Source organism: Coptis chinensis, chromosome 9 (genome assembly GCF_015680905.1).
Source record: "Coptis chinensis isolate HL-2020 chromosome 9, ASM1568090v1, whole genome shotgun sequence".
Classification (NCBI taxonomy): domain Eukaryota; kingdom Viridiplantae; phylum Streptophyta; class Magnoliopsida; order Ranunculales; family Ranunculaceae; genus Coptis; species Coptis chinensis.
In genome coordinates, this window is record NC_141464.1 from 26,782,595 (window position 1) to 26,854,683 (window position 72,089).

Consider the following 72,089-nt stretch of genomic DNA (forward strand, 5'->3'; position numbering starts at 1 on the left):
GAAGGTTCTTTTGTTTATTTCGAATTATAATCTGCCTAGCCAGTAAATCTTCACAAATACCATAAATGCAACGCAAGCCACTATGCAGCACTGACATGCGTTCTAAATCAGAAGTACACCTCTCCAAGGTATTTTCATCCAAACATGTCATATCCTCCATTTTCTCATCCGAATCAACCACCCTATCCTCCGGCAACTTCCAAGTCTTTTGGATACACTCCATATAAATAATTGTATTTGAATGCAATTTTATCATAATACGAACAAATTTTGTAACAGCTCTAAAAGACATCATGATCTTAGTGATCAATACCGAGAAGGGCACAATACTCTTTACAACTCCTCTAATCATATTTAAAATAAACTCGAGGATGCAGAATTTATACCTCTTCTCTTGCAATATCTAGAGAACGTGCAGACATCTCAGACCGATATCGCTAACTTTCTCCTTCCCGATGACGTTCTTACTAATCCACTGAGCTACAGCCAGCTGGTTGGTTCGCAGAGATGACTGTTGAACACAATGAGAATTTGGATTGTACTGACCCTCCATGACAGTGTCTTTCATCAATGTAGGAACTCCAATATACTGGGGAATACAACGACGAATAATCTGATCTGCACAATACTTAAAAAGGTAGGGCTCATCCCAGTAGTATAGCTTAACTCTGGCCAAGAACTTCTTACGTTCATTTCTTGACCAATCATCATCGAAGAATATCGGACGCTAAATAATTCACAATGTCAAGATACCATGGTGCAGAAAAAATAGCATACAGATGCTCATCAGGAAAAGAGTCCGGTATGGACTCAGAATCACTATCATCGTCATTTGTTAGTCTAGATAAGTGGTCGGCAACTACATTTTCAACCCTCTTTTGTCCTTTCTTTCTATTGTGAACTCTTGTAGGAGAAGAATCCATCGGATTAATCTCTGCTTAGCATCCTTCTTTGCGAGAAGGTACCTTAGGGCTGCATGGTCCATGCAAACTAAAGTCTTAAAACCAACCAAATAAGGATGAAACTTATTTAAAACATAAATGAAAGCTAAGAATTCTTTTTCAATAGTTGTATAATTCCTTTTAGCATCGTTTAAAATTTTACTAGCATAATAAATGACAGTGGACTTATTATCTAGTTTCTATCCCAAGACAGCACCAACAGCATAATCACTAGCATCACACATGAGTTCGAAAGGTTTAGACCAATCAGGAGGTTGTATAATGGGTGCAGATGTTAAGGCCGCTTTTAAAGTTTCAAAAGCCTATTTACAGTTAAAATTAATTAAAATCAAAGATGGCATCCTTTAAAAGCAAATTAGTCAAAGGCCTAGCTATTTTTGAAAAATCTTTGATAAAACGCCTATAAAAACCTGCATCGCCTAGAAAGGCTCTAATGTCACGGACAATCCATGGTATAGGTAGAGATGTTATTTTATCTAGTTTGGCCTTTTCTACTTCGATGCAATCACTAGATACAATGTGCCCTAGCACTATTCCTTTTTTCACCATGAAATGACATTTTTCCCAATTAAAAACCAGACTCTTCTCTTCACACCATGTCAAAACCTTAGATAGGTTAGACAGGCAGTCAATGAAAGAGTCTCCATACATAGAAAAGTCATCCATGAAAACTTGCATGAAGCGTTCTACCATGTCACTAAATATATAAAGCATACACTGCTGGAAGGTACCAGGAGCGTTACAAAGGCCAAAAGGCATTCGTTTATAGGCATATATTCCAAACGGACATGTGAAGGTAGTCTTTTCTTGGTCATCAATATCAATAATAATTTGAAAATAGCCAAAGTAGCCATCTAAAAAACAATAAAAAACATGACCAGCTAGACGTTCGAGCATCTGATCTATAAAGGGTAAAGGAAAATGATCCTTTCATGTCATGGCATTTAAACGTCTGTAATCAATACAGATCCTCCATTTCATAGGACCATGCGTGGAAACATATTCACCCTTGGCATTACGTACCATGGTAATCCCTGATTTCTTAGGAGCTACATGAATGGGACTTACCCATTCGCTATCAGAGATTAGGTATATGATACCCGCATCGAGTAACCGTAAGACTTCTTCCATGACCACCTCTTTCATGGTAGGGTTCAAGCGACACTGAGGTTCGCGAGAAGTCTTTACGTTATCCTCCAAATGGATATGATGAGTGCAAACATTAGGGTCAATACCCTTAATGTCGTCTAGAGACCAACCAATCGCAGAACGATGTTCCTTAATCACCCTAATCAAACGTGTCTCTTCCTCCTCAGATAATAGATAAGATATAATTACCGGATGACTACCATCCGTATCAAGTTGAATATACTTCAACTCAGGAGGAAGAGGTTTAAGAACCGATGTGGTGGGAATGTCGGTAAAGGCTTCTAGTGGTTCCTCATCTTAAGTAATGAAGACTTGTTTAGGTAGCAGGTCTTCAAACTCAGTAGATGGAGCAACAGAAGGGTCTAAGGTAGGTGTAGACTTGAAGATGGTGTTGACTTCCTCTAAGTAGGAGTCATCGGCGAAATCTGAACTTCCAAAAGAAAGGAATTTATACATCTGGTTTTCTGGAAATGTGTTATTAAAATAGTCTTGAGCTAAGTTCTCGATCATGCTAACCTCCCCATCTACAGACGAATCTGGTAACTGTTACATCATTTTAAAAACATTTACCTCAACAGAAAGATGCCCAAAAGACAAGGACATCGAACTATCGCGGCTATTTATAAGCGCGTTGGCAATCGCCAAGAAGGGACGCCGTAAGATGATCGGAACAGAGTCGTTAACGACTTTCGTGTCGAGGATAACAAAATTAACAGGATAGTAGAAATCATGAGCCTTAACAAGCACGTTTTCAACCACACCCTTAGGATACTTAATAGACTGATCCGCTAATTGCAACATCATTTTAGTAGGTTGCATCTCTTGTAGACCTATTTGTTTGTATAGATAATACGGGAGTAAGTTAACACTCGTCCCCAGGTCTAATAAAGTGGTCATCGTGTGGGAATCTCCTAAGGTGCATTGTACAGTAGGACGACCAGGGTCCTTGTACTTAACAATTCCATTATGTTCTGATAAAGTTGGAAACTGTTAAGTTAAAAAGGCGTCTTTAGGAATATTTGTCTTATGCCTAGTAGTACAAAACTCTTTGAGAAACTTAGCATGGTGAGGTAACTTTTTAATCGCTTCGAGAAAAGGTAGGTTTATCGTTAGATTTTTAAAAACCTCCCTAATCTCATCAAAATTTGTATATTTGTTCAACATAGCTAATCTCTGGGGAAACGGTGGTTTCTCTCTATATTTAGCATATGGATCAACAGGATGTTTAACCTTAGCTTTTTAGTTTCTTAGGTTGTGGTTTAACTGGTACCTCTATTGGAGTCGGATCTTCAGTTTCTATTTCGGTATCTAGTTCAATATCCAGTGTAGGTACTACTGGTGGGGTAACTATAGGCATAGTTACTTTGTTATCAACCACTTTGCCAGAACGGAGAGTGGTGATGGCATTTAGCTCACCTACATTTGCATTGTCCTGACTACTATTACCGTTTACCTCAAAGGATGTGTTTGTTGTTTTAGGATTAGGTATCGCTTGACCTGGAAACACACCTTTGGGTTGTACTTTCTCTTGTGCTAACTGCTGTAAGGAAAGTTGGATGGCTTGTAAAATCTGTTGTTGGGATGGCATAAAAGCGTCAAAACGATCTGGTTGTGGAGGAGTGTTTGTTACAGGTTGTGTGATAGGAACCATGTCACGTTGATTATTAACAGGTAGGTTGTGATAGTTATGATTAACCGGAACGATACCTCTATTAGCATTATAATTATTATTATTATAATTACCCTAACCTTGTCCTTGTTGTGGTGGAGCTTGGTTATAATTGTTTGCTGGCCTAATATTTTGATTATTAAACCCTGGAGGTGTAACTTGTTGATTATTTCTCCAACTGAAGTTAGGATGTTGTCTCCAAGGGGCGTTAGGAATAGGATAGCTATTAATTGAGCAAACAGTATCTTGTTGTGATGTTTGTTGTTCATAGGCCAGAGGACAATAGGAGTCGGGATGTTCAGGACTCAAACAGAAATTACATGGATTAGAGTTGACATTCATGACGAGGATAGGCTTTTGTTGAACCGAAATAGCTTCTACCTTTTTAATGAGAGATTTGATTAAAGTTTTTAGTTTAGGATCGGGTTTAATCTCAAACATACCGGTGGCCTTAACTGTTGTTGAAGTACTAGTGGAGCGGGAGATATCATCACTACCCCCATTTATTATTACGCTTTGTTTGATCTTCTAAAAATTTATAAGCCTCTGAGGCTCCTTTACTGAGGAAACTACCCCCATTCATTATGTCAAGCACCTCTTTATGGTGGTGTAACAGTCCCTTGAGAAAGGCACAAACTAACGTGTCTTTCGCAAGGTTATGATGTGGACACTCTATAAGAAGGTCCGTGAAACGATTCCAAACCTCTGAAAAATGATTCATGAAGATTCTGTCGAAAAAAATGAATATTGGAAAGCATTTCATCTGTCTTCAGTGGTGGGTAAAAATGTTCCATAAATAGTTGAACAAGTTTGGCCTATGAGTCCACAGAATTAGGCACTTGGGCAGTTAACCAAGATGCCGCTTTATCGGCTAAGGTAAAAGGAAACGCCCTCAATTTAATTTGTTCAACACCAACTGTAGGATGATGGAATGTGGTAAGGACTTGTTCAATCCTACGCATATGCTGATAAGGTTTTTCATGGTCTAACCCATGAAAAACGGGTAACAAATTAAATATATTTGGGGGTTCGGAAATCCCCCACTGGGTCTGCAAGAACGATGCAAGATTTTGGGCTATCGTTCAAGGATTTGTAAAAGTTAGAGAGAGGAGACTATCTTTCTTCAGCCATTATTTCAGGTGTAGTGTGTATATTAGCTAGAGGTGTAGTAAGTGGTATACTAGAAATGCGTATTTGTTGACGTTGCCGGTTGATTACGTTAGGCGTTTTTCTTCTACCTGACCTTAATCTCATGCAAAGCTAAGACCAATCTTAACTAAACACAACAACACTCAAAACAATCCTGATATGTTAGTATAAACCTCTAACAGGAGATGCGAGTGGAAGAAAGAAGTACATGAATGCCTCCTTGCTTCGCTTATGAATAGCGTCTTGTATACGCGAGCTCAGTGTGTGTAACAAGTTAGAAACACTGAATAACTTGAAGTAATGGAAGTTTGAACTAACCAGTGAAAATCGGGCTTTTCCATAATAGGCAAGCAAGTCGCTCGAGAAATAGCCAAAGGTAGGGGCGCGGGTCGCTCCAGTCCAACTCGAAGTTCCAAGCGGCAAAGACGGGTGGCACTCAAAATTAGCCTTGTATGGGCGCGGGTCGTGCTCAGGCTTGTTCTTTGAAATTTTTTTAGTTTCTGAACCAAAGAATCACTGTTAGAAGCAAACAAGGGTGGATGGGTTTAATGGGACTTTGGGAAGACTACCAATACTAATGAAAACAATTCTAAAGGGAACTAAGATGGCAGCAGCGCCATTTGATAAAATGTAAAATGAATAGTTTTACCTACGAATAAGCAACGAAACTCAACGTAAGTAAAACTAAAACTGATTTATTAGCTTTATATTATCAAAGTTTTCTACTCTCGATGTTATTGCAATATAGTTGGAATAGAAAATTCGTTCCACTCCTAGTTCTTTAGAATTCTAAGTTAACTATGATTATCAGTCTATCAAAGTTAATGAGAGTAACGATAGGATTATACTACGATGGGAAACTACTAATCAGGTACGATAATTCAAACTACGGAATTGCTAATTTGACTATATGAGGAGGAATTAGGGGGATTTGATTCCACCTTAACTCGACTTAATTAACTAGCGAAGATTCGTCGTAATCCCAATTGCAATGCTTTCGCATAAGAAATTGGTATTTCTAATCCCTAATTATTCATGGCAATCTCTACCAAATAATAACTAGCATGTGAAGCAATCAAACCCATTCTCATGGTGAACTAATTACTTTCTAGAATTGAATAGATTATCACAACAATTTCTAAGCTAACACAATTAAATTTTCATCAAGGCTTCCTCAAACCCCTCTAATGGAGGTTTTAGCCTTGAATCATTAAACTATCATTTCTATATGAATTTAAGCAAGACATGATATAAAGATTATAAATTTACTAATTTGATCTAATCAAATATTAACAACTAAATTAACAATTAAGAAATGATTAACAACTAATAATTGAATTTAGATCTATGTAATTTAATAAACCAAAACTAAATTTATGAATAACTAACTACTTTTATTAATCTAATGAAGAATTATCAATGATTCAATAAACTAAATTAAAAACAAGTAAACCACTAATTAAAAAATAGAATCTAAGCTAATTTATTTATAATCTAGGTATAGCTAATGAGTCTGCCTCCTTTCCCCCTTTCAAGAAGAGAAAGAGATCCCCAATTTCGTGCATGGGCCTGGAGCCATGTTTTGGGCCGGAAAATCGAGCCCAAAAACCCAATTTCTTCAGTCCACAGAGGTCTTTTCAGCTGGATTTGACTTTAATAGACTTTTCGTCCACTTCTACTCCTCGGATTGGGTCAAGGTTTGGACCATTGGAAAGCTCTTTCCAAGACGGTCGTTTTAACATAAGGTAGGCTCAATTGTGAGGTATGAGTCCAAAGATACGGTCTCCGGAAGTTCTATTGACTTTTGTGCGCTGTTTCTACACACGTTAACTTTGACTTTTCAGCTTTAATCGGGCTTTAAAAAGACTTTTTCTCCTTGAATCTTGGCCTTTAATCACAAAACTTCTTAGCAACCAACCCTTGCTCCTTTATTTCGCAAAAGTGACACATTTCTGCACATAATTGACTCCAATGCCTGAAATATATAAAAGCACATAATCAGCATTAACTCTTATTTATTACTCGCATAATTGGTCTAAAAATATTATTGTTAAGGGGTTAAAACTACAGTTTTAGGCTCTTATCAGAAATAGCAAAAACACCCGAGTTACAAGGTTTTCTTAACCTAATATAGTTTATTGGTAAAGCTATTTACTATTCTGGATCGATTATATAGAGTGTGCCACCAAACACTTATGTTCAACAAATAACTTAATTTAATAATCGTAACTTGGAGGGAAGCGAACTTCTCGGCAGATCAAACGGCTAAAAATACAACAACTATGTTGTCTGTGTCACGTTTTCTGTATCATGGCAAGCATCCATAGTTATATAAATGGGAAGCTTGCACAAGTACTTAATTTAGATTGGACTGAATGGGTGAGGTGCTTGAAGAAGTGTTGTATTGGAGGCCTACCTAGTAGGGTTGTAATTCACTCCCTCAAATACTATTACCTAAGACACTATCACAATGTGATTATGGTTTTCCTTTTCTTTCTTTTATACTTTTACCTTTTGTAATTTCCCTCCCCTTTTTCCTATACTTAATCAAATTCTCAGCTCACTTAGGAAAAAAAAAACAAAACTTAATTTAATTTTCAGGCTATGTCATCTCTGTCTGCAAACAAAAACTTGTGTTCAACAAACACTTTGAGTTAAAATACATAGTTTAGACTAGGTCATCTCTGTCGAACAAATAAAGAGTAGAATGCAAGTAGAGATAAAAAAAAAACATAAAAAACATATCTTTAAATGTCGGTTGTTCTTTCGAATTCGAGTTTTGATTTTCTTGATTTTGATTTTGATATTGGCTTTGAAGAGAGATGAGAGACACTCAGACACGTTGGATAAAATAACGAAAACAAATGTATTGGGCTTCGCACTGTATTTAAGGGATCCGTAGGTCTTTTTCGTACGGCTTATTTCCAAAAAACACTTTCCCCCCCCCCCCCAAAAATACGAATAAATCATGATGCAATAACAAGGACCAAAATATCAAGGGCCGAAATGTCAAATTCGGTTAATATCTCGATGAATATCTCGATGTACTAATAAACCGAGATATATCAGATATAACGAAAATATCGGAGATATCCATTTTTTTGTTAACCAGTCAAAAATTTGTTTTGTATGTCAATATATCGGATATATCGGATCAGGAATATTGTCAATATATCGGTCAAAGTCAACAATATTTGGTCAAAGTGAACAATTTATATCGGATATATCGGTCGATATATATCGTTATATCAGAAATTGCGAAATATATCGGGAAAAAACATATTCAATATTCGGTTGAGATATATCAAATATTTCCATCTCGGTGTACCCAAAAAACGATATATATCGGTGATATCTCGGATATCTCGGTGATATTTTGGGCCTTGGTAAGTTGCATCCCGTAATATTTGATCCGATTTAAAAAACTAAATAGTTATTATATTATATATGGGGATATATATATATATATATATATATATATATATATATATATATATATATATATTTTATTTTTTTTTTTTTTTTTTTATTGTATAAAATATTCTATATAATCATAAACTAATAATATTAAACTATAATAACAAAATAATAGTAATAAGTGACAATTATATATATTTATAATGGTAAAATGAATTATTCAACGGGCCAATATTCAAAGCAAATAAAATTTTAATTAATATTCATTTTCCGATCGAATATGTATTTGATATCCGAAATCGGATTCGGATAGGATTTATAATATCCATCGGATTTGGATATCGAGATAATTTTTCCTATTTGGATTTGGATACAGGATTATCTAAATCCCAACCTATCCATTTGCACCCCTAACCAAGACAATCCATGACCACTATTCTAAATTTACTAAGTACTATAAATGGACATGTTTGAAAACAAATGTATAGAACTAATCTTTATTTGAATAACCTTTTTATAATACTAATTGAATAATCGAATAATCTTTTTATAGTTTGAATTTATCGTGATCTACATTTTCTATGCAGTTTCTATGTGTCTCACCTAGGGCTGACTTCGGATTTGATTGAAAGAAGGGCTTTTGGCAAAATTTCAAATTTATTTCGGATCGCATTATCCGATTCTGATCCATTTTGTTTTTTCGGATGGAGCAATTTCTATTCCAAATTTGCAAATTTTGGATAATTAGCAAAAATCAGAAATATTCAGATATAATTAACCATAAAAAACGAAAATCATACATAGACCAGATACAAGCATGCCATCGGATATAGACTTTTTAATAATCAGAACACAAATATCCCTGCCAAATATGGAAAAATATTGGATTGGATTTCACAAAACACGGATTATTGGAAATAACTGGAATCGTACTCTCGGTGTCTAGCCATTGGCCTTCTAACTGGAATCTTAACTAAGAACGTTGTTCATAAATGGAATTAGAATCCTAGCAAACTTATAAAGATAATCATTCTTGAAAATGATGTTTACCATTGAAAATGCTGTTTACCATATTAATGCTGAAAATGATTTCTATGGCTAGACGATTCATTAAAATAAGCCCAATAAAATTTCTATGGCGGTATTGATACCCCGTGAAATGGGACTAGCACCCCCCCCCCCCTTTGGATGATATAAGTCACTAAATAAGCTATCCCAAACACTACATAAGATGTGTCAAAACAGTTTATAACATCCAAAAAAGGTGTTAGTCCTATTTTATGGGGTGCCAATACTGCGGCCCTTTATGATGTGTCATAAAAGTTGAGGGGCATTGTTGAGGGTAGGGCTGGAAATGGTACGGGATGCGACCCGAATCCAACCATATCCAAATCCATTTTAACGGATATGGTTTCAATGTTTGTGACTAGAATCCGACCCGAATATCCGAAAACCCGAATCAATTTAACAAGATTTATATTTTGATGCCTAAAAATTAATTTATATCTTACATTTATATATGAAAATCATTAAAATAGTGTATTTTTTGTTGTTTTTTAATGGATATGGATATCCAAAATCCGACCGGAACCGCTCCATTTCCAGCCCTAGTTGAGAGTAGGGGTGCAAACGGATAGGTTCAGATTCAGATATGACTATATCCGAATCCGAATCCTAAAATTTATACCGATATCCGAATCCAAATCCGACGGATATTAAAAAAATTATCTGAATCCGATTTCGGATATCGGATAATATCTGATCCGAAAATTAATATTAATTAAAATTTTATTTGCTTTGAATAATTCATTTTACCACTATAAAAACTATTATAAATATATATATTTGTCATTTATTATTATTATTATTTTGTTATTATAGTTTTATATTATTAGTTTATAATTTTATATAATATTTTATACAATAATAAATAAATAAATTATATATAATAACTATTAATTTTTTAAATCGGATCGGATATTTTCGGATGTTGATATGGCAGTATCCGAATCCGTATCCATAACCAGTTCGGACATAAAAAATTATCTGAATCCGAATCCGATATCCGAAATTTTTGTATAATATCTAATTTTTCGAATCCGAATCGGATTCGAATATTTGAATATCCACTTGCACCTCTCATTGAGAATGGGCCTTCCCTAGTTCCCTGTGTAAATGGGCCATCCTATAGTTATTATGGGACTAGCACCCCCTTAGGGCTCCGTTGTGTTTAAACCAACCTCAGACCTAACATTGCCTTCACCTCACGACCTCAGATCTCATTTACTTTCGGTGTAGATTCATACAGTAGAGAAGAAGAGGTTGCTAACTGATTAAGGCATCGGCTATTTAGGAGAACAATGTGTCCGGATCTCCCGCAATTTCGGTAAAAATTTTGTTTTTTATGGCAAGCTAAATTTTATTGATTTCTTACCACTTTACCAAATGAATTACCAATTTTGTAGCCATAAATTTAGGCCAAAACATTTTGTAAATGATATTTGAAGTGATTGTCCACATTTTGTTGAAAGTTTAACTTAATAACTGACTTCCTCATTCAAGAAATGCAGAAAACAAAGTATGATATGTCTAATGGAATGTATATGACACAATTGTGTTCTTGACGTGGTTACTGGCATATACTTATATAGTGATTTACTAGGCTTGTATAATGTATTGTTGATTCATATTGTTATCCGCATGGCACAAGAATGATATGACACCATTGCACACTTTTTTTACAACACTAGTTTATAACATAGCAATGACTGACAACAAACCATGAACAAATTAAACCAACTATTCAAAACATGTCCCAAATACTACTTTTGGCAACATTTGCTTAGATGGTGAAGAATGAGAGAGAGAGAGAGAGAGAGTGCTTAATTGTTCGAGATGTTTATCTTTGTACTTTTCATTATTATTTTGTTTAATTATTATTATTATTATTATTATTAGAGCAGTGAGTGAATGTCCTATGACACTTCACTGTCACCTAACTAATAAAATACTTCACGGTCAACAATACTACAAAGGAGACTTGCATGCAAACCGAGCACAACAGCCAATCAGTTTTACTTAGGATCATGGCTCTCATCATTGTTGGCCTACTTGTTGTTCTTATTGCTCTAATGGCTAGGTTGATTTTCCTGTTGTAGGTGCAAAAACTATGTATATGGATATTTTGTCGTTTTGCTTATGTATTTGTATTTCGCCATGTATGTACGAACTAGGTTGATTTGTACTTTTCATTATTATTTTGTTTAATTTGTATTATTATTATTAGAGTAGTGAGTGAATGTCCTATGACACTTCACTGTCACCCAACTAAATAAAATCCTTCATACTCGAACTTCATTCTGCACTACTTTTTCAGTAGCATTACATTCCGTTTCTCTAAATCTTATGGCAAAGTTCTGCTACACGGTCATTAGAGGGTGGCAGCCAATATATACAAGCACTGGAGTAGCTGCAGGGAACAGGTAAATAAAATTCTCTCCTTTCAATGATTTTCGAACCAGATTCTCATAATTCCGTTTCCTTTCTCAATCCCTTAGTACACGGGACTGTGAACTATTTTGTGACAAATTTGCTGGACAAGACTATATTGGATGTAATTCTATTGAAGAGGCGAAGTTACTACTTAGAAAGAAAAGAATCAACAATTACTACAATGAGTTCAATCACACATTAGAAGAGACAATTGTACAACCCATACAGCCCATACCCACGGTCATCACTACTACAGGGGAGACTTGCGGGCAAACCGAACATTACAGCCAATCAGTTTTACTTAGGAACATGGCTCTTGTCATTATTGGCCTATGTGTTGTTCTTATTGCTCTAATGGTTAGGTTGATTTTGTTGTTCTAGGTGCAAAAACTATGTATATGGAAATTTTGCTTATGTATATGTATTTCGCCATGTAAGTACGTACCATGTATGTACATACCTGATTGATTTGCTTCCTGCGCTATGTACTTGGCTATTTTGCTGACACCTTTCACCAACTACACTCTTGTGTAAGTGTGCTTCGAATATATTGCAATAGAAGATATGGCCTCAAACACCAGGCTTTCTATTAAACTGATTTTCTATTTGCGGACATGTTATATAGTGTCTTGCACAGCTTATGTAGTGTCATATATATATAAGGTGGCTACAAACAAGCTAATAAGCGTAAATGAAATAGTTGTTCAAGACACTATATAAGTTGTTCAAGACACTAAGTAAGCTATCAACGACACCATGAGCGTTAACGGATAATCTGTTTAAGAGAAGGGGGACCATACACAATTTACTTTACTCTGCCCGTTTATTGCAAATTTCTACCCACTAAAAACTTATGGATTTCAAGATGGTTTATTATTGGAATATCCTTGTATCCTTATACATCAAATAGGAAATGATACTCTGAATCATAGAACTATAATGAAATATATGAGCAACCAACATTTATCGAATTTGAAAAAGAGTCAAAAGAAATGGTTCGATCCTCTTATTTCTCGAACCGAGAGATCCATGAATCGGGATCCTGATGCTTATAGATACAAATGGTCTGATGGGAGCAAGAATTTCCAGGAACATTTGGAACATTTCGTTTCTGGGCATAAGAGTCGTTTTCAAGTAGTGTTCCATCGATTACATATTAATCAATATTGGATTGATTGGTTCGAGGTTGTTGACAAACAAGATTTTTCTAAGTTACTTTGTTTCTTTTTGTCCAAGTCGCTACCTTTTTTCTTTCATGTGTTCTACACTGTTCTGTGGATGCAATATCAAATATCAAAATAAATATGATTCATCGTCTTTCCCGCCACTTTTTCAAAACTGGAGTAAAATAACTCTCAAAATCCCTTCTCTTAAACTGACAACAGACATATTCCTCTCCACCATTCAGACCTTAAATTGTTGTGTTAGCCTATATAGTGACTTCTATATCGTATATAGTGTCTTTCATGATAGTAGTTAATAAGGCACATATAATAATATTTTGGGGGATACTGTATAAGCTTTCCAAGACACCACATAAGCTTCCCAAGAACATATCCGTTTAAGAGAAGGCCAGCTCAGGACTGAACCATTTTTTTTTTTTTTTTGGATGATCAATAACTAATTACTACTAATTACTACTAAATTTATACATAATAATTCCTATTTACAAGCAGGCATTCCTATAAAAAAAAACTACAAGGCAAAGTCAATTTTAAAATTAAAGCATATCAAGGCTGAGTTTGACAGTATAACCATTTTTAGACACGTAACATGAAGATATGAAACATGCCATGAAGATATGTAATACATACGCTGATAATAGGACATAGAATAAACATTAGTGTGTGGAATGGTTAATATGTGGACATGATTGATAACATAAAGACTCGGAACATTCAATAAGTCTGGAATGTTCAATATAGTATAAATACATAATTAGATAAAGACTGGGAACAAAATAAAATACATAGTAATTATGTAGTACTGGCTGTAGACTTGTAATAAGTTTCCATCTCTGGTTAGTTCAAAATTTCTCCATACGGAATGAAGTCTAACATTATGGGTAGGATTTTGCTGCTGCCTGATTTTTTGATTTTTTCGACCGACACAACTTTATTAGTACGTAAGTTGTACCACACTAGCCAGGAGTCGCACTTGAAGATGCCAACATCGATGGAGAAAAGGTCAACAAATTCTGGGTGAGGAAATGTTTGATACAAGTGATCTAAGAGAAACTCTAGCTGTTGACTCCACACACTAGCATTGTAGTCTTGCAATATATGGAGTTCGATTTGTCTAGCACGAATTGGACAATTCCAAAATGTGTACATGATAGCAATAGTGCCCTGGAAGTGAAAGAGCTTGTAACCATTTGGGGTCGAGGTCGTGAGGGGAAGTGCCACCTTTGTCCACTCTTCAGCACCAATATGGAATGCCAAAATTCCAGCATCCCAAAAAGACCAGTGTAGATGTCCCTTTGCTAAAACTCCAGGCTCCATCTGAATGTGTTCAGTGTTGAAAGACAAATGTAGGTTTTCCAAACTTCTCCACTTCAAAATGTTGGAGTTGAAAATTTCAACGAAATGGACAATGACACTCTTGGTTTTATTGTCTCGGCTTCGAACTACAGTATGGTGGTTTGGTTTAGATAATCGGACTATGGTGAATTGTAAAGGTTCAATTGAATGCACCGACATGCCCATACACTCTGTCCAGAATTTAATCTTAGGCCTACATAACATACGCAATTGATGAGTTGTGGGTTTGCATACATAAAATTTGGTGTCTCTAAAATGCTATTCACACAAACAAATAATGCCTCCACTAGAAGATGCCATGATCCGAACACCATTTGGGCAGAAGTCCAAATTTGGAGTAGGAATTGGTGGAATGTGAGCGATGTTTGAAAGGAAGGAAGTATACGGTTTGGCAAAGTGTTGGGTCTGAATCACATAGCCCAGAAATGCTTTGTTCTTCAGAACAAAATCGGTTATGAATGAACTCTCATAACCGACCGACTCCCAATCATTGGATACCAATTTGGATTTCTAAAGCAATTGGAGTGGACCATGTGCAAGTATCTTTTGGCATAATTCAGGGGAGATGTAGAGGCTCTGGTTGGCGTATTCTTCTTCTTCGATCTCTAGGAGATAGTGCCATTGTGTGAGAAAAAAGTTTAAGTCTCTCTTAGTAATGAAAAGGTTTTCAATTAATTGCCTTTGTCTAAGAAAAAAGTTTAAGTCTATCTTAGTAATGAAAAGGTTTTCAGTTAATTGCCTTTGTCTGAGAAAACCGTTTCAGTCTATCTTAGTAATGAAATGCATTGGTAACTGAAAAGGTTTTCAGTTAATTGCCCATCCCACCCAATTCCCATTGTGTGAGGAAAAAGTTAGTTTCAGTCTTTTTTCAGTTATTATTTCGAAATTTCAATGTGCAATTTCGACTGTATTTCGATATATAATCACATAAATATCGTGGATACAGTAGGTGCAACGCGGTGTACGTGAATACAAGTTTGTGGGTAAGCTTATATAGTGTCTGGGATAGCTTATATAGTCTCGTTCATAACTTTCTAATTTACAAGTATTAACTTGTTAGTAAGCACCTAATATAAAACACTCAATAAGCTATGCACGACACTATATAAGCTATGAACGGCACTATATAATCTATACACGGTACTATATAAGCTATGAATGTGACTATAGAAGCTAAGAACGACACTATATAAGCTGAACACGACACAATAAGTGTGCTTCAAAATATATTGCAACAGCACATCATATATGGACAATTTCAATGTGCAAGTTCGACTGTATTTCGATATATAATCACATAAATATCATGGATACAGTAGGTGCAACACGGTGTACGTGAATACAAATTTGTGGGTCAGCTTATATAGTGTCTGGGACAACTTATATAGTCTCGTTCATAAGTTTCTAATTTACAATAATTAACTTGTTAGTAAGCACCTAATATAAAACACTCAATAAGCTATGAACGGCACAATATAATCTATGAACGGCACTATACTCTATGCACGGCACTATATAAGCTATTAACTTCACTATAAAAGCTAAGAACGACACTATATAAGCTATTAACTTCACTATAGAAGCTAAGAATGGCACTATATAAGCTATTAACGTCACTATATAAGCTATGAACAACATTATATAAACTATTAACGTCACTATATAAGCTAAGAACGGCACTATATAAGCTGAACACGACGCAATAAGTGTGCTTCAAAATATATTGCAACAGCACATCACATATGGGCTCAAAATACCACCAAACTACACATCACAAAACTACAAATTCACAGTCCCCACTACACAAAACTACATCTTCACAGTCCCCACTTTACATATCACAGAACTACACATTCACATCACTTACAATGGCCTACTGGGGCATTCTTTGATAACATTCACACCACATTCACAGAACTACACATTCACATTCACATCCACGATATAACAAAATCTACACAATAACATGCGGCTACCACCGAACCAAAACTTAAGTCCACCACTAGTAGTGGTTTTCCAATTCCACTCTTCCATAGGGGAGCGTATAAATTATGGAGCGCTTCTTTGGCATTGGAGGATACCAGACGCCTTGGACGATTTCTAGTTTTCGTCTTGTTGTAAGCAAAAAAGCATCAAATTCTATCTCCTCCGAAATGCTCATCTCTGAATCCATGTCAGAGTGCTTTCGTTTCATTGACTGTAACAAGTAACAACAAACAATACGACTAATTAATATATACCAACAGTAATAAAATTACAACCTGACATTATACAGAACCTCTCTGATACTGTAAAGTAACAACGAAATAGAAATTACCATCAATCTAGCACGAGGTGGTGGGGGATATGGTTGGGGTATAACTTCTGGAAAGGGTGCAGACAAACCAAATTCTTTTGGAGTATCGATCCCCCTAGAAAGCTAAACACTGAAATAAAAGCGGGAGAGCGAAGAAACATCACTGTCATAGCCATTTTGATATTTCTGGCCGCACATAATAACTCGACTCTAACAGGATCAGTTTCTTTTCCAAGTCCACCTACATGACTTTTACCTAACATACCATCTGTTAGAATTTGTAACCATCGCAGCTTTTGTATTGTCATAGACTTGTGCTTACTTTCTATCATCGCAAATCCAACTGAAAACTTTACATAAAGTACATTTAGGCTCATAATGTTCTTTTCAATACTATATGTGTACATGCCCAAAACTTCTTCACAATCACATACCATTTCCCAAAGATATTTAGCATGAAATTGACATCAAAACCCCACGACCTCAGCAAATCTATTTCCACAACCAGATTGTATAAGTCTTTATTAACTACTGACTTTGTGTCTAGCTTGAACTTGTATAGCTTGTTCACTGCTACAATGAAAATCTCCCACAAATGAGCCAAAGTATCAATATCTGGGCACTTGGGTGACTGGGAATGCCATTTCAAGAAACCCCTAAAAGCAGGACCATTCACAATCGCCACAAGTGCAACCGAACTCTTCCCCACTATCTAGTATTCATCAAAAGTCCCTTCCTCTACATGCCATTTCCACCACTTGTTCGCCTTCTCCCTTCTATGAAAATCCCTCACAGAACTCTCCTCTTCACCGAACTCTCCTTCCATTAATATACTGATACTGGTGATTTGAGTATAATGGAATTATAGGGCTTATAAGGTATTGGTGATTTGAGTATACTGGTGACAGAATATACAGCACTATAATGGAATTGGGCGGGAAGTGTGGGGATAAGAGTTTCTTCTGCTCCAAGAACAGGTGTTCAAAAGAAACAGAAGGAAATTGAGGGATCATTGGGGGGGAAAGGTAAGGAAAAGAGAGGGAAATGTGCTTCATTGGAGTGCGTGGAAGAGAGAGAAGAAGATTAAGTCCTCTTCTGAAACATACTGTAGACGATGGGTACAGAGAGAAGAAGATGAGGTCCGAATTTGAAAGATGAAGTTCTAAGGGTAAAATAGTATTAACACTAGAGAGAAAGAAGGGCATGATAGGAAGTTCACATTTGTTTGGTGACATCAGCAAGTGGGTCCGATGTCCTGTTTTGGTACACAACATGGGTCAACAATTTCAACGCCTTATTGTGATATATCTGCTAATTTGGGTCCGATTCGTGTATTTTCTGAACATATATTGCATGATATGATTTATATTTTCATTTGAAGTAGCATTTTTGGTGATCATATCCTGCACTGTTGTCCTATGATATCTCCCCCTCTGAGGAAACTTCATGCGTCTCTTTAATCCCGGACACTCTCACTCTCATGGCCTCTAAAGCAGCCAATAATTTTTGGGTATCTGGTTTCTCTCGTCCATCAAAAAATAAAAAAAATCTTTTTGCACCCATCTTTCTACCAACTAACTTCAATGCAGACACCAATGCATCAAGAGTATTATTCTAAAAATTGATCTAGGTGGTCTCTAGGCGCTAGGCGGTGTGCCCAACCGACTTGCTTAGGCCCAAGTCGTTTAAAAAATCGGTGGACCAACTAGGCGGGTCTAGGCGGACCGATTTGGCGGGCTAAGCGTGTCTAGGCAGCATCTAGGCGGGTCTAGGTGGTCCAGTCAAGTTTTTTTTTTTTTTTTTTTGAATAACTAAATGTCGAAAATTAAAGGCCTATGTAGGCTTAAGATTTGAATGAGTTAAAAAGACTAAAGTTTAATGTAAATTATATGCCATTATAATAAAGAGTGTGTTTTTATATGAAGTCGATATTCTTCAACTATTACGCATTTTTTTAATAAGTATCTTGTTTGTGTTTATTTTTAGAGTTATGGTAAATAATTTTCTTTAATATAGGTGTGTATTACTATATATATTAGGGAAAAAAACCGTCTAGCGCCTAGCCCGTCTAAACACTGCCTAGAAAGCGTAGGCACTAGACGTTCTCCCACCGCCTAGCATTTTTTAGAACACTGATCTTGAGACAGATGCCTAATCGAGTGACCTTAGCGAACCATTTTGGCATAAGGGGTATGCAGAACAAAAAACAAGTTGGTTGGTTTCTCGCACAAAACAAACTTTACAATTTCTCCTCACTCGTTCTCTCGCGCCAGGAACTCCTTCCTTCTTTCTCTTTCTCTCGCGCCAGTAATTCTTGCTCTCTTGTCTTTCTCTCACTCCATAACTCCTCTCTCTCTCAGCTCATATACAGGTACGCTTTTTTTTCATTTTCTCGTCTCGTCTCAACTCCACTCACTTCTCATCTCAACGACTTTTGTCCTTTCATTATTGTTACAGGTTCTCCCTTTACACCTTGGCTATTTTATTGTCTAGCAACCCACCGTCTGCTCACAAAAGGTAATCAACTGACTTTTTCATTTTTGTTTCGTTCTTGGGGTCCCCTTTACCCCCTAATTGTTTATTCGCCACAAATTGATCCCCCTTTTGCGTTGGTTACCTCATTTGCCAAGTTTAGGTTGCTCAAGACGGCAACAAATATTATTTTTACAGAGATTTTTTTTTCCTTCGCTTTTGTGGAATATGTTTTACCACTTAATTGTTTATTCAGCACAAATTGGTACCCCCTTTGCGTTGGTTGGTACATTTGCCAAGTTTAGGTTGCTCAAAACGGTGGCAAATATTATTTTTACAGAGATTTTTTTTTTCCTTCGCTTTTGTGGAATATGCTGATTTTGTGACTTGGCGATCACTCCCTTTGCGTTGGTTGATACATTTGCCAAGTTTAGGTTGCTCAAGACAGTGGCGAATATTATTTTTACAGAGATTCTTTTTTTCCTTCGCTTTTGTGGAATATGCTGATTTTGCGACTTTGCGCTCGCCAAGGACTTCAGTTAAGAGAAATGAGGAGTTGGGATGTTTAGCTGGGGTTTTAGTAGGAGTTAGGGATAATATTTGTACTTTTGATATGTCATCTACGGGTGGTTCGAAGATTTTGAATGGGTATAGACCGGCATTTGATGCCACGGTAGTTAAGAAAGTTAGGGAACTTTGCGCTCGCCAAGTTTATTGGTTGATGCATTTGCCAAGTTTGGGACCGGCCATTAGAAGTTTTCTACATGTGTCGGAAAATGTTGTGAGATTTTTTTTTCCTTCGCTTTGGATGGTTGGTGATAACTGCAAACTGAAGGAAAAAGTAGATGATTGCAATGACGACCTAACAAAAAATAGCTCTTCCTCTTCAGATCCCTCAAGCCCAATAGGAAATATTTGTGCCTTAGTTAGTGCGTAACCATCTAAGCGTCCGACCGGCAGAGTTGTAGCTATCATTCAAAAGTCACCTCGCCGTGATGCCCTTGTTGGCTTTCTTGGTGTTAGCTGATGGCGGCCTTCTGGCGGAGAAGGCTTTCAGAAGGAGACCAACCAAAATAAGACTTTTGTCTCATATTCCAATCAGGAATTGATACCAAATTATGCAAAGTTTCCTAAAATATTGGTTTGTTTGAGAGACTTACCAGAATACATCAAGAAAATATTGATGAAGAGTGACGCGATGGAGTTAGTGGCTGTTCGGATTGAAAATTGGAGGGAAGGCAGTCTTTTACCTCATGCCTGTGTTATGCATAGTTTTGGGCGAGGGGGAGAAATTGAGCCACATCTTGCAGCAATCCTATTTGAAAACTCAATTTGCGTTACTGAGTTTTCTCTTAAATCACTTTCCAACCTTTTGAAATTCCCGTGGGAAGTGCCTGCCGAGGAGTTAGAAAGAAGAAAATATCTTAGACATCTTTGCATATACACTTACAATTGACCATTCTACAGGTACTGATTGCATTTTTTAAGAATTAGTGTACACATTGCTGATGTGTCATATTTGGTTTTACCGGATACTCCATTGGACATAGAAGCCCAAACCCGATCTACGAGTGTCTATCTCCGACATAGGAAGATTCCTATGCTGCCAGCTCTTCTTTCAGAAAATGGTTCACTTGTTCCTGGTGTAGATAGGCTTGCGTATTCTATCATGTTTGATTGCAACCTTGCTGGGGACGTTGTTGATCGCTGGATTGGTCGCACTGTCATTCGTTCATGTTGTAAATTGTCCTACCAGCCTGCTCAGTACATCATCGACGGGCTGATGGATGCTGAGAGGCATGATACAGTAGTTAGTCAGTTTCCTGAGGTATACGGTCAGTTTGGAAAGGTAGATGTAATTGGGTCTGTCAAAATCCTTACTGAAATTTCTAAGAGGTTGAAAGAGAACAGGTATAGAGATGGTGCTGATGGTGCTGTTTATTTAGAAAGCTATCTGAGCAGACAAAGTCTGACTTTCTTGTTGAACATCCCATGCTTTTGGCAAATAAAACTGCAGCAGAAATCATATCTAGAGCATATCCTGATTGTGCATTATTGTGTAGGCACCCAGAACCTAATGCACGCAAGCTCAAAGAGTTTGAAGTATTTTGGCTTAAGCACGGTTTAGAGTTGGATACTTCTTCTTCCGGCCAGTTCACCCTTTCGTTGGGAAAGGTTAAAGAAAAGCTCAAGAATGATCTTGTGTTATATGATATTCTTATATCATATGCTTCAAGGCCAATCAATTCAATAGCGTACTTCTGTACTGGTGATTTTAGAGACAGAGAGAATGAGTGGGCTCATTATGCTTTAGTATTTCCTTGATTTTCAACAATTTCAAGGTTTCCTAGTTAAAGTCTAACAATTTCCTAGTTAAAGATTTTTTTTTCCTTTCTTCCCCCCTCTCCAAGAATGCACCTTTCATATTTCCTTGTTGACCGTGGCTCACATCTGTCAATGTGTAACAACTAACAAGCTATAATAAATTTATTTTCTGCTCTTGAATGGAGTGTGTAAGAAACTCAATGAGCAATTTTTTACTAGCCTTTGACTTGACGTGAGATATAAAAATCATCAAAACTTATCATTATTTTGTTGTTGTCATTTTCTTTGTTTTGCAGGAGGGAATAGGTATAAATGAAATCCTAGATGCCATTGTTAAAAGGTTCCACCACCCCCTAATACAGCTGATAATCCTCTAAGGGCTCTGATATTCGATAGGTAATGTCAATATATTAACTTTAGTTATTTGACGTTAGCAGAGTATCTTTTCTCTTTTCTGCTACATTCTTTGATATTTTGTTCTATAATTATTTTTGCTGCCATTACTAACCCTAGTCGTACTGTTGCCTGTTGAAGCAGCTATATATTTGGCATACTCTTTTGGGTGAACTAGCCCCACTAGATGAGCCAATTAGGATTTCCCCCCCACTAGATGGGAAATTAGGGTCTCCCCCCTAAATACACACAAAATTTTTTTGGTCAACCCACTTTGACTTTTTTTTTGTGTGTATTTAGGGGGGAGACCCTAATTTCCCATCTAGTGGGGGGGAAATCCTAATTGGCTCATCTAGTGGGGGGTAATACTAGTTAACCCTACTCTTTTTTCCTGCTTATTGTTTCCAACTGTAAACAAAAAGCACCCTTCAAGGACCTTTTCTCAATAGAAGCACTTTAAGGACTGAGGCTGTTAAAAATTGCATATGGCTATTCGAGCAAGAGCAAGCATTGGGATTCAGTAGTGTGTCGACAAATATAAGGATGACAGTCATCAAACTCAAGTCTGGAGGGCTATGGATTCATGCACCAATTGCTCCAACAGATGAGTGCATCCAACTTGTGAAAGAGCTGGGAGCTCCAGTTGAACACATTGTCCTACCAACCTTTGCTTACGAGCATAAAATTTTTGTTGGCCCATTTTCTAGAAAGTTCCCTAAAGCTAAGGTATGGGTGGCACCAAGACAATGGAGTTGGCCGCTCAATTTGCCTCTTGAGTTTTTTGGGATTTTCTGAGCAAAAACCTTGAAAGATGAGGATTTGACAACTCCATGGGCTGATGAGATTGAACAAAAAGTCCTTAGCTCACCAGAAGTTGGTATTGGCCCATATGTCGAGGTGGCATTTTACCACAAGCGTTCCAGGACTTTGTTGGTGGTATATGCCGTTATTTTTGTACCAAGACAGCCACCCACATGTATAAGTAAAAAATCCCTGTTAGCATCAGCAAAGAATGGTTTGGGTGTGAGGATTCTAAGTAAAGGAAAGGAAGTTTCTAATGAACCAGTTATAGACAATAAAATGAACCTTCAGAAAGGATTGGGAGAGGATGGTTCTCCAAATATTGTTCCTTGGCCCATCAAACCTCTTGGAGCCCAATGCCAGCTTTGCTCAGATGTCACAAAAGTTGATAGTTTCCCCCATAGTCAAGACATTGGTTTTCAGTAAAGGTCCTGAGAAGGTGAGGGATTGGATTAATGGGATCATTACAGACTGGGCATTTAAGAGAATAATTCCAGCTCATTTTGTTACTCCAATAAAAGCTAGCAAGTCAGAGTTATTAACAGCCTTTGGTTTCCTTGATGACCTCTTGGATGAGCGGTATGTTACGCGACCTTCACTCTCTCATCTCTTCACATCTCTCGTGGGTAAAGCAGCCAATTACTTTCCTCCCGATGACATGAAGACTTTGTCATCCCTTGATCAGTTCTTAGTCTCTGTTGGAGCTGTAAAAAAGACAGTTTCAGGCATACTTTTTTTTCTATTTGGTTCCTTGTCGTGCTATCTATCATGAACCAAACACTAGGATTATAAGATAGCACTTGTTATTAATGAAAAAGTAGAAAAAGTAGCTGTAAATTCAGAAGAATGAAAAATGATATGCCATATTAATGAAGTGTTACTAAAGCATAAATAAATGAAGTTACCTTCCCAACCTTATATACTTGATGGATACTCAATTTCTCATTGAGTGACTCGTAGCACCATAATGTCTTAAGTTACATTTGGTATAGAAATCGGTTTTAAATGATGTTAAGATTTTTGAAGCTAGAGTTTCTATACGATATAAGTCGGGCTTGTAGCTGCAGTTGAAAGACTTGCCGAAAAGAACTGGTTGGGTTTGTCCCACCAAGGGAAGCCCTAACCCCCCCACTTATTTCTTGATTTGTTATCGGCGTAGGGGGAGTGCCCCACCCCCCACCCCACCCATGCAACAATGTCAAACTTTATACGAACTGTCGCTATCGGGGGCTATCGGGATTCAACATTTATACCCACTACCTGTAAATCTACCATGTCATGTCCCAATAATTGTTCTTTAATTGTTAACTTTTGTTTATATATCATTCGTCCATGTTCTTTAATTGTTAACTTTTTTTTATATATCATTCGTTCATATTCTACCATGTCATGTCCCAATAACCAAATAGGAGGGATGCAAGTAGACTTACGGCTAGTAGGTTACACCGCTAGGCCCGGTGTCGAAAGCCCCAACCACATCACCAACTAAAGATTCATTAGTGTTTACACTTGTGGAGAGGTTTGAAGATGTGGAACCAAGCCTTATTAGATGCATAAACCAAAACTCATATGTAGAATTACTTGCTTGTCTTGTGGAACTTTATTATTTTACAATATTCTTTTATTAATATAAGTATATATTGCAAAACAAAATGGATCTATTCCCTTTTAATTTATAATCGAAGATTAAGTTTTTCATAAAATATTTATTTTTGTAGTCATTAGACATTTAATATAATCAACGTAGATAAATATTTTTATAAAGCAAAACCCTAATTATTTGAATATGCTTAATAATTCTTGTCTAAACGATCAAGTTTTTCATAAAATATTGATTTTTTATGAAAACATGTAGTACAATCAACATATGTAAATTTGTTTCATATTCTCATTGAATTATTTTATTTCTATAAGAGGAAGTGGACAACTTGATAATGAATACCAAAGTGCCTAATAAAAGTCTATTATAAATCATTTAAAATGATTGGGATGATGGTCATTGGATGGATTAGAGGCAAAAGAGTGGTATGGGAAACACACTAAGTTTAGCTAAAGTCAAAATCAATTGGGCTTTCATAGAAGCACTAGTTAGATGTTGGGAGCCAAATGACATGGTTTTCAAATTTGGCTCCCATCAACTTTGTCCTACACTAGAAGAATGTTCTCATCTTCTTGGAATGATTCTCGAAGGAAGCCCTGCTTTTCCCCATCTAAAAGAAACTATATAAAGGAGCTTGTCAATTTCCTACATGTCTCTAAAAAAACGCTTGAAAAGGACAAAAATGGACAAGTGAAAACTTGCTCTCTTGATTTCCTTATTGCTAGACACTTAAATATCGGTGATCCAAACAATAAAAAAAGTGGCATTGGGGCGTGCCAATTTAATAGACTTAGCAATTGTAGGACATATTCTTTTTTCAAACAACACCAATAAGATTGATGCCTCCTTATGCAAAATTATTCAAGAAGTTAGAACTGGAAGCGTCACTATCGTACCTATGATATTAGCAGAACTTCTCATAGGTTTGACTAATTGTATTAGAAATAGACATACAAAGCTTTCTGGATGTATTCCACTTCTTCAAGTTTGGGCATATGAGCACTTATCAAATTCCTTGGTGAAAATGAAAAGTGTTGAAGATCGAAGATATAATCTTATCAAAACAAGCATTAGTAAGCGCTCTCGTACAATCCTTGAGGATGAAGAAGCATGGTATGCAAGCTTAAATTCTTTGAAGACAGAGGACATCAAGTGGGAATGTGATTGGCCCTTGTGTAAAAGCAATATTTATCTACATATTCCAGGTCGACAAAGTCTTGTACTTGTTGGCCTTCATGGCTCCACTCCATATGTGCCACTTCGAGTACTTCATCAATTTGGGTGTGTTGATCCATTCAATCCAACCACTAGTGATCTTGAAGATGATCGTGTTGATTTTACTTCATTCTCTGTGAAGAAATAAATTAGTTATGTCAAGACATTGGAACAAAGTCGGCAATCTATTTCTGCGTTTGTCCAAAACAATACTTCTATCATAAGTGAACTAAATCAACTTGGTCCAAAACGTAGCAGAGAATTTGTTGGAGATTGCATTATACCTCCACCTCTACCTGAGAGATTAAATGATTGAGAAACTGAACTTGTTTACAGCAAATGCATGCATGTAAGTTGGTTGATTGTACTTATATAGTCATATTTATTTGAAAATGTATTTTAACTTTATTACTCAACCCTTTTTCAAACAATTTACAAGCAAAACAATTTTATTTTAATTAATAAGTATTAATCATTTGCGAGTCCACTAGCCGTTTCCATTACAATATATTCCCAAAGCTAATCATTATTTTTTTTGTCCTTGCAGGATCAGTTATGTTTGTCTTTTTTGGTTCTAAGTCTTTATGTTTCTTGGAAAAATTTGAGTCGAAAGAGGTATGTCTTCATTCAAATTTGTTAATGATGTAAACCTTTTGATAGCTATGGGACTCGAAAGTATTTATTTAATTTGTGTTTTCGGTAATGGCTTTGTACGAGGTGCTTGGATGATTTGGCATTAGTCGAGACATTCAAGTTCTTTGCTGTACTAAGTCCTAATGTTGCAGTGATCTCATTTTTTAAACCAGTTATTTAACTGCTCTGGCATTTGTTGAGACGGTTAAGTAGATGGGTTAATCAATGAGACGTATTCAAATTCTCATTCATCAAGTTATTTGTTGTACTAAGTCCTAGTGTTGCTGGCATTTGTCAAGACGGTTAAATAGCTGGATTAATGAATGAAAATGAGAAGTATATTGTTTTAAAATTTCAGGTTATGACATGTTTTATATTTATGAAATGTCGAAAATACAGAAGAGGCTCTGTCCAAATTTTTCAGAAAAGTCACGTATTTTAGGTATATAATTGTTCGAGTTTTGGGGCGTTAAGGTAACCATTATTTCTTACCTTCCTTGCAGGATCAGTTCTGTTAGTTTGTGTTGGCTCTAAGTCTTTATGTTTCTTGGAAAAATTTGAGCTGAAACAGGTATGTCTTCATTCGAATTTGGTTTGCTCCTTGTTCAAATTTGTACGAATGATTGGGACTACTATTTACTTAGCCTCTAACTAACGTGATTGTTAGATGGGTGTCATATAACTCATGCATTTTTCATATAATTCATGCACTAAAAATTCTTAACTCTTTTTTGTACATTAGTTAGTATTAATGCATTTGTACGTCATGTAACAATAGTACAAAATTCACTGTTTTTTTTTAGATATCACAAAGTAAGTTATCATATTTATATTTCATATGTTGCAATTTTTTAACATTTATGACCCAACGTGGTTTAAATGATAGGTTTTGAGTGGTTGGGCTTGATAGGTTATACAATAGGAGTAGAGACAACATTTTCTTTGTTTAGTTAGGTTACATGAAAATCAATACTACTTGGCATTTCGCAACTATACCATATTGAGGTCATGTTATTATTATCTGTTTACTAAACTTTTCCCTTAGTTAACTTCCTATCAGATAAAAGGAATAAAAACTATAAGCAAAACATAAAACTTTTTAATGGTCCAATTTGCCAAATATGTAGGTATTACAATTGAACTGAAGGAAGAAGGGTTGCCACTCGTCCCTCCTTTTCTCGTCTCGGTGTTTGAATACCCAATGGAAGTGGTGGAAGGAGGTTTACTAGTACAAGTACACCAAACAGATAGATTTTTTGGTCGATTCTATAGTCGTCGTAGTCGGCACCAAGTTGATAGGTTTTTTGGTCGATTTTATAGTCGTCGGAATCGACATACTCCACTACCAACTACTCGGCCGCGTCTTCATAATCATCGACCACATACCTCGTTTGCCCAATTTTCAACATACATGAGGAGATTAAACTGTATAGCGGATGAAAATTCATATCCAACCACTCGAAGACGTGCAATTCGATCTAGACGTACTTCTTTTGTCTCCTTTATTATGCCAGAAACTCCTTTTCGGAATCTAAGGGTGGTGGCAGCTCAACCTGAGAATTCTATGAATATTCAGAGGAAACATGATCAGCCGGAATCCTCTATAGGTAATCAGAGAGTTGGAGCTCAACCTGGGAATTCTATGCATATTCAAAGGATACGTGATCGACCAAAATCCTCTAGAGGTAATCAAAGGGTTGGAGATGATGAAGAAATCTCTTCGCAAAGGGAGAGGGTGGATGATCTAGATGAAAATTGCCCGCTCAGGCAATGGATACATAATGTAAGGGTGGCAGCTCAATCTGAAAAATCTAGGCTTATTCAAAGAATATCAGATCAGCAAGGAACTTCTGAAGGTAATCACAGTGTTGAAAATCATGATACAAATTATTTGCATGGGATTGGGGAGAGGGTTGATGATTTAGATGAAAATTGTCCGCTCAGGTAGTGGATTCGTAATATGAGAAATGCAACTCAACCTGAAAATTCTATGTTTATTCAAAGATACCAGGTCAAAAACAAAGTTTGTTACAAAGTCAGAGACTGGAAATTAGAAGAGGTGAAAATTCTGCTAGACGTAAAAGAGCACGTGCAAAACTAACAAATGAGCAACGTACTGTTATTCGGGATATTGACACCTCTCGCCGAAAAGCGAAAGCACGGAAAATCGGATTAACCGAAAGCAACGTTCTTTGTGCCGAGATATTGATACCTCCCCCGATGGCGAAGCACGAACTGGTCAAACCTTTGACCAACAATGTGTTCGACGTCGTCTAGATAATGATCGAAGAAACTGTTCCAACCAAAATGAAACGGCAGAGGTACATCGTTTCAAGCTAGCTTTACGTAGAGCTCGTCGAAGACTAATAGTTGAAAATCAAGACCCTATTGAACGGGCTGTTCATAATGCACTACGTGCGTTTTATAGAAAGGTAGCTCTTCGCAGAATTGCTCACCAAAGATTTTCTTGCAAAATAGTTGCTATTTCCCGCCGGATAGTTGCTCGACATGGATGAGTTCCACAACCACAATCCCATGTACAATCGAGTATTGGAGATAACAATAGATGTGAAGTGACTATTCAAACACAAATTGTGAATGATTGCTTACCTTTTACCAATGCAAGTTTTCCGAAAATCATGTAACGATATTGTATGGTTAAGTTGTCCAGAATGCAAACGAAGATTCCCTGATTTAAAGATATCTGTAGGTATTTGTTCTTCTTGCAAGTCTATGGTTAAGTTGTCTAGAATGCCAAAGAAGATTCCCTTATTTGAATTTTTCTGCAGGTATGTGTTCTTCTTGCAAGTCAGATAAGCGTGGGAACCACCAAGCAAGCATGTTCAGTGTGGATAACTCAATGCATCCTGGTATTGTGCCTCTAGAATTGGCTCATTTGACTGATTTAGAAAGAATTCTTATTGCTAGGGTGCACCTTAATGATGTCTGTATATCGTGTGAAAGGTCAAGAATACAAATACGGTGGTAATGTGATAAACTTTGCATAAGATGTCAATGCAATTGCAACCGTTTTGCCATACAAGCCTGCTGATTTATCTGCAATACTAGTTGTTAATAGGGGCGGGACACATACAAACAAGGAGTTTCGTGTTCGTCGCGAGTTTGTACGTGAAACATTAGTTTGGTTGAAAAAATATCATCGGCACTATGGTGATATAATTATTGATGACGGAACTCTAGAAAGACTTCCAGTAGATGGGATACTGGAAGGCATCCCAAGTGCGGGAGAAAGTTTGGGAGATCTTAACAATGGAGACAGATGAGTATGAAGGACCACCCGAGCTATATAACCAAGATTTCCACATTGATGATTTTCATGTTGCTGGTACCATTGCTATTTTGCCGCAACCTAATCAACAAGCATGTCTCTTAAGGGCATTACAAGTTACAAATGCAGATCAGACACATGTGCATATGCCTTTCACTACAGAGATCATTAATGAGTTTTCAACTCCCGGATACATTGCTATGGCTTTTCTAACCTTGTTTCCTTGCGGCAATGCTGATTTGAGGCAAACTCGTCAAAGGAAAGTAAACCCGTTGCAATACTTTCAATATTTGATGAAGTACGATGATGGTCGTTTTGCCAAAGATTCAAGACTTTGGTATTTTGCATGGAACTCTTTATCCAGGTGGCGCGCACTTGCATTGGGTGATGTTTTCGTGAGAAAGAATCCAGGAGATGCAGAGTTGTCAATACAAGATATTCGAGATATGATTTCATCTGGTGACAAACAACTAGTTAGTCGCATATCTTACTTTGCAAGGAATATCTGTGGTACTCGTGCTTTTTGGTTTACAAGGTTGAAAGAGTTAACAGCCATGGTGAAACAGTTAGGTCCGCCAACGATATTCTTCACACTCAGTGCTACTGACATGCAATGGCCAGAACTCTTTCACATTTTGGATCCATCTAATGCACTTGAAAGGTTGTCTCATTTTAATATTGAATGATGGTGTTGTATATCATTTTAATATATCTTGGCTACGAGTTAGAAATTATTTGAGGATCTTTATAGGTATGACATGTTGAATTATCTGACTTACAAGTTGTCTCCTTTAGAAAAAAGGAGGGGACGTGCAAGGTTGGTTAACGAAAATCCAAGTGTCGTCGCATGGTTCTTTCAGTCCAGGGTATCCAATTTCTTTCGGGAATATTTAAGCAATGAGTTTTCTGTGGTTGATCATTGGTACCGGTTTGAGTGGCAGAATCTTGGCAGTGGTCATATTCATCGATTTCTTTGGCTAAGAGGTGCTCCAGATGTTAGTGGGATGGATAGGTACAAGCGTAGAGGTTAGATCAAATGTCATTGAATATTTTGATAGGCTTGTTTCCACTGTAAATCCATATCCTAGCATGGATAGAAATATACAAAAGCATCCTTGTGCGCGTACTTTGCCACTTGAGTTGAATCTTGATACAGACGAAAATGACTATGCTTTATTGGTTAATTGGGTCATGCGACACAGCATATGTGGAAGTCATTGCTTACGTTTACATAAAACAACGAAACAGATGGGATGTCGCTTTAGATATGCATTTGATGTACTTGATAAGTCGAAGATTGTTAAAGAACCGCCCAACAGTAATATGTTCCGGTTTATAGGCCGTCAGAATGATGAGTTAGTCTGCTCCCATAATAGAAAAATTCTACAGACATGGCGTGCAAACATTGATTGGTCGCCCGTCCTTTCGGTACAGTATATAGTAAATTACATTGCTAAGTATGCTTCAAAAAAAGCTCAGATCAAAGAGTTTCACGTAAACTTTACGAAATTGTTGAAGATCTTCGTCGTCCATGTCGAATGCAAAATCTGTTTTCGCCGATTGCTTATGAAAAGTGTATCCGAAAGAGATATTTCGCCCAAGAAGTATGTCATTTGTTAATGAGGTACCCATTGGTACGATCATCAAGGAAGTTTGTCCTTTTAAATGTAAGTGAAAAGAGCATATTAGCATCAACTTTATGTCGTAAAAGAGGGGACGAAGATGAAGAGATTGTTGGAACAGACCCAAGCTTTGTAAGAAGATATATGCAGCGACCTCCTTGCTAAAAAATACATCCCTCTTCGATATGGCGAAAAGACACTACTTTAATCGGAAGGGTTGGCACACTTCTCGAGTTAGTGCAATTGTGCATTTGGTTCCACAACTGGATGGTGACATCCTGCCAAACACTGAAAAATGGAAATCATTTTGTCGTCAACAAGTCTTGATTCATCACCATTTTCGGAGTCTAGAAGAAGCAAAAGGGGATTTCATACTATGGTCAGAAAGGTACATTGACTTGGGCTTCGGAGAACACCAATCAATAATTCTTCCTGAACCTATTGATGAAGAATTTGAAGATGATATTGAGATAGAGAATGATATGGAAGACCTATTTCGAGATGAATGGATGATAGCAGCAGCAATGGGGCCCTTGTTTGTCCCTGGGGAGAATGTCGAATTAGGAAGGCGAGACTTTGATACTTCACACAATTGAGCTGAAGGTTTATATCGATATCCAAATATGGAGAGTGAAAGAAAATTTGTGCATACTTTGCGCAGTGGAAAAGAAGTTAACGTTGAACCTCTTATTGTAACCCTTGATGAACTGTCTCCTGAACAAAGAGTGGCACATGATATGGTTATTCGAGCACTAGAATGTCGAGCGTGCATTCGTATGATAGTTTGTGGTGGTGCAGGCACGGGGAAGTCCACTCTCATAAATGCAATTGCGCATTCGGTTAATGGATTTTTTAGATCAGCCAAAGCAGTACGTGTCATGGCTCCAACTGGAGTCGCTGCTTTTACTGTTGGAGGTGCAACCATACACCATGAAGTCGCCATCAGAATTGAACAAAGAACTGAACGAAATGTTTCAAAAAAATTTAAATCTTTTGAAGGTGATCAATGTCAGCGTATGCAAGAGGACTTTAAAGACACCAAACTCATCATTATTGATGAATATAGTATGGTCGGAACATCTATGCTTGCGAATAATGACCGTCGTTGTTGAGATATTTTTGGGCCTAACGAGCCATTTGGTAATGTCTCTATTCTCCTTGTTGGTGATATGCGGCAGTTACCTCCTGTATGCAATAGGGCATTGTATAAAGGAGGTGGGAGTCCTCAGCAACTATACGGTGGATTTATGTACTCTTTTTTTGATAAATGTGTTCGGTTATATCATATATTTCGACAAACAGGGGATAGGCAAGAATTGTTCTGGGAAGCATTGATGAGACTTAGTGATGGAACATCCACGATCGATGACTGGAAATTATTTCTGACTAGAGACTTTTCCTCGCTCAATGCAGAAGAAATTAACACCTTCAAATATACTTTGCGTCTATTTCCGACCAAGCAAGCTGCACATAATTACAATCTTAATCAACTAATTGAGCTCGAAAAACCTATTGCTCGAATTTTATCAAAAAATAATTGTGATACTGCTTCCAGGGCTTTGTCTGATGATGCGAAAGGCTTGGAAAAAGTTTTGTGTTTATCAGTTGGTGCACGTGATATGCTTCGATCAAACCTTGCCAGACACAATGGTCTGGTTAATAGTGCAATGGGCATTATTGTGGACATTGTCTATGCAAATGGTTACAAATCACCAGAAGATATTCCTCTTGCGGTCATGGTTGACTTTGATAACTACCGTGGTCCTAAGTTCCGTCCAGATTCCAATATAATACCAATTGCTCCACAAACAACTCATTGGAAGACAAATGATACTTCATGCCAAAGAACTCAAATTCCTCTAGTTTTGTGTTGGGCTATAACAATTCATAAAAGTCAAGGGTTCACTCTTGATCAGGCTGTGGTAGATATTGGTGAAAGAGAAAGCCTCGGTTTGACATTTGTTGCTTTGTCACGTACCAAAAAGTTGTGTGATCTGGCATTTAGCCCTATGTTCACTTTAGACAGAGTGCAAAGAATTAGAAGATGTGCTGGTCTTAAAGGGCGATTGCAAGAGAAAAGCCGTTTGCTTCACATGTCCACTACAAGCAGTAGTTGAAACTACACTTATCTTGAGATTTTGTTTATATTCTCGGTATGTTAATTCGTGATTATATCTCATAGTTGATTCATCTATATGTACCTTTAAACATCTCTAAAGTTAGACAAAATATGTTTCTTATAATATCATAATTGAATCTTAAGTGGGAGGTCGCACATATTGGTTTTCCATAGTTTGACACTTACTAATGTGTTTCATAATGTTTCTTATTATCTTTTTTTTATTTCCTAATGTAGGGACTCGGCAAATACCAACCATGAAGAACATTTTTTGACACTTGCTAGTGTATCTCGTCTGTTCCTACTGGACTTTGATTCACCTCCACCCGTCATCTTCTTTAAGCTTGATTACTAGTGTAAATCTGCACCATATATGTTTAGGTGCAATTGTATAGTGAAAGCTATGTAATGAAACAATCTGTAAAGTCTTACACGTATTTTGTTGTATGTATTATGTTTTTGAACTTATATGATGTAAATTGTTATGTATTTTTGTTTTTGGATGATATTTTGTAAAAGTCGAAAGCAGGTATGACGTGGAGATATGATTTAATGTTGAAAATACAGAGGGGGTTCTGTCAAAATTTTGGATGATGTTGTACATCTTAGTTTGTTGTATGTATTATGTTTTTGGTTGGTATTTTACAGGTATAACGTGGATATATGATTTAATGTTGATATTACAAAGGAGGTTATATCAAAATTTTGGTTATTTTGAAAAGAATCGGGTATTATAGATTATTCATGACATAGTCCAGAAAAAATAAACAGAGAAGTAATGATGTGAAATCCAATTGAATTTTTTCATTTGCGAATACAAAATATTAAAGTTATAGCCACAAAATTGCATACTACACTACCAGTACAATGACCACATTAGTAATTGCTGAGACTGTTAAAGGGATTTGGGACATAATAAAATAAAATTTTCTCATTATGTAGAGTTGGGTTTAATTATGCAAAAGTAGCACTCTGGATTTATGATTGTTTTTATAATTTCTAATTTCAAAGCGTTTGAGTAGTAGGGTTACATGGTTGGACTAATTTTAATTGAATATAGTATTTCAATCTTTTAACTAAACATGAGACCTGCTTTGCCTCATGGACCAAAATATCACCGATATATCCGATATATTGCCGATATATATCGGTATTTTGGTACACCGACATCGATATTTTTGATATATATCCACCAAATATAGAACCTTTTTTCCCGATATATGTCGGAATTTCCGATATAACGATATATATCGACCGATATATACGATATATTCTATATAAATTGTTGACTTTGACTGATATTGTTGACTTTGACTAAATATTGTTGACTTTGACCGATATATTGTCGATATTTCCGATATAATAGACGATATTTCTGATATAATCGACGATATTTCCGATATATCGACATACAAAACAAAATTTTGACTAGTCACAAAAAAAAATGGATATATCTAATATTTCCGATATATCCGATATATATCGGTTTTTGGGTACACCAATATATTCATCGATATCGATATTTTGGGCCTTGGTTTGCCTAATCTTTTATCTGAAAATTTTGAATTTTTTTTCAAAGTCTTTATAAAACAATTTATAATTAAAGAAATGGTATGCTTCTCACGCCCCACTCCAATGCATTATACTAGTATATATTTTCCGAATGGTTCTAGCCCAAAATAGACAAGGGGCCCAAACTGTCCACTTTCTCCCCTCGTCATTCTCGTGAACTCTCTGTCTCAACTTTCAAGTTGTCGTTCTTGTTTCAGCCATTACCTCATTTTTATCTACACCTCCACAAATTAACACAAATGATCATAACACCTCTATCCTCAAATCCCAATTTCCTTATAACTAGTCCACCCAATTCACGTGCCCATAAAACATTATCAAACCCAAGCCAGGCAACAACAAGAAAGTGTGACTACTTTGATTTACACAAACAACTAATTCCATATAACAAAGCATGGGAGTGGCAGAAGTCAATTGTTAAACAAAGGCAATGTTTAATAGACTTAGATCAAGATTCTTCAGATACACTTATTATTTTATAACACCCACCTGTTTATACGTTGGGCACTGCAAGTTCCGAGGAGTTTTTGAAGTTTGATAGGAATAACACTTGTTATGATGTTTATAAGACTGAACGTGGTGGGGAAGTTACTTACCATGGACCTGGACAGGTAATAATAATCTTTAAGACTAGTTTGCTTTTGCTCTTGCTCATTGTTGACTATTGTTTTTATTTGTTTGTTGCGTTATAGATTGTTATGTACCCCATTGTCAATTTAAGATATCACAAAATGGATCTTCATTGGTACCTTAGGACACTTGAAGAGGTGGTCATTCGCGTTCTTTCCTCCACATTCTGTATTAAGGCGACTAGGCTCGAGGGTCTTACTGGGGTATGGGTTGGTAAGCTCTCTCTTCCTTTACAAGTATGATTCTTCGTCATTAAATTATGAGTACGAATACTGTTTTGCATTTGTATAGTCCTTTCTGTTTCTTATCTGATTTCCTCTTACAGGTAATCAAAAACTAGCTGCGATTGGAATTCGGGTCTCTCGGTGGGTAACATATCATGGGCTAGCGTTGAATGTCACCAGACTTGTCTCCGTTCCAACGGATAGTCCCATGTGGCATAAGGAACCGTGAGGTTGGAAGCATTATGAGATTGTTATAAGCATCGAGTTCTCCTAATGGGATTGGGAAAGATACAATTTTGGCAGAAGCTTGTCATCTACTGGATATAACCTACAAATCCTTGCTCAAGGAATTCTCTGAAGTGTTCCAGCTTGCTCTATACCATAAACCCATTTGCAATATGAACTTATTGGAGCAAAATTCTCCGGCTTGCTTGCGAATTACTATATTTAAGAATTGAGGATAATAGTGCAGTTTGGTATTGTAATAGACAAGCAACGAGTCGTCACAGTAAATGTAACTGAGAAAACGTCTTATGGATCTTTTTTCGTGGTGGCTCAAAGTATTTGGAGGGTCTACAAGCGAATTATGGGAAACTATAGTAAGAGTAGATAACTTTAGTAAGAATTATGGGATATGATGTTATCTGGATATATTTGTGAAGTTGGTATTCTTTGTGAAATTGATTATTTCGCATGGCACTCTGTGTCTTTGGTGTTGTTGAAGTTTGATATTGGTATTGCACTGTGTTTCCGGCGTTCATAGCAAATTAAGGTTTTCACTGTTTAGTTATTTTGGTTTACGTGTAAAGGAGTTACTCGTTTTATGCTTTGGATTTTAATTGATTGCAAGGAAGTGGGATTTTGGTGTATGCCTATATTTGTAAGTGGCTTACTTGAGCATGGGGAGGGAATTGTTAAATTATACATTGTTGAAGTATCAGAAAATCTATACTTATGGTAATGGAAGATTAATCGCTTTGGATATATGAATTTTGATTAGTGCATGCTCAATTATTATTCGTGTATGGTTCTTTTCACTGTATTTATTGATATTGATTTTACTTTGCTGCCCATGTATTGGTAAATCCTAGAGTTGGGTTTACGTTTGGGGTATTGGATAATTTAAGAGCTACATAAGGCTTGATTCCAAACATAAAAGGATTTGGATACGTAGGTAGCTTTGTAGTAAAGTGCATCCTTTATATTAGATATTATATAATTAGTTTATTTATTGAAGTAACTAATGCTTATGATAGTTAGACATTTACAGATATGATGTATAGTGTTCTGCTTACGTGGCAAGAAACTACAGGCCTCTACTTAAACGAGAAGCTATCTAGTGAGTCTCGAAAGGTAAGAGGAACTATACATCTTGATGCACGTGAGTGGTTCCATAGCATTAATGACTTCTTTTGTTGAAATTAAATTGGGACCATACAATGTTATTTGTGTCGAAATGACACTGAATGTTTATATATTGCTAGTGGTTGTGATACCCAGAGAAACTACGGGTTTCAAAAGTAGATATGGAGAATGAAATTGGAGAAAGTTATATTTTGTTTGAATAATGGTTTATTGTTTACATGATTCTATTTGTATTGTGTCCTTGGTTGAGCCACGTACATGGCGAGGTAGCCTTGGGGCTGGTTTTACTTTTAATTGTTGTTATGCGTAAAGTAACTAAAAGTTTATGATAATGGAAAAGTTGGTATTGAATAGTATACCATGATGAAGCTTGGTGAAGCTTGTATTATTGATTTTGATTATTGGGTATTATACGGTATACCTTGTTGGAGCTTGTATTAATATTGGAATTGGTTCCACTTTAGTTTTATTATGATATGATTTCTTGAGAATAATTGTATGTTTGTGTGTTAATCCCTAGTCCGCCACGACTCGTTTGATATGAAAGTCACGTAATTACTTATTCTATTGTATGAAAATTTCTCGAGTGAATCTTCTGGGGTGTAATATCTAGTAAAATTTCTTGCTTGATCACCAAGGTGTGTAGGGTTAGGAAATTCCTTGGCTGTATTCCCCGAGGTGTGATTATGTATTTTTAGCCCAAGTGTGGTTGTTAGCCAAAGAGTGACTGTTGTAATATTTATGATATGATATATAATGCACGAACATATAGATCCCGTCTTCTCGGCGTTCTGTGGTCCTAGTCAATATTCCGACAACGATGGATGCCTGTTACCGAGAGTGGATCGGGTTATACGGGGAGACACATGGATATGTGTAAGTCATAACAGTGTGTAGAAGTGACTATTGTGGTCACGGCTAGGGATATTTGTTTGTAATGTTATGAATAAAATATGATGATATAGTTAAGTTATAAATGTCTTAAGTGTTTGTTATATTCACTTGATTGAACTGTGATTTGCAGGAGGATAGATAGACCCTACTAACTCTTTGTGCAGGGCGCATGTCTACCATATGAAACTAACTCAGGCAAAGGTAAACGTAAAGTTAAATGTAGTTATTTCGTATAATCGCGTATACGCTACTTTAGTTATTTTGTTAAGTGATTAAGGAACTAAAATGTCTCCGAGTGAGGAACTACCTGCTTTATCCCTGAATCACTCACACCAGCTTTATGCTGACCCCCGTAATATGATTTTTGCATGGGGGTACGTTCTGGGTTGGAACGTAGATGGGGAGCAACAACATGAGACAACAATTTATGAAAGGTATTGTGCTTGTTTGGTTTCTTTCGTTTCATATGTGACACTTGTATGTGGATGTTGTAATATTCATGAGCTTTGATTTGGAAGATGGGTTTTGTTATAGAAGTAGTGTGGAGGAGTGGTGTATATATATTTGAAGTGTGGTTCGTCTTGGTTGGTAGTAACGTGGAGGTGTATGTATGTTGGTTGGTACGGTATAAGACATGTATTAAGGTTTCTGGGATATTGTTTGTATATTTATCGTTTTTTTTTTATTCGAGGATTGGTTACTTGATTTAACTGGCATTTGTCGAGATGGTTAAGTAGTCGGTTCTACGAATCAATATATCTTTTAGTAGTTGGGTTTACGGCTGAGGTTGGAGGTTTTAATATATTAAATAGAAGTATATTATTTGATTTTCAGGTTATGACAGGTTTTAAATTTATGAAATATTGAAAATACAGAGGATATTTTGTCAATTTTTTTTTAGAATGTGATGTTCAGTGGTTGTTTTATATTTTAGTTATAGTATGGACTCGTGTGAGTCAACCCCACTCACGCCCTGATATTTTAGATGGTTGAATATGTGAATATTCATTTGTCTAAAAATTGGGGTGTGACAGAAGAACCTAAGGATTTGTGGGGATTGCCACAATGCTGTCAAGATAATATCTAAAATTGTCGAACGAGAGATTATTGTGAGGGATAACAAAAGATTTCATCATTTCAAAGATGGCAAGGACTATTGGTAAACTAACTTGTAGAGATGTCTGTTAATCTTTTCCTATTTTAGGATGTTTATAATTCCAATCCAAATCCAAGACAGGTGACGCTTCTTATAATCATGTGAAAATAAGAAGATTCAGTGTTTAGAAATTAAGGCTATGTTTGATAGGAACTGTGGCAAATGCAAATTTTGCCACCATTTGCCAATTATGGCAAATTTGCCATGTGACAATTGCAAATAAATTGTGGCAAAATTAAATTTGCCATTGTTTGATGATACTGTGGCAAATGATAATTGTCATGATTTGCAACCATTTGTTGTTGTTTGATTGTCAACGTAGCAAATTTTTCATTTTTTGTGTTTTTAAAATATTTAAGATTTAAAAATTATAGCAACTGCACTTGCTTTCCAGCAGCAGGCAGCAACAACACTTGTTGATGTAGACTTACTCCACTCGTTTTGCCCAGAAAAACTAGACAAATCATCATTGACGAAATAGATGCAATTGCCTATATCAGCACCCAGCTCCTTGCCCGAAAAAGACTTTGTATCGTATTTACCAATAAAAAATGAAGTGTTCTGGGAAAACTCTCTAAGATCACTAAGATTGAACTAATGTTTGAATGAATATTCAAGATTGAGATGAAGTAAAACTGAGCTTTTGTATTGAATAACAATGGCAGTTACAAAGTCGCACTCTCTCTCCCTATTTCGCTCTGGTTTTACAAGTTTTTTCTGTAATGAATTCAATGTGTCTTCTTTCTCCTGATCTTCGCTTTATATAGTCCTCCAGCTATAGTGGTGCCCAATCCTATCCTGATACGTGTCCATTCCCATTCTCCTCCTTCCTTTTCCCGCTTGTTCCTAGAACATATGAACTTTATGTCGATATCTTGAGTTATTTACGATATTTGGGTTGGAATATCTGGTTAACGATATTTGCCCACGACATCGCCCCCTCTCAAAACTTTCAAATTTAGATCTCGAAAATGTGAATGCTTCGAGAAACAACCGGGAAAAAACAAAAAAATTCAAACTGAAATACTGAAATTCAAAATTCAAATTATCAAGCGGTTACTGTTGGAACCGAAAAACCCAATCAAAATATCGAATATAAAAACTCGTTTTCACTTTCTCTCTCTTCACTTATTTGCAAAAAAGCTTGAAACATTAAAACCCCACCACCATTAACTACACCTGAAAGCTTCCATTTGGAATTACTCGCTGTCCTCTTTACCAGATTTTCCTGCAAACGTGACAGGTTAGTTAAAATAAAACTTTAATATGCTTATTTGCTATCATAAACACTTATCTTTTTATCTTTTTATCCTTAATATCACATCTGTTCCTATTCTTAAATTAAGAGGGTTAGGGTAGGGTTTGAACTTGAACGTTTTATCTGTACAACCACTATACTAACTAGATTTTTGAATTATAATTTTTGATCTGTTTCAGTATGGCTAGGAGAAAAACTTGTGTTAATTTTAGGCGAACAATCTCGAAACGATCCCGGCCCGACGCGTCAAGAGCATTATGCTTTTGAGACAAACATCATCACCTCGAAACCCGTCATTGTCAATTTAAAAACTTCGATCGTGTATAAAAATAATATACTATATAATTGTACTGAGTATAGCGATAGTAGTATCGATGGAGAATATAATTCTAATAAAAAGTTTATTGTTTCTAGTGATACTGACATGTCGAATGAAGGTATCGAGTCTGCAACTAGAACCAGCTCTTCTTCCTCAGCCTCAACATCACAAAAGACTGAAACTGATGAACCAGCATGGCACCCAACATATCTTGTTGATGGCTTAGTATGCCATCCTTTCGAGACTGTGACATCAGAATCAGAGTGTGAAATTATGGAGGATAATAGCATATGGAGTAGTGGTTTGAACCCTCATTTTCCAAAAAGACCGCACTTAGCAATAGTTAGAGCTGCATATTAGATTCCCGATACTGTCACTGTTCAACACTACGCTGGATGTAGGAAATGTACCAAATGCCAAAGTGGTGATGCCTAGTCAATCATCATCACTATTGGGCAACTAGCTGCTGGTTTGCGACTCCCTTTGATTGACCTCGATCGAGAAGTACTGAATTATTTGACCTTCTCTCCTGGCCAAGGCACGAGCAATTTTTGGAGATTGATGTACATTTGTAACTATTATAATGCACATCTTGAACCTGATATGCGGAGATCCCAAAAAATCTGGCTTATCGACATTTACACCCACTATACCTTTGTCGAACGTACTGAAAAAAACAAAAACGGTTTGAATGAGCCTAATGGTTATTTTTATCCCAAGAAATGAAGTAACCGACAGGGTATCATAAGAGTGAATCGAGATGGTGACTTTAGATGGCCACTCTATCCTCTCATTATATCTGGTCAGTGGGAGTCAGCTGCTTCTGTCGCTGTTCCCTCCTTAGTATACTGTGTTTTTAATCTTAGAGGTACGTTATCTATGACCCCATCTCTTGAAGCAAAATTTCGACACTCCATCTCGGACCTTTTATCTGATTGGCCTATCCTTGTGCCCTTGTTTCAGTACTAAAACCTGCGACTTTGAGAAGTCGTGGAGAGTCTTCTAGAGTAATGGATCTTCTGAGAGGCACTGATGAAGAAATAACTACTAGAACTGGTGCTGATCAATATGGAAATCCAGCCTCGAATGTCGACTTACAAGATGTCGACAATTATGTTGCTCCTTTATATACCTTAAAGAGTAATGTGCTTAGAGGTCAAGATCCTTCACCTCCCCAAACTGTTGTACCTTCCCAAGCTGCTCCATGTTCATTACGGCCCTGTTCTTATGAAAAAGGATTTAGAAAAACTTTTGATTCTTCTAAATTGCCTGATAACACTCTTCGATGTTATTTTGATTATATGATTAATGGTTTTAATATGACTGAAGATCTTTTTCCCAAAATCAAACAAGAAATTCCTTACTTCTATAATTATCCACTTTTGCAAGATGTGTTTGATCACCACTGCTTATTGTACACAGATATGGCATCTCGCATTCCTCGTGATCAAGATAAATCCACCAACAAGTTTCTGAACTCGAAAAAATCAACAGGTGGTAGTTCCTCCCAGGCTCCAATTCCTTCCAAAGAAAAACATGTCGATACTGGCCTTCATCAAAAGAAAAGAAAAGAACCTTGTACCACTGAAGTGTTACCAACTACGAAGGTATCTAAGACTGCGAAAACTACCACCACTACTGCACCTGTCTCTGTGCCTTCGAAATCTTCAGCTGTTCCACCTACTATTCAACCCACTGCTCCATCCACTGTTCATGGTCCTTCTTTGTCATCTGAAGTTTTTGTGGCTGATTTTATCCTTCGCAACAAGAAAAGGGTTCTAAAATCTTCTTCTATATTTTCTAATCCTCCGACACCTGGACTAGGAGAAGCTCTAGTTATGAACACGATTCTTCCTCGAGATCAATCAACGATGGCTAAAATTCCCATTACTAAACGATTTCACATTTTGTGTTCTTCGCTCGAAAAATTAAGTATATACCTTTGGCCTTACTCTTATAACGGTTTGTTCATTATTTAATCATCTACTTTATTCTTGATTTCAGGCTAAAGTTGTTGCGGTCAATCAGTTTGAGAACGATATGACTTCCCTCCACCTTCTTAGGGAAAATAATGAAAAATTGAAAAAAGACAAAGAACAACTTCAAAACTCTTTTGAAGAAGAAAAGAAAAACCATGCTCTCGCCATCACCAAACTCAATACTTCCGAAGCCGCTTGTCAAACTGCGAATGCCCATCTGAAGACATTTATTAACGAGAATACCTTATTGACTGAAGGACTGAGGCGCTCTTATTCATAGATGGAAACAAAACTCGAGAAAGAAAGAATTAATTTTGAAAAAGAAAAGACTGATCCCGTGGCCTAAATCACCAAGGCTGATCTCGAACTGGTTGAAGCTGATGAAAATATGAAGTATTGTGTTTCAACCATGAAGAGTTTCAAGCAATACCTTCCTCGTGATGTTATCACTCAGTACAACCTTGATTCTGATGATGAGAGTGATAAAGAAGTTGTCATAGCTGATACCAATGCAGCTGAGACTATCGAGACTGAGAAAACCACCCATGAAGATGGTGTGGAAAAAACTAACCCCACCAAGACTGTGGTTACCCCACCTCTCATTCTTGACTCTTGATCCCTCTACTCTAGAGGGAATCGACATGCTTGCTGATGTTGACTTAGATCTCGAGGCCAGATGCAATGTTCTCAGTCAACCCGAAGACTCCACCACGAGCTAAAATTTGCTCTAATTTGTAATATTAGTACAATGATCTGTCTATCTTGCCTTATTTTCCTAAACTCCTTTTGAATTATGAAAATAGATCTTCTTGCCTGTTGTCGTTTGCTTATATGTGTAATATCTCTGTTAATAGCTTTTAACACTTAGTAAATAATCTGAAAAGAAAATTAAATTTTCGATACTACTCCCATTAAAAACAGTATCGATTGATACTTATTAAGATTTTTGAAAAGAAAATTATATTTTCGATACCTTTCCAATTAAAAGCAGTATCAATTGATACTTAATAAGATTTTGAAAAGGAATGTAGACTTTCGATACCACTCCAATTAAAAGCAGTATCGATTGATACTTAGTAAAATTTTGAAAAGACTTTCGACTTTCGATACCACTCCAATTAAAAGCAGTATCAATTGATACTTATTAAGGTTTTGAAAAGGACATTAGACTTTCGATACCACTCCAATTAAAAGCAGTATCGATTGATACGTATTAAGGTTTTTGAAAAGAAAATTATATTTTTGATAATCTTCCAATTAAAAGCAGTATCAATTGATACTTAGTAATATTTTGAAAAGAAATGTAGACTTTCAATACCACTCCAATTAAAAGCAGTATCGATTGATACTTAATAAAATTTTGAAAGGACTTTCGACTTTCGATACCACTCCAATTAAAAGCAGTATAGATTGATACTTATTAAAATTTTGAAAGGACTTTCGACTTTCGATACCACTCCAATTAAAAGCAGTATCGATCGATAGTTATTAAGATTTTGAAAAGAAATTTATTTTTTCGATACAACTCCAATTAAAAGCAGTATCGATACTTAGTAAGATTTTTTAAAGTCATATTTTTGATATACCATTTTCTTTGAATCATAATCTTTAACCTGGTATCGAGATGAGAATCTGCAGATCACCATAATTTTTTCTTTGTCCTGGTATCGAGTCCCCAATGATACCAAGACTCGAACTAGTAGCATTGTTCTTGATGATAGCTTTGGTAATGAAACTTGTGATATCTATTCAACTTTAAAACTCACATTATTATTCATTAACAACAAAGAAAGTGGCTCAAAAAACCAATATGCAATAAATTAACAGTTCATTAACATTTAATACTTTATCATTCAATGAACTAACGCTCTTAAACCATCCCGCGCACAGATAACCAAGAAATTAATTTTCAACTAATTTCCATAACTTTCCTCGTTTTCTTGCTAATCACCATTAAAGTTTCCTCATTTTCTTGCTAATCACCATTAAGTTTCCTCATTTTCTTGCTAATCATCATTAAATTTCCTCGTTTTCTTGCTAATCACCATTAAGTTTTCTCGTTTTTACAATTTTTTGCTTCTATAAAAACCATCCTCAAACTATATGAGAGTAACCTGTGTTTTATAAACAAAATTTCTTAAAAAAAAACAATGTCTCCTCTCATATACTTCTTCCTCTCTTTAGTTATTTTCATGACTATCCCCGAATGGTCTCACTAGTCAGATTGCCCTACCAGTGAGTATTCAGCCGAATTAGAAAATGAAGAAGAAAAAAAAAAAGAAAAAAAGAAGATGATTAATGGCTTCGAGACCCGTACTGTTATGAAAAAAGTAATGACGAGGCAGATGAAGATGAAAATTATGATGAAAATGATGATGATGAAAATGATGATGCAGATGATGAAGATGAAGATGATGAAGATGAATATGATGAAGATGAATATGATGAGGATGAAGATTGATTCTCTCATTATGTTCTTTCATTTTCCTAATATTCTGTTTACTTTTGAAAAGTTGAATAATAAAACCAACTCTGTTTTCACATGCAATATTATCATATTATCTTTACTTTAACTATTTAATTTTTTCACATTTCCATAACAAATAAAAACTAAAATTCCAATGGCACTCTATTTCCAAATATTATCAAATGGCACTTGTAATAATTTGGAAAACAAAATACAATTTCGACACTATTCCCTTCCGAGATAGTATCCCTTGTGTTACATACCTTTGGCGTTTTCTCCTTTGTTTCATGACCTGATTTTGGTATCATCACGCTTTTGACCTGATATCGCTATTTCCACCAATACCAGGATTTTCATCATGATTTTGACTTGGTATCGACATTTCTGCCAATACTAGGATTTTTTAACTCGAACTCGACATTGCTTGTCAAGAACTGGATTTTTTGACCCGAACTCAAAATTGCCGTCAAGAACTAGATTTTTTAACCCGAACTCAACATTGCTTTCAAGAACTGGATTTTTTTACCCGAACTTGGCATTGCTGTCAGGAACTGGATTTTTTTACCCAAACTCGACATTGCTGTTAAGAACTGAATTTTTTTACCCGAACTCAACATTGTTGCCAAGAACTGGATTTTTTTACCCGAACTCGACATTGCTTCCAAGAACTGGACTTTTTGACCCGAACTCGACATTGCTATCAAGAACTGGATTTTTTGACCTAGTATCGAGGTGAAGATCTACAGATCACCAGGGTTTTTGTTTGACCTGGTATCGAGATGAGAATCTATAGATCACCAGGATTTTTTGTTTAATCTGTTATCAACATATAATTATAGAGATACGAGGATTTGTGATATTTGTATAGATATTGCTTTTGGAAATAACAATCTCTTTATTGAATGCATAACTTCGAAAAAATACATCATGATACTTAGAATATTCATTATTGATAAAATGCTTTCAAATTGCTTACATTTTGAGGCTTTGGTAATATTACACTTTTAGTTGTTTTTAAGTAGTAAGCTCCATTGATTCCCACTTTGTGAATGATGTAAGGCTCATCCCAGCTTGCTGCTTGTTTGCCAGCCCCTTTCTCTTTAGTTTCTTAAGTAACCATTTTCAAGGCCAAATCACCTTCTTGAACATGTCTTTCTCTCACTTTCTTGTTGAAAGCTTTTCTAAGCTGCCGATAGCATGTGTCGAGTCTTAATCTTGCTTGATCTCTTGTTTCCTCGAGATTGAGGACTTATGCTGCCATTACTTCATTATTTTGGCCATTCGTTAAGACTTTGATTCTGGATGTCGATACCACCATTTCTAATGGGGTTACTGCTTCCATGCCATAAGCTAATGTAAAAGGAGATTCACCCGTGGCAGTTCGAGGTGTCATTCTATAAGCCCATAGAACGTTGTTTAATTCATCCACCCAGAGACTTTTCTTGTCTTCCAGCTTTTTCTTGATACTATCCATAATGGTTTTATTTGTTGCTTTTGCTTGCCCGTTACCCTTAGCATAATATGGCGCAGATCTGAAATGCTTCACTACCTTTGTATGATTCCAAGAAAGCTTTTACTTTTCCTTCTTCGAACTGTGGCCCGTTATCTAATATAATGGCACATGGTAACCTGTATCCACATATTACTCTTTCGAAAGAAAATTTATCACATCTTGCTCCTTGATGTGCTACAAGGCTATGACCTCTACCCACTTGGTGAAATAGTCTATGACCGCGAGCATGAATCGTCTTTTACCTCTTCCAGGTGCTAGAGGACCGACAATATCCATGCCCCATAGTACAAAAGGACATGGGTTCGATACACAGTGCAACTTCTCGACTAGAACGTGTATAGCCTTTCCATGTATTTGGCATTGCATACACTTTTTAGTATAACGAAGACAATCTCTTCGCATCTGGGGCCAAAAATATCTTTGCCTCATTATTTTATTTGCCAATGATCTTCCAGCTGAATGGTTTCCACACTCTCCTTTGTGGAGTTCTACAATGATTAAATGTGCATCCTCAGGCGATATACACTTCAGATGCGGACCTCCAGGATTCTTTCGATATAGCTCATTATCAATCAATACATATCTTTGCGCTCCAGACTTGATTCTTCTGGTTTCATTTTTATCCACATGAATTTTACCCTCAAGTAAGTATGATATATATGCTTACATCCATGACGCCCCCAATGTGTCGATTTCCATAACCTCTGGTTTGTTGACATCGATGCTTGGCCTCTCATGGACGCCGATGTGCAAAGTGCGACCCTCTGTCTAGCATTGCTACCACATAAGTTAAGGCATCTGCATGCATGTTTTCATTTCTATTAAGGTGTTGAAGCCTTATTTTACTGAAGTCTCTCAACTTAGTTTTTATAAAACTCAAGTAATCCACCATGTTATCACATTTTGCTGAATATCCTCCATTAATCTAGTTGACCACGAGCATTGAGTCACTAAAAATTAATAATTCTTTCACTTTGAGAGATTTGGCCATCTCGAGTCTGGCAATTAAAGCTTCGTACTCATCCTCGTTGTTCAATGCATGGAATCCTAACATTACTGTTGTTTTGAGCCTTTGATTTTCGGGCATAACCAATACAACTTTGATGCCACATCCCTTACTCCCAGATGATCCATCGACAAATAGTTTCCAACCATTTGTTCCAGCCCATGGATCATCTGTTTCGATAATATCTTGGGGCTCTTGCAGCGTTAAGAACTCCTCCTCTTCCATGCCCCAACTAGCATCCTCACATGGAAAATCAGCCAAGAAGTCGGCCAGTACCTGACTTTTCTCTAGTACTCGGTTTCGGTATTCGACACCAAATTTGTTTATTAGTACTGACCATTTTGACATTCTTCCTGATTTGGCAGTTTTCGCCAGAGTCTGTTTTAATGGGATATTTGTCATAACGATCATAGAGTGTGATTGAAAATACGGCTTTAGCTTCTAAAATGAGAATAAAAGCGCCAAAGCGTATTTCTCCAGTGTCGAATATCGTGTCTCTGCCTTGAGCATTGTTTTGCTTTGAAAATACACCAGTCTTTCAACACCCTTTTCAACTTTTACCAATACCGAACTTATAGTAAATTCTTACACAACCAAATAGAGAAGCAAACTTTCTCCCTCATCTAGCTTTGTAAGCGTCGACATTTCTTGTAGATATTTCTTTAATTCAGAAAATGCTTCTTCACATTCTTCATTCCAACAAAATTTAGTATTTTTTTAAGCAACTTGAAAAGCGGCTTACATCGATCAGAGGTTCTAGATATGAATCTGTTGAGCGCAGCTATTCTTCCATTCAGCCTTTGTATTTGCTTTCTAGCTGTTGGAGATGGCATTTGCTGAAGTGCTCATATCTTATCAGAATTAGCGTCGATGCCTCACTTTGTAACAATATACCCCAAGAATTTTCCAGAACTTACCCCGAAAGTACACTTCTCTGGGTTAAGCTTCATGTTAAATTCTCGCAATATTTTAAATACAGTATTGAGGTCCTTCACGTGATCTTCAACTTTCATGGACTTTATAACCATATCGTCGATATAGACCTCGACAATTCGTTTTATGAGCTTCTTAAACATTTTCTCCACTAACCTTTGATAAGTAGCTCCAGCATTTTTCAACCCAAATGGCATTCTGATGAAACAATATATACCTCCATTAACGACGAACGCCGTTTTGAGTTGATCTACAATAGCCATTAGAATCTAAAAATATCCTGAATATCCATCGCAGGAATTGATTAATTAGAAACCAGTTGTTCGATCAACCAACTCATCTATCCTTGGCATCGGATAATGATATTTAGGACACTTCTTATTTACATCGGTAAAGTCGACGCAAATTCGAACTCTACCATCTTTCTTGGGCACTACTACTATGTTCGTCACCCATTGAGAATAATCCACTTCTCTGATTATGCCATTATTTAACATCTTTTGTATCTCGGCTTGCACCGCTTCTTCGTACATTGGTCTAACCTTTCGATGCTTTTGATGGACCGGAGTTACATTTTCTTCCATATTCAGCTTGTGTGAACAGATAGCTGAGTCGATACCAATGAGGTTCGACATTGACCATGCAAAAACATTCTGATTCTCTTTAAAAAATACCATCAACTCATTTCTTATAGTGGCAGACATTTCTATACCAACGAACATATGACGCTCACTTTCTCCTGTACCAATTTTTCCACCGCCTCTATTGTTTTTCTTTCCCAAGGGGGTTCTTTATTTTGCTTTAGCTCTTGTGTGAACTTTACCTGCTCATGTATCTGCATATCGGTGTCGGTAGGTAAAACTTGCTGTAACTGCTAGTTAGAGCTTTCCAAGACGCCCCTGAAAAGGCACGTAAACACATATTTATTTATGTCATCGTTGTTTGTATTATGTTTCTTTTACAAATCTTACTTAGCTTATTAAATATTGATTAGTATAGTGGCTAGCAAGGTATCAATCATACTCTAAATAATTATTTGATGATAATAGAAACTCTAATCTAAATTACTCTAATGGATGCAAGTAAAAGATGTGGCTAAGTAATAATGAATATATGGTTGATTTGATTTGAGATTTAAACTATGCATAAACTAAATTAAATTAAATATATAATTATGAATGAAGAGAGAGAATATCTTGGGAGAGATGAATCCGCCAAAATCATAGAATTAGTTTAATAATTAATCAATCCTATTTAATATAAATCACCAATAGAAACTCACCATACCTACAAACCTTATGCTCACCATGATGATAATATGTGGCTTTCAACGTGTTTTCTACCTTACCAACAAGTACTTCTTCAATCTCCAATGATATCTTCTGTCTAACCAAATTGTGCTTTAAGTGGCATTCAATATACAACTCTAGGTGTCATGGAAAATCCACATATGGCATTAACCATACAACTAATTAATGTGTCATAAAGAATCCAATCATCACACTAGAACACTAAAAACTAGAAGAAAAGAATCTAGGGTTTGTGGTATTTGGCTTTACACAATCATGAATTACCCTAAGACCTCCTAACCTCCACATGGAGCGTTAGATCAATGGACGAATAAGAAGAAACTCAATGGGGGATTTATACTAGAACATGATAGAAGAAAAACTAAACTAAAACATAAGAAAAAGGTTTCATCTCCCCTCCCAAAAGAAGGGAGATTAGCTCATCATACTATGCTATGAACACAATATGAAAATGAATAATCTTTATTGATGGTAATGGTGAAAAAGGCCTGAACTTTTTTCTCTCTTAATTATAGATCTAAGATGCAAATACTAAACTTCCTAGATGATGTAAACTGAGGTTTTGTGCCTTATATATTGGCTTACATCTTTGTTTAGATAGAGATTTGAATCCTATATTACACTCTCTGGAATATTTCTAAAAGAAATCCCGACAAAGTTGAATTTGGTTGGACCAAAGTTGGACGTGGCCCATTTTGCCCTGCAGGCTATTTCCCAAGCTGTAGCTTCTGACAGCTTTCAGTTTCCTGATTCTTGTGAAACTCTGAATTCTTTTCCATATTGATCTCCTCTTTCTATGAATTCGAAATTAAGACTTTGGGATCAAATTTAAGATTCTTCTAACTCAATTATTATTCCCTTTTAGAGTCCCATTAGGCTTGGCACTTATGGAGACAAATATGACGTTTTTGCCATAGGCCTTTAGCTGTAATTTTCAATGACTCCTTTTTTACTTATTTGACTTCTTTTCCTTCAATATTTCACATTTAGGTTCTTTGACCTGGAAAAGCTCAAATTGCATCATATTAGAATATTTAAATATAAAATGGAGACTAACATACATATAATTGGGGATATAAATCATTACTTTTGAGCACTTATCAGCCCCCAGTGTCTTGGTTTTTTCCCTTCATTATCCCCTTTCCAGTGACCAAATTACACTTTTCTTACTCCAACTGATCCCCCCTAATTTCATGCAAGCCATACACTGTGGGAAGTATGATTACCTGGTAGAATGTACTTGGGACAGCACGCATATCGTGTATCCACTTTCTACCAAGTATTGCATTGTGAACGGAGTGATGTTTTATGACAACGAACTTCGTCATCATTGTCTGAGGTCCCGCTCGAACTGGCAATTTTATTTTCCCCACAGACTTGGTAGAGCTTCCATTAAACCCGAACAAACTGAATTGTGGTGGCTTTAGCTGAGTCTCATCAAGACCAATGCCTGTGAATGCTTTCCAAAATAAAATATTCACAAAACTACCTACCACAATCCACAAGTATCGTTTGTACATCATAACTAGAGATACGCAAAGTGATTAATAATGCATTATCATGCTGCAATATCACCTTAGACAGGAATCTGGTACGAACATAATTGCTCCTGGGATGCTAGCCGATCCCAAACTCTGACTTACTGGAACAGGCTCGACATTGACCTCGAGCACTTCTTTTACTGTTGAAATCTTTCTTATTTTATCTCTCATGATTTTCTTCTGTGGTATTTCCCCTTTGTAGATCATATTTATTACTCCAAGGGGTTTATCGTGTATTGTTGCTATTTCTACGGGTCTGACATCAGCCCTGAATTCTCGCAACTTCCTATCCTTCATTAGTCTATTAATTTCTTTTAATAACTGCAAGCACCTGTTTGTCTCATGGTTCTCAATTTTGTGGAATTGACAGTAAGGCTTGCCTTTCATCTCCCTGAGAGTGTATTTTGGCTAGGTCACAAAATTTTCTTTTGTGATCCTCCTTAATATATCTTTCAGTGTCCTCTCATACTTCCTTCTTTGTTGTGGTTGATTATCTTGATTTGTATAATGCACCTGAGGTCTTTCGTTATCTGACCTCTAGGGGTCTCGACTCTCGTGTCGATCTCCGTTATCTTTGTCTCTCTTTCCTGTCTCTGACACTTGCAATACAGTTTGCACAGTGCCTGCATTTATACCTTCTTCCACTCTAATATCTCTGTCAGCTTTGTCATACAACTATTGTAAACTTTTAACTTCTTTTCGCAAAAGATATTTGTGCATATATGATCCAGGTATCACACTTGTTTGGAAAGCTATGACAGCTATCATTTCAGCCTCATCAAGCCTTTCGACCGATTGAGTTTTGGCCTTAAATCTCGCCAAGAAATCCTTCAACGACTCCTTATTCCCTTGTTTCAATTGGAATGGGACCGACACCTATTTTGACTTCACTCTTTGATAACCATAATTGGTGAGGAATCTTTCTTCGATTTCATGAAAACATGAAATGGTCCCCTCAGGTATTGTACAGAACCACTTCAATGCTTTGCCTTTAAGGCTCGAAGAAAATGTTCAACATAGTACGGAATCCCAATACTCCGTTCCTCAATATATTGAGAATTGGTGTCGATAGCTAAATAGATGGTCCATGGGGTCAGTGGTCCCATCATACTGGGTGAACTTTGGATTCTTGAATTTTGGAGGTAATGGCACCCTCTCTACTTCCTTTTTCAACGGGTTTCTACTTACATCATCTGCAAATTTATGAATCAAAACTGATACCTTTTCCAGGAGCTTGTCCCCAAATTGCCTTTGCATCATCTCCTGCACCATTTCCTTCGTAATTGGTGCTTTTACTTCTTCCTCTTGCACCACCCTTGGTATCGATTTCGCTACTGATTGCACCTCTTTGAGGTGGCTTTTTCTCGCTTCCTCGAGATGACTCTTTTTCACCACTGGAGCGCCTGAACTCAACTCCTAGCCATCTTTCTCGTACATAGCATCTACTGCACGCTTCTCATTCTCTTCTCTCACAACTTTGTTTTCAGCCATTAAAACTTTGTTATGCTTTTCCAATTCTTCCAACCTTCTCAACAAGGCTTTTAAAGATACCTCTTCTTCATGTATCTCATCTACTTCTTCCATCAATCTACTTACCGATCACCTTGTTTTTCGTTCCTCATTCTTGGATGCTGCTTGAGAAGTACTCCATTCATTAACCATCATCGTTTTATTTGATGTAGTACGTTTTGGAAGCATTTTGACAAGAAAATGAATATCTCCTTACACAACTTCACTGATCTACCAAAATCTTCATTAACACACCCAATTATTTTGTATCTCAAAACTTCTACCCTTGGATTCGATCTTCAAAGAAAGAAGAAAAGAAATATCTTTTCTTGTCTTTGAATCACGGACGACGCAAATGTAGTGTTCTGGGAAAACTCTCTAAGATCACTAAGATTGAACTAATGCTTGAATGCATATTCAAGATTGAGATGATGTAAAACTGAACTTTTGTATTGAATAACAATGGCGGTTACAAAGTCGCACTCTCTCTCCCTATTTCGCTCTGGTTTTACTAGTTTTTCTGTAATTAATTCAATGTGTCTTCTTTCTCCTAATCCTCGCTTTATATAATCCTCCAGCTATAGTGGTCCCCAATCCTATCCTGACGCGTGGTCATTCCCATTCTTCTCCTTCATTTTCCTGCTTGTTCCTGCAACATATGAACTTATGCGCAAGATATGAACTTATGTCGATATCTCTAGTTATTTAGGACTAGATATAACTCGTGCCTACGACACGATTGGTTATGATGTACTTATTATGTTGAATGGAGGATCTTATTATGTTTTAGAGGTATGTAAATATTATGATCCAATGTCCAAAATAAGGTTTTGGAGGTGTAAGTCTCTCAATTTAGAATCATATTCAATCAATTAAGCCTAGGAAATAGTCATAACTTGTACAAAAAAATTAAATTTCATTTAAGTTGTTGTACCTAGGTAGTCAAGACAGGAATAATAAAGCTCCCCAGAAAATCAGAATAACAGCAAAAGACTCTTAATAAGGCTCCCCATGGAAAAAATGTAAGTCGCAAATAGAAAGAATGGGGTAGTAGGAATTTATGTAATATTTTTGACGGAGAACATTTACTAATAATGGTTGGTTAAGTTCAAATTAAAAAAATACCCCTTATATATCCCTTACAAATCATAAATTAAAAAGATAATTTTTTTTCCATAGTGATTATTTATAACCAATCATAAGATAAATCAAATCATAAAACAAAATGGGATATAAAAGTAAGTTAGATTGTGTGAAAAGATAAAAGCAACTCAAGGACATCCTAATTTTCCCATGGGTTGTATTGGCTATGATATTCATTTATTCACTATCACTTTCAACATTATTTGTCTTCTCAGTTGTAAGATGCTATTTCAGAAGTTTATTTTCTTCAATGAGTTTATAATAATTTTCCTAAATAACTTAATGTTTTTCAAGTAGTTTATCAAAGACATATTCTATTCTTCAGTAGTGGCGCACACAATATTTTTTCTTGTTCTCGTATGTCCTCGTAGTTGAAGTCGACTATTTCACATCCGTGGTCTTCTTGTTAAAAACTAATTGCTTTCTTTGCAACATCATGTTCCGACTTTTTTTTTGTCTTGCAAACGTTTTTGCAAAAACATTTTATTCTTTTTTATTCTGGAGATATCAAGTTCTACCCATGCCTCATATAGATCGTCAGTTTGGGTGTATCCATACAAATCAGTTCGCATGTTAAAGTGGTTCACCATATTGATGCAATAAGGTTTTGAAAGAAATGGTGTAAACTGACAATGGCGATTCCATGATCTGCAAGACACGTAGATTGTATTAAAATAGAGAAGAAGAGCTTAGATTTTTTATTGACACGGCATTGGAAAAGCAAGGAAGAACTTTTTCAACCGTTTGCGGACTATCTTCTTGAAACAGATGGTGATAATTACATTATTGTATTCCATCCTTGCAAATCAAATGAAGCAACAATTAAAAGCGATGTTGAAATTAATAGAATGAGTAGGAAACTATGAACACCCTGCTTTTCACCGAGAGAAATTCCTAACAGTTAGGATGTAAAACTTGAAATTAAGAAGTAAGGTTCAAAAAGTAACTTGTAGTCACTCTTGAAATCTATAGTCAAAAGCAAAGAAGTTCACTTTCAAGAGAGAAATAGAGATTTTGGTTATATAATGTGCATATGTCCAGTAATTTATAGGTTAGAGATTAGTAGAGGATACCATAATATGTACTTAATTATAATTAATGTATGTCCGTTACCGGCGGTTGATGGCAGGCCTATTTTGCAGGAGAAGTATTTCACCCGAGATTATGCTGACAACGAAACTGGGTGGATTCCATATCTGACAACATGAATTTAAGTAATTCAAAAATTATAGGAATATAATTACCATATAAATTCCATTCTTTGATGATGGCTTTAATTACATATTATAGTAGTTAAAACTTCATCATATGTTCGTTAAATACCATATAACTCCCCTCTTGTGCCAGATTGTTTGATGATTTGCAAACATGCATGTAGTTCAAGTTTTTAGCCTTCTCCTTAAGGGTGGTGTCCAATAGATTGGAATATTGGATGTGCTATGCATTTCCTTTTCTTCAGTTTGGAATAACCATAAAAGAAACTAAAATAGAATGTGAAAATGTATGTACTACCACCAAATTAGTGCTTTCGTGATTTAGATTTAGATTCAGAGTTTGTTCTTGTCGAACTAAATTTCTTGAGTTCATCTGGTAGCAATCCAAATTTATAGTTCAAATAGATTTAGCTATTACTCATTTGAAAAATATGCCCTTCTTGAATTTACAACTTTTCTTTGCATTAACCTGATAATAACATATTTTCAGGGTGGTATTGTATTGGGTCCTTCTGTGTTGGGAAATTTTACATGGTTTAAAACGTCGCATATTTGGTTCCCTTTGAAGAGTGTAATGGTGCTCGAGAAAATGGCAAATCTTGGACTACAATACTTTATGTTCTTAGTCGAGGTGGAGCTGGAACTTGCAATAATCAAGCGCACAGGTAAAAAGGTCGTTGTTATTGCTCATTGTGGTATGCTTGTCCCATTCTTGATAGGAACGGTTGCTGCCTCATTCATGGCGGATGTGCAAAATAAAAACCATACCAGCTACCTTATCATCCTGGGTGTTGCAGTCTCAGTCACATAACATTCCTAGTACTTGCTCAAATACTTGCCGAGCTTAAATTACTAAACACAGTACTTGGAAGGGTAGCCATGGCTTCTGCCCTTGTTAATGATATTTATGCTTGGATAATCCTTTCTATAGCTATTGCTTTAGATGAGAAGGATACACTAACTATGGCTACTTTTGGTGTGCTTGGATTAGGTGTATCTTTTGTTTTACTATGCATATTTGTCATTAGACCTGCAATTAATTGGGTCATTAAAAGGACACCAGAGGGAGAGAATTTCAATGAGGTCTATGTAAGCCTTATACTCACTGGAGTTATGATATGTGGCTTTACTACGGATGTTATTGGCACACATTCTATCTTTGAGGACTTATTTGTATCTGGATTGCTTCTCCCAGTTGTCTTTGCTATAAGTGGGTTAAGGACAGATATAGGAACGATACATCAGAAAGGTAATCATGCAGGAATAATGGCTTGTGTTGCACAAGTGGGTGTCACTCTACTCGCATTTTACTACCAAATGTCATTTCATGAAGGAATTGCTCTTGGACTCCTCATGAACACTAAAGGTCCGATCGAAATTATTGTTCTTAACGTCGGAAGGGACCAGAAGGTACACTCCTCTCTAAAAAAATTTCACTAACAATATTAATTGGATATGCCAGAGAGGGTTGCTCTCTTATTTTGGACAACACACAGTAGATTGAAATGTAATTAAACTCGATTACCGACTAAAAACATAGACCCTCACAAACAAACATGAGAACATGTAGGTGGATGTGTGAATATAAATTGCTTTAACAATAGTTATTGTGCGGCTTCTAGAAATAGTGTTTGCAAACCATTATTCAATAATTGTAATGGAATGCACTTCATTATGATACTAATACTAAATAATTTATTGAATGGGAAGAAATCTTATAAATCAGTCTTAGAACTAAAAAGTAGCAAACATCAAAGTACATACACCTCCTTACAAAGCTATGTACATTCTCGGCAGGTAATCTAATTGAATCTCCCGTTTAGCTGGTTGCAGTGCATTGTCAATGGTATGAGGTGCTTATCACATTATGCACATAAGTTTGCAGTCAGGACCCATTCTGGCACATAAGTCAACACCAGGATTCACCTCCTTCCAAATTGATCCCCCGAGATGTGTGTTTGCTTAGTTGATGCAGTGGCAGAATCTGATTGAATCTCGATGTTTTCCCATCCCAACCAAATGGTTTCGGGCAATCCTTAGCAATAGATACACATTCTGCAACAAAATTTGTCTCTAACACAAAGCCACTGCTATAAACAACTTCACCAAATGAAAAACATCTCTATTAACCCAAACTTTTCAAGATTAGTATTCAGGTGCTGGATCTAAAAACCATCGCATAATGAAATAAGTCAGACAAAATAACTTACACTGCATGGGCTGTCTAGATATGGAATGTATAACAAACTGGAAAGATTTAAAACTCGCAGAATCAATACTGCGAAAGTGGAAAACTATGAAAAATAGCAGACTTGCCCAAACTCGATCAATGTAGAAATGGTGCCGAACACTGTCTCCAATCAACAATGTACGATTGTATTTCCTAAAGTTGAAATTACCACATAATAAAATAACAAACTGGAAAGTTATAAAAACTTGATGGTTCAATACAGGAAAACTGTAAAAAAGCACAAACTCACCCAATCTTGACTGATGTGGAAATGCTTCTGAGCACTGTCTCCAATCAGCAATCTACAATTGTTTTTCCCAAACTGAAATTACCTTAGTTGTTTGATAGATATCCATTACCTAGTTTAAAATAAAAATCCTGACCAAAAAGTGACGTAAAAAGAAAAACACAGACAAAAGAAATAATAATATTAACATATGTACTTGGGGCATGGGAAGATAAAGAATGCATTCCCCATGAGAAGTTGTGGGTTGCAAAACTTTTAATCTCATTTCCTCACATTCTCTCAAAAAGCGTCTATATTCTTTCAAAAAACTCTCAAAAACCTATATGGCCAATTTATATTGGAGTGGGAAAAGAAGCAACATGTTTTGCAAAAAATGAGGAAAAGAAAAAAGAACCTAAACCTAATGCAGTCACCATTTATCAAATATTTGATACCAATAACACTAACTACGACTGATTGATAGACCAATGCTTCCACTGAATTTGTTGCGAATGAGTTATGAAACTAAAGCATATATAAATGAGAGTGATGAACCAAACCAAAAAATGCATTTAAACCAAGTTTCATGATCAACTGAATAGACACCACGAAAAAATAAGATGTTTGTAAGGATATCAAAATTTCAAAATACAGCAAAAGTTAAATTAATTGATCCCAAAAAACATTTGAAATTGCAAACCTCAATTTGATTGCATTTATTTCTTACCTTTAATGTGTTGTTTTTAACAATTGGAAGAGAAACCTTGACACCAGAAATTGGGGGAGAGAACTTTGGGAGTTGGGGTTTTATACAGAGAGTTGAGAGATACGTTACTCAGTTATGCTCTCCTTTAACTCTATTGAGTAATTGCATGTAATGGTAGTTGAGCAACTTAAGGAAACAATCACTGCTGCTCTAATGGCGGTATTAATGGGTGTCTTCAATAATCCAATTCATTAAAGAAAAGGAAAAGTACTTTTGAAAAACGTACTGATGGAGAGAAAGAAGTTGTAACGGACATAGCCCATGTTAAAACAACTGTTACAATCCGCCCATCATTGATTTGGCCTTCATCAAAGCCCAACTAACGCACACCTGTCCACATGTATACCACTATTTTGTTTTGGAAACTTTTGGTTAATGGAGTTAATTGGTGAATTAAGTTATAGACTTATAGTTAAAGGAATTAAGTATAGTAAATATATGTTTTAATTAAAATTGGAGTAACGGATGGGAAACCAAATGATGAAAATTAAATGAGGTATTCAAGCCAACATCTAAAATGATCCTAGCCGCACATCTGCCAACATCTAACTTTCGGATCCCCCATGAACGACCATTGTAGAAGCAAAACACCCAAAAATTCATCAGTACATTAGGTTCCAAATAAAACGTTTATCAACATAAGGTATCTTCAGAATTCTTCCAAAACATCACTAAAGCCAAAAAGCAATGGACTGAGGTGACAAATCGCCATAGAGATTCAGTCATGGATTTACAATCCAAAGGATCGGACTTTATTGATGTAGCACATCTTTCCTTGATTTTGATTTGATATTTTTTTTTTCTCTTTTACACCACTTCAATATTGAATTACCCTTTAGCAAAAGAAAAAATAAACAATAAAAATGCACACAACACAAAACAGATGGACACACTCAATGCAAGATGCCTAGATAGATCAATTATGTGGAATTCGTAAATCATCTAAGCATTCTATTCAAGATTCACGTAACCACCTATTTGGGATTTCACCTAACACCGAAAGGGTTTGACAGAGAGAACGAAGTTGCTATTTAGTCGAAACAACAAAAATTATATGAAGGACCAATCATGGATACGAATTAAAACATAGTGTTCCTGAAATTCATTAGACACAAATTTTTCTTAAAATTTCTAAGTACATACGTAGGTACTGAAACCAAAATTGAAACAAAACTAAAAAAGCAATTAAGAGTACGGTAAGTACTTATTGGTTAGCAATAGCTTGAACTTGAATTTTCAGGAAGGCATAAATCATCCCCAAGAACTTCGATTCATAATTTCAATAGTCACTTAAAAAGAAACTAATGAAATTTGTGCCACAAAATCAACATGTAAAACGGCTTACGATTTCCCAAGGACCAAGATGAACTCCAGCATGTGCTCAAACAATTATGCATACAACCGGCTACAACCTTTGCCACTTTATTGATAATTTTAAGAAAATAACAAATTGAAATGGATACACTAAAGCGGTAAAAAAAATCCAAACCAACAAATTAATCAATTAAAAAGATTTTATGGACATCACAACAACACCCTTCTTGATTCACCAATCTAATGAATTCAGAAGTACAAAAGAAACACTCACCCATTATCAGTTTAACACCATTGATAAATTCTTCATCGACGTTTACGGAATATTTACGCCATTATCCTTAGCTGAACCCTGTCACTTATAACCCCAGAGAGAAGTTTATTTTTCTCATGGGATGTGTTTAATATCCCATAAAATTACTAATATGATATTTCATGTCACATGGACATCTACGCTCATGAAAGCACAATCACGCCCAAAGCGCAGCACCTAGACTTCAATGATATGTATATTAAAATATCATAGAGATGATTGAATTTCTTTGTAAACAGTGCACCATATCATTGGTTATTGCTAGGTAATCATCAAACTGTCGTAGCTTTGTTTTTAGATTGGCAAGAAGTTTTAGAGAGCAGTAGACAGTTCAAAACCCCTACATTTTAGTGACAAAAGCGAAGAACAGAGAGGAAAAAAAAAATCACTGTTGATGTTGTGAGGTTCATTATGCACGACTAATCTACCCAGATCCTCTCTCTTTCACAAAAACCAATGCACTGATGTTAAGTTGACATCAGGTAAAAACATATTCTAAATCCAATAACTCTCGACATTACATAACAAACATTTCCATATAACATGCTGCTTAAGATAACACATGCAAATTACAATGAATCAAAATACGAATATATATATGGGTATATAATTAGTAAAAACATAAACAAAGGAAAGGGAAAAAAAATGTCAGTCAATGCAAAAAGGAAAAAATGGTTCTCAAAAGCACTTACCTGAATGGAGATGATGAGAGATACCACATGTTGATGGTATTGACTTTATCCTTTTATACAACAATGAAGCAAGTCCAATACATCCTATGGACTATGAAGCCAAATTTATAAAGAAACAATAATAATTACAAAAAAAAAATAAGGAATTGCAAATTGATTTCTACAAACATAAAAAAGATCAATGATTTGCGAACCATGAAGGAAAGAATGAGATATTGCACGTGACAAATAGAAGAAACACAAAACATTAATAGAAATAGAAGGAAACCAAATTTTGGAGAAGAAAAGGATCCACAATTGATGGCTGATGTTTGATTGAGTTATAGGCGTTTCTGATCTCTAATGGAGGCAAAAATTAATACTTATATATGGAGAGTTATATAAATTTTCAGCTAGTCTTAAATGATCTTTCAGGAGTTACAAATATAAAAACTATTTTAATTAAACCAATGGTGTAGAAGATTTATGGGAAAGAAGAAGAAGTTGAAAGGGTTTAGAACGATTGGGGTTTAATAGCATATATTTCTTTTGGTAAATGTTTTAAATTTAGGTGAGAATACGTGATTTACTCTATTAATAGATTGTTTAATTTCCAATGCTTACGTTTTAGCCTATTAATTTTTTACTAATTGAAAATTTGATTAGACCAATGCATGCATGCAGCAGATTGAATTTGTATTAAAATCCCTCTCATTAATAAGGGCTACACAAATCTCCAAGCACATCAAACTTAGATCTCGAGAAGATCACCACTACTCTTTGTCTATCAATTTTGTTTTATTATAATAGATATTTGGGCTACAATATCTGGTTGACGATATTTGCCCACAACAAAAAGGACGAGATCTTCTGAGCTATCCAACTTTAGCCAGACCATCCGACAAGGATCAAGCTTAAACACCTCAAAACTATGACTCACTCAAAAGTTACCATCTGAGGGATGAAACAATCAACAAACCAATAAAACCTCCCCACAGGACTCCACAAAATGATGTCGCATGCGATCCCAAGTAGGTTTCTCTAGCATTTCAGCTTTATGGAAACGGAGAGAGAGGTCAAGGTGAGAGAAATCTATTGCATGCATATCCTCTTTCATTGCTAATATCATACTGTGTACGTCAATGGTGTAAATATTATTAAGAAAGGTCAAAAAATAAAAACATCCATTGAAGAAGACAGCATCATATATGAACCTTATGCCCAAAGACATTTGGCGCCATACTTTAATTCCTGGAGTCCAACATACATAGCCTGAAATACCACTACTAAGGAGTATAATCACACAATTTGCCTCATTTGGGGATGTTGAGAGTACCATTTTGTAGAGAACACCTTGGGCAACAAGAGTTTGGTTCTTGAAAAAGGGTTCCAAAAGAAAATATATCTCTATTTGAGGATGAAACTTTTTTACCATTATCAACCAATCCTGGATAGATCCCCAACAACATCGTCTAAAGGCTTCAGGAACTATTAGCTCTAGCTCTATGACCCTGTTCTCTAGGATACTCAAGGATGTTCTTTTTACAGTATCATTTTTACCACAGAGCATAAGCCACGACAACCCACGTTTCTGGGTGGGAGGTACTTGTTCAATTATTACGCGCCTCCATGATTCACAGACGGCACCCATAAAGATAGCAGAGACAACAGGCAGTTGTCTTGAGATGGCATCAACAACAAGCTCTGGAAGTCCTACCCAATAAGGAGTCTTAATTCCTTTAATTTGCGGCACCTTATTTCCCTTAATTGTTGGCGCTTCATTTCCCTTAACTTCCAATTTCTTTCTCTGATTGCCGGCGCCTTCTTTCTCTTAACTGACATACTGAAACCGACCCTCCTGCACAGACAATAAAGGTGGAGTGCATGAAAAATGAGTAACAATACTTGATGAAAAAACAGAGCTCTAAAGAGTATAATACTTTGGTGAATTGGAAAAACATTAACAGTAATGGCATTTCAGTGTAATATTCTACTTGAAAACCAAAAAGAATAGGAGCTATGGTGGCGTTTTAGAATGCAGGGCAGGTGAATTAAAGTTTCAGAGTTTAAAGAAGCACAAAACCAAAGAATTTACAGTGCAGCCAAAAAAACTCAGTTTAGATGGACTTTTACAGCATGTAAGAAGCATAAATAATCTATGTGTTTGTTCCAATCACCTAGATTGTAACTAATATTTGGGTTGATTGAGGAACCCATGACCTCCGATTCATTTCGAGGAGAACCAGACCTCCAAGTTAAGTTAACACAAAAGTGTAATCAACTTTCAATAATATTAATTCTCTAATTCTTCTTATTGATATGGCACCAAGCCTTTAAGTATATACATCTCTGATGTGAATATAACACTACGGAAACAACGTTACCCACTACAATAGATCAATCCTATACAAGGATCGATCCTTCTTACTAGACAAGACTTCAACACCCTCCAAAGTAATCTCAACACTTCTCAATATCAAATAACAAGTATCTAAAGTAAAACAATTAATGTAAAAGAAGAACAAACCACAAGACGAGATATATCATGGTTCAGCAATTTGCCTACGTCCACACTGCGAGTTCCAAGCTTTACTAGATGTCCGGAGTAACAGATTACAAGTCTCTCAATTCACTCACAAAGAATGAACACTCAACTCACAAAGAATTGCTCTCTTATAATCTCTCACTTTCTTGGTTTTGGAAAAGTTAGGTTTATACAGAAAAAACCTATATTTATACTATTTCAGAAAACTTCCAAAAAAGGGCAAATTCGTGTTGAAATACGGTGATTGAAAGCGACCAGCCTCAAACAAAAGCAAAGTCGAAGCGCAGGGTGCTTATTTGAAGAGCTGGAGTTCGACCAAGACATGAGCGCGACCCGCACCCTTGTCCAGGCAAAAGAGAGCGCAGGGTGTGCTCAAGCCTAAATAGAGAAAACTTCGTCTTTTTCTCTACATTCTCCACCTCGGTGAGGCTTTAACATATAAAACCGAGCCGAACACATCCAGCAAGAACACATCCAGTAGGAACACATCCAAAGAAGGAAGACTTCAAGAATCAACCGCCTCGGAAGGGCTATGCCCACACAGGGCTCTTTCAAACATGTAGGGTTTAGAGCAAGTCCAAACAGTGTTGGAACTTAACTCCAGTGACAACCTTTGTCAACATATCAGCAGAATTGTCATGGGTGTCCACTTTCTCAAGTGCTATATCACCATCCTCAACGACATCCCGTATAAAGTCATAACGGATATCAATATGCTTGGTCCGAGCATGATGAACCTAGTTCTTCGCCAAATGAATAGCAGTCTGACTACCACAACACAAAGCAACACTGTTCTGCTCAATACCCATATCATCCAGAAGACCTCGAAGCCATAATGCCTCTTTCACTGCCTCTGCCACTGCCATATACTCTACCTCAGTAGTAGATAGAGCAACTGTAGCTTGTAGCATAGACCTCCAACTAACCGGTGCACCATGCATCATAAACACATAACCAGTAGTCGATCGTCGTCTATCTAGATCACCTGCATAATCTGAATCCACATATCCACTGACATAACAAGTGCCTCCACCATAAAATAATCCCACATCCAAGGTACCCTTTAAGTACCTTAATACCCATTTCACTGCCTCCTAATGCTGCTTCCTAAGATTAGCCATATACCTGCTTACAACACTAACTGCCTGTGAAATGTCTGGGCGTGTGCACACCATAGCATACATCAAATTGCCCACTACATTAGCATAAGGAACATGTGCCATATGTTTTTGTTCCTCCATCGAACTAGGAGAGAACTTAGCTGAAAGCCTAAAATGCCCATCCAAAGGCGTAGAAACCGACTTTGCATTCTCCATACCAAAATGTGAAAGTACTTTCTAAAGGTATTTCTTCTGAGATACAACTATCCGTCGCTTCTGCCTATCTCTGTCAATCTCCATGCCCAGTATCTTCTTGGCTCCACCTAAGTCTTTCATCTCAAACTCAGAGCCAAGTTGAGATTTCAACTTGTCTATCTCCACCATGTTTTTGGAAGCAATAAACATGTCATCCACATAAAGCAGGAGATAGATGCAGTCATTACCACGAAGCTTCTACGAAAGTAAACACAACAATCATACTTACCGCCGGGTGTACTCATGTTGCATCGAGGGCGTGTCAAAGCACTTGTACCATTGCAGGCGATTGCTTTAACCCGCATAATTGACCGATTCAATTTGCATACATGATCTTCTTTTCAACAACGACAAACCCTTCGGGTTGTCTCATATAGATCTCTTCCTTCAAGTCCCCATGCAAAGCGGTTTTCACATCAAGTTGCTCTAACTCCAAGTTGAAGTGAGCAACTAAACTCAATAATACACGAATGGACGTATGTTTGACCACCGGGGAAAATACGTCATTGTAGTCGACTCCTTCCTTTTGTGAAAAACCCTTTGCTACCACTCTTGCCTTGTACCCGATCGCTTTGCCGACTCGGGAAGGACCTCTTTCTTTTCGAACACTCATTTACTGCCGATAGTCCTTTTGCGCTTTGGTAATAAAACTAGGTCCCATGTGTGATTTTTATCAAGAGATTCCATCTCTGCTTGCATAGCTACCAACCAATCTCTATAATTAGCATCTCTAACAACTTCCTTGAAGCTATCTGGCTCATCATCTTCGATATTCAGTGCATATGCCACTAAATCCACCTGACCATAGTGTTTCACCGGCTTCTCATGCCCATACTTGTGCACTTTTTAACTTGTCTCTTTGGCACAGGGTCGGCCACTACAAGTTGCGGATGCTCTTGCTCTTCTCCTGTTGTTCTTTGTGTGGTTCCATGATTTGGTACCTCATCATGATCTAACCGGTCATCTGGCGCGCGATCGGACAACTCAAGCTCGGTAAGCTTAAACTTTTATAGACTCACCATTACGCCCGACTTCGCCGACTTCATCGAAGATAACACGAAAGTCTCATCAAATGTAACATCTCTGCTGACCAGGAACTTGTGGTCTTCTAGACACCAGAATCTGTATCCCTTTACCCCATTTGTGAAGCCTAAGAATATGGCCTTCTTAGCTCTAGGATCTAGCTTGTTTTCCCTCACGTGGTAGTAAGCTGTCGATCCAAACACTCGCAAAATACTATAATCAGTTGGGTTACCTAACCACACCTCATAAAGTGTCCTGCAATCTATAGCTAGTACTGGTGACCTATTGTACAGGTAACACGCCATGGACACTGCATCTGCCCAATACTCTTTGCCTAGACTGGCATGAGACAGCAAACATCTCACTCTTCCAAGCAAGGTTATATTCTTCATCTCTGCCATTCCATTCTGTTGTGGCATGCCCCTAACTGTCTAGTGTCTGGCAATTCCCTGTTGCGCACAAAACTCTTGGAAAGGTCCATAGGTATACTCAGTACTATTGTCAGACCGTAATGTCTTTACTTTCTTATCTGTACAATTTTCAACCCTTGCCTTCCACTTCTTAAATGTCTCAAACACTTCATCTTTCGATTTCATCATATTCACCCACACATAGCGAGTATTATCATCAATGAATGAGACATAATAACGATTACCTCCCTTTGGAGCCACCCTGGAGGGTCCCCAAACATCCGTATGCACATAGTCAAGGATGCCTGTTGTCGTGTGCTTGCTTGACTTGAACTTGACTCTGCACTGCTTCCCATAAACACAATGCTCACAGAACCCCATACTTGGCTTCTTCAAATTCTTCAAGAACCCTCGCTTGCACAACTCAGACAAACCCTTTTCACTCATATGCCCTAAACGTATATGTCATATCTTAGTGCACTCAAAGTCATTACTACATGCACCTACTACTACATCGCCTATCACCGTACTACCTATCAGAGTATACAAGGTTCCATGTTTTTTACCCTTCATAAAAACTAAAGAGCCATTAACAATATTTAGGACTCCACCTTCGCCCACAAACTTGTGGCCTTTGGAATCCAAGGTACCAAGAGAAATAAGACTTTTCTTTAGCTCAGGAACATGTCTCACATCAGTTAAAGTCCTCACTACACCATCATACATCTTGACCCGTATAGTTCCAATTCCTACCATCTTACAAGCAACGTCATTACCCATCAAAACGGAACCACCATCAATGCTCTCATAAGAAGTAAACCACTTTCAATTCGGGCACATATGATAGGAACATACGGAATCAAGAATCCACCTTTCGGTCATATAGTCTTGTGTGGACACACAGAGACTAAACTCATCCCCTTCAGAGCCTAAAGCATAACTTGCCTCAATTTTTGCCTTACCTTTCTTCTGACCATCTCTCTTGCTCTCTTTCTTCGGGTGAGGACAATTACTTGCGTAATGTCCCTTTTTATCGCAATTGTAGCACTGTCCATGTTTTAAAGGCTTATTTGACTTGAACCTAGAATTCTCATTGCTTGTAGAATTTTGTTCATACGAATTTCCTCTTGCCACTAGCCCCTGTCCTGCATCAATGATATTCTCAACTCGTGTCTTATTCATCAACTAATAAGAAAGAAGCGCAGTTTGAACTTCGTCGAGATCTACATCTTCTTTGTTCATAAAGTTAGTCATTATATGCTCATAGCTTTTGGCAAAGAGAATATTAAACATGCCGCTTGATCCTCATCATCCATCTTCATGCCAACATTCAAATAATCCGCTAGGCGTCGACGGAACTCACTAACGTGCTCTTGCATCGTTGAACCATCCACCATCATGTACCGATAAAGACGCTTCTTAAGGTACATCTTGTTAGCCATGCTCTTGGTCATATACATAGACTCTAGCTTGAGCCAAATACCGGCAGCGGTATCTTCTCCCATCACAATATACATAACCTCATTAGCAAGACACAACTGGATTGATGAACAAGCCTGTAGATCGAACTCTTCCTAATCATCATCACTCATACTCGCCGTATTAGATTTAATCCCCTTTAAAGCCTTATGCAAACCTTGTTAGATGAGGATGTCCCTTACTTGGATTCTCCAAATCCCAAAATTATTCTTTCCATTAAGTTTCTCTACTTCAAACTTAGCATTTGACATCTTGGGAGCCATTTTTTCAAGTTACACACAATAACCCAAAAAAAAAACTTTAACTCAGGAATTTAATCTAACACCTTGTCTACACAAATTCCTAGGTCCTAAACCTACGCTTTAATACCAATTGATTTGAATATAACACTGCGGAAACAACGTTACCCACTACAATAGATCAATCCTACACAAGGATCGATCCTTCTTACTAGATAAGACTTCAACACCCTCCAAAGTAATCCCAATACTTCTCAATATCAAATAACAAATATCTAAAGTAAAACAATTAATGTAAAAGAAGAACAAACCATAAGACGAGATATATCGTGGTTCGGTAATTTGCCTACGTCCACACTGCGAGTCCCAAGCTTTACTAGATGTCCGGAGTAACAGATTACAAGTCTCTCAATTCACTCACAAAGAATGAACACTCGACTCACAAAGAATTGCTCTCTTATAATCTCTCACTTTCTTGGTTTTGGAAAAGTTAGGTTTCTAAATAAAAAACCTACATTTATACTATTTCAGAAAAATTCCGAAAAAGGGCAAATTCGTGCTGAAATATGGTGGGGCGCGACCCGCGCTCTCTGCAAGGCAAAGTCGAGCATAGGGTGCGATGAAGAGCCTGGAGTTCGACCAAGGTATGAGCGCGACCCGCGCCCTTGTCCAGGCAAAAGGGAGCGCAAGGTGCGCTCAAGCCTAAATAGAGAAAACTTTGTCTTTTTCTCTACAATCTCCATGTTCAGGAGTTACAAATTTAGATAACTACCCACTAACTCACTAAATTACATAACTTCCCTACAAATGATTCTAGTGGATAGAATTGTTAGGTGCAACATGTTGATCCGTAACATTCCATTCCCCTTAAAAGAGACCTTGTCCTCAAGGTCTGATTTGCTTTTTCATTTTCCTGGATCCCATAAATGCCAACGCATCCTAGTCGAAAATTTCTCAAGCAAATGTTGCAGCACCATAAACATATCACTTGTTGAATTCCCTCCATTAAAATTGAACTTATTGAAGTCTCCATACCTTATATTCTCGTTGTTGTTGCCATTGTTAATTTCGAATGAGTCTATAGTTGGTTTTTCAACCATTGAATCAACAATTTCCACACAAACAGTAGTTTGGCTTTTGAAATTTGCCACTTTTGAAGACGGATTTTCATATTTCTCATTGATTCTACTAAAATTTTGTAGTATCTTACTATTGGACTCTATGAGATCAAGCATGCATGTCTTGTAATGTCGCAAATCTTCATGCATTGCCTTCAAAATCTCCTTCATATGTTGTGGTGTGACCGCAATCCGAGGAATGAATGGCTCTGATACCATTTTGTTACAATCACATAGATTGGAACTAGTATTTGGGTTGATTGAGGAACCCATGACTTCCAATTGATTCATTTCAAGGAAAACCAGACCTCCAAGTTAAGATAACACAAAAGTGTAATCAACTTTCAATAATATTAATTCTCTAATTCTTCTTATTGATATGGCACCAAGCCTTTAAGTACATGCATCTCCATGTTCAGGAGTTACACATTTAGATAACTACCCACTAACTCACGAAATTACATAACTTCCCTACAAATGATTCTAGTAGATAGGATTGTTAGGTGCAACATGTTGATCTGTAACAATACCACTTGATACAATCAAACTAGATTGTGTCGGAGATTAAAATGCATGAAATGAAAAATGATAGATAGGATGGGATTAATTCGAGAAAACCCCATAAACTCCAAATGGTTCTATTGAGGGAACCACCTCCAATTCACACTATTGTGCAAACAATTATAATAATCAGCTTATCTTTTTTATTAACTCACAAGCCTTAAATACAAGTACATGTAACCATGTAACTTACAACCACTACAAAGAACTTCCCACTACAATTACCTAACCACTATTACTAGTCTCATAATAACAAACCCACTAATATTATTAACTTAGATATAATGCCTAGATAATATGAGACACGAACTAACTCAAATTAGATACCATCAATCACGTACGTGTCCGTGAATTGGAGCAGTTCCATCCTTGGACTGTGGTTAGCCATTCTATCGTTGGCGTTCATCTTTTAAGCAAGTGGAATGGATTTGGAGCAAAGAGTGGTGAAGTTGGAGACAGTAGTGCACTCTTTCATTATATGTCAACAACAAATTATGGAGAAGTTTATCACTCTACTAAATAAACTCAATTCACACAACGTCTCACCACCAGTGAAGCAATTATTGATGATTGAATATTGTTGTGCAAGGAAAGATGGCAACGTTGTTATGAAGGAAGAAAATATTGTCCACCAAGACAACAAAAAAATGCATGAGATTTTGTTGCAAGTAGAACAAACTAACTGAAGGAGATGACAAAAAAGAACCTCCTGATATAATTCCAGCTTTTCCGCACATATTATATGGAACTAACCAAGGTGAAAGTAATGTCCAATTCAATTTTACAAAGCCAAGGTGAAGATTTCCAAGTGGTGGGCCAAAGAGGATTCAATGAGGGAGCTATCTTCATGAATGGAAGGTGTCTTGTTGGAAATTATTTCCATTGTAGTACTGAAAAATTTCACAACAGCACCATGGAAGAAAAGGAGCGCGAGATCAAGTGTGACATTGCTCAAGAAAATAGTGGACGCGCACTACATGAATTGCGGAGCCGTGGTGTTCCATGAATTGGTAGATACAATCTATACTCAACCTTGAGGACAAGGTTGTTTTCAAGTGGATTAGAAATGGAGGTGGTTCCCTCAATAGAACCATTTGGAGTTTACGGGCTTTTCTCGAATTAAACCCATCTTATCTATCATTTTTCATTTCTTGCATTTTAATTTCCGATACAATCTAGTTTGATTGTATCAAGTGGTATCGGAGCCGTTCGATCTTTGGCTTGTGGTGATAGCATCTCATTGTTATCTTGTATTTATCGCAGTTCTTGTATCCAAAAAAAAAAAGAGAAAATGAGTGAAGAGGTTGTGGTAGAAATTAGAAGTACATTGGCGAGTTTGAACGAAATCTTTGAATGTTATTGTGCTCAATTTAAGAAGACAATGAATGAACTTCGTAAGCAACGATGTTGGTACTTAACGGATTTCATAAATGTTTTCAATGAAAAGGTCGTGGTGATCCGTACCAAACTTCTTAGTTTTACCACATACAATCTCAGTGATTTCTTTCCAATTTTTCATGAAGATACCGTAGATTTTTGTGGAGCTTGGTTCGTATTCAAAATTATCTTTCAATTATTGTTTATTGCAACGACAATTTGTAGGTAGGAATTTCAAATCATTTGTACCTTTCGTCATCTCACATGTTGAACCGGTTCGAATAGAATTTGATCAACAATGTAATGTGCTTAATTCAATTCCAGATTGTCGCTGCTTATGGGATCATGGAAGATCAAAGTGCAAATATTCAACCTTGAGGACAAGGTTGTTTTCAAGAGGGATTGAGTTGTTACATATGTGATTGATGGTATCTAATTTGAATTACTTAGTGTCTCCTATTATCTAGGCATTATATCTAAGTTAATAATATTAGTGGGTTAGTTATTATGAGCGAGACTAGTAATAGTGGTCAGGTAATTATAGGTAGGGAATGGACATAAGGTAGTGGGCAGTTCTTTGTAGTGGTTGTAAGTTACATGGCTACATGAACTTGTATTTAAGGCTTGTGAGTTAATAAAGAAGGTAAGTTGATTATTGTAATTGTTTGCACAACAGTGTGAATTGGACGTGGTTCCCCCAATAGAACCATTTGGAGTTTACGGTGGGTTTTCTCGAATTAATCCCATCCTATCTATCATTTTTTATTTCTTGTATTTTAATTCCCGATACAATCTAGTTTGATTGTATTAGTGTTTGAGAGAGAATGGTAACAGCAGGGCAATTACCACAGACTCTATGTGCAAGGATCCCAATGTGTGTCCAAACAGAAGTAACATAACAGAACAGAGACATTGAATGTTTGTTGCTAAAGAAGGTATAGTATATAAATCAGCCCTTATATATATATATATATATATATATATATATATATATATATATATATATATATATATATATATATATGGGTTAGGCTATGTTGACATCTTTTTTTGACACCTTATTTTGACATCCACAACTTACACAATGAACTAAGGGCTGATTTTTGGTAGAAAAGATCTTGCTACCATGGATAGAATCTTCACAAAATATCAACACATTTGAACATGTCTAACCTTGTCAAAAATTGTGTTTAAATTCGATATTTATCTAACGGTCCACAATTTTAACACTATTTTTAATAGTATATATATATATATGATCCGGCTAGGTTGACATCAATTTCGTA

The 72,089-nt window shown here is 36.5% G+C and overlaps 2 protein-coding genes, 1 long non-coding RNA gene and 3 pseudogenes across 5 annotated transcripts; 5 read left to right on the plus strand and 1 right to left on the minus strand.

Annotated features, from left to right (window-relative positions):
- The first annotated feature begins 18,884 nt into the window (after positions 1-18,884).
- Positions 18,885-22,042, plus strand: LOC147475367 (uncharacterized). The gene is made up of 4 exons (XR_015208882.1): positions 18,885-19,045; positions 19,132-19,191; positions 21,768-21,867; positions 22,009-22,042. It is a non-coding gene; the product is annotated as an uncharacterized LOC147475367 (long non-coding RNA).
- Positions 22,043-22,281: 239 nt separating this feature from the next.
- LOC147475368 (uncharacterized) lies at positions 22,282-33,609 on the plus strand (annotated as a pseudogene). The gene is made up of 4 exons (XR_015209717.1): positions 22,282-23,244; positions 26,028-26,095; positions 26,617-26,684; positions 33,381-33,609. The product of XR_015209717.1 is annotated as an uncharacterized LOC147475368 (transcript).
- LOC147475369 (uncharacterized) lies at positions 32,194-33,141 on the plus strand. The gene has a single exon (XM_086585390.1). It carries the CDS (start codon positions 32,194-32,196, stop codon positions 33,139-33,141), a length of 948 nt encoding a protein of 315 aa, XP_086441516.1.
- A 1,216-nt stretch (positions 33,610-34,825) lies between the features above and the next one.
- LOC147475370 (octanoyltransferase LIP2p2, chloroplastic-like) lies at positions 34,826-36,268 on the plus strand (annotated as a pseudogene). Its single transcript, XR_015207709.1, has 3 exons — positions 34,826-35,326; positions 35,408-35,558; positions 35,671-36,268. The product of XR_015207709.1 is annotated as an octanoyltransferase LIP2p2, chloroplastic-like (transcript).
- A 14,667-nt stretch (positions 36,269-50,935) lies between these two features.
- On the minus strand, positions 50,936-51,697 carry LOC147475371 (uncharacterized). The gene is made up of 2 exons (XM_086585391.1): positions 51,352-51,697; positions 50,936-51,258 (listed from the first exon to the last, which is right to left on the minus strand). The coding sequence occupies exons 1-2, from the start codon at positions 51,695-51,697 to the stop codon at positions 50,936-50,938; spliced, it is 669 nt and encodes a 222-aa protein (XP_086441517.1).
- A 4,358-nt stretch (positions 51,698-56,055) lies between these two features.
- LOC147475372 (cation/H(+) antiporter 15 pseudogene) lies at positions 56,056-57,743 on the plus strand (annotated as a pseudogene).
- Positions 57,744-72,089: the final 14,346 nt, after the last annotated feature.

Coding starts and splice junctions, on each gene's coding strand:
- LOC147475371 (XM_086585391.1), bottom strand. CDS start 51,697: ATGAAAGGCAAGCCTTACTGTCAATTCCACAAAATTGAGAACCATGAG. Junction 51,259..51,351: donor TATGTTCGTACCAGATTCCT/GTCTAAGGTGAT, acceptor GGATTGTGGTAG/GTAGTTTTGTGAATATTTTA.
- LOC147475369 (XM_086585390.1), top strand. CDS start 32,194: ATGCGGCAGTTACCTCCTGTATGCAATAGGGCATTGTATAAAGGAGGT.